Source organism: Piliocolobus tephrosceles, chromosome 18 (assembly GCF_002776525.5).
Source record: "Piliocolobus tephrosceles isolate RC106 chromosome 18, ASM277652v3, whole genome shotgun sequence".
Classification (NCBI taxonomy): Eukaryota; Metazoa; Chordata; class Mammalia; order Primates; family Cercopithecidae; genus Piliocolobus; species Piliocolobus tephrosceles.
The window spans coordinates 51,292,233-51,364,321 of NC_045451.1; positions in this window are offsets into that span (position 1 = coordinate 51,292,233).

Here is a 72,089-nt window from a genome sequence, read left to right on the forward strand (position 1 = left end):
GGTTGATGCAAAAGAGAGAATTTTGCGGAAATTGTTTGCTCATGTGGAACAACATTGCTCTTGGTTTCAATATCAAACTGAAGTACAATTAAATAAGCGAGAGTGGCAACAGGTTGTTAAGACCCTTCGTCAAGCGCACCAGCGCGGGGATGTAATGTCAGCACCTTTGTGGGCTCTGTGTTCCTCTATTACTCACGCTTTGGAGCTCTTAGAGACAGACTCTGAAAAGGGGGAAGGTGGGGATGAGGAGTCTTTGAAGTCTCTGATAGCCATTTCCCCTCCTTTAGATAATTCTGTAACTGAAGGAGAAGGTCCTTTGTGTGATAATGTGTCTCATGAAAAAGAATCAGAAATTCAAAAGGAGCTTCAGCTGGTTGTTCAATTGTTACAACAAATTTTACAGTTGCAGTTATCTCCCCCTCAACCTTCTCCTCCACACACTCCTGTTTTTACTTTTCCCGTGGTTCATCCACCCCCATCAGCACCTAAGGCGGAGGAGGAAGATAGTTTTCCACCACCACCGCCGCCAGTGGAAATGCTGCCTCGTTCAGGCACGGTTTTTGCTGTTCCCGCTTCTACTGCTAAAGCTGTAATTAAGGTATTGCATTCTTAAGAGGATGAGGAGCCTTTACAATTGTTCCCCATTATTAGGCAACCTTTTGGTCCTAATGACCAATTTCCTCAAGGGGTATAAATGTGCAGTATAATGTTCTTCAATTTAAATTTCTTAAAGAAATGAAGGCAGCTATTGCTAATTATGGCCCTCAATCTCCTTTTGTCATGGGGCTTCTAGATTCTTTCTCCTCTGAGAATTTGTTTTTGCCTCTTGATTGGGAAACTTTGGGGAAGGCTGTTTTGGACCGCTCTCAGTGGCTTCAGCTACGCAGTTGGTGGCTGGAAGATGCCAAAGAGCAGGCTCGCCGTAATGCCGCTAAAAATCCTCCAGGGCCAACAGAGGAGCAATTAACAGGTACTGGTCAGTTTGCTACCGTAGCGGCTCAATCTGGACTCGATGATATGACATTATCACAAGTTAAAAGACTGTTTTTAAAGGCTTGGTGTAAAGTAGAATCATTGGGGAAAACTGCCTTGTCTTTTGTTAAGGTTTTGCAGAGTGCCAATAAACTTTATCTTGATTTTGTTGCTCAGCTCCAAGATGCTGTAATAAAGACTGTGGGTAGTGGGGCTGCAGGCAAAATCCTGATAACCACACTAGCCTTTGAGAATGCTAATCAAAAATGTCAGAGGTTGTTGCATCCTCTAAAGGCTGCTAGAAATTTACTAATAGAAGATTTTATTGGAGCCTGTGCAGGAGTGGGAGGGGCTGCCTACAGCGCTCAGTTGTTTGCTGGAGCTTTATCTAAGGCATTCACGGAAAAAAAGGGACTTTGCTTCCAATGTGGAAAGACCAGTCATTTTAAAAAGGAGTGCCGTAAACTATCTAATAGAAGTGACTCTTCCAAAATAGTATTTAAAAAGCTTCCTACTGAGCCCTGTCGTCGTTGCGGCAGAGGGCAACACTGGACTAATGAATGTCACTCTAAAGTGGACAAAAACGGTAATTCTCTCACCTCTGGATCGGGAAACTTGCAGAGAGGCCCTTCAGCTTGGGGCCCCAACAACAATACAAGCCCTCTTCATTTGCAATTTCCAGTCAGCTCAGGGGTCCAGCATCAGCAAGCCAGTCAATCAATGTTAACCCCCAATTTTCATTAGCTCAGCTTTTCTCTGCTACTTCCGGTAGCGCCGTTGCTGATTTGGCTATTTTGCAGGCTGTTGAACTCACCCCAGAAATGGGAGTTGTTAAATTGGCTACAGGTGTTTTTGGGCCATTACCTCCACATACTGTTGGATTGCTTATAGGACGCAGTAGTAGCATTTTACAGGGTTTACAAGTTCATTTGGGTGTTATAGATTCTGATTATAAAGGGGAAATTCAAATTATGGCTCAGGCTCATAAATCGATATCCCTGAAAGAGGGGCAGCAGATTGCACAACTCCTTTTACTACCCTATTTTCAGTTTCCTTCCCGGAGGCAAGAAAGAACCCGTGGTTTTGGAAGCACGGGTAAACATATTTTTTGGGAAACTTTAGTAACTCAACAAAAACCCTTGTTTCCCCTCGAAGTAGAGGGACAAATTTTTCAGGGCTTGGTTGACACTGGCGCTAACGTTTCCATTATTGCCTCTGATCAATGGCCTTTACAGTGGCCTAAGCAGCCTGTTGCTGTTTCTCTTACAGGATTAGGTTCCGCTTCTGAGGTGTATCAAAGTTCTCAATCTTCGAATTGTCGAGGGCCAAATGGTCAAATGGCCCAAGTTCAGTTTTATATTGTTCCTATTGCCCTAAACTTATGGGGGCGAAATTTATTGCAACAATTTGGAGCTTTTGTTTCAATTCCTCATGTCTCTAATTCTGCCAAGAATATGATGTTCCGCATGGGCTACAATCCCCTTGAAAAATCTTTAAACATGTAGCCACTGTTCACCAGCCTCAAGCCCTTTCCTTAACATGGAAAACTAATACTCCTGTATGGGTTGAACAGTGACCTTTAACACGTGAGAAGCTTAAGGCCTTGGAAAACTTAGTTCAGGAACAATTATCCCTAGGTCACATAGAACCTAGTACTTCTCCATGGAATTCCCCTGTCTTTGTGATTTAAAAAAAAAAAAAAAAAAAGTAAATGGAAACTATTAACAGATCTTCGTGCTATTAATGCATGTATTCAACCCATGGGATCCTTATAACCTGGCCTTCCTAATCCTTCTATGATTCCTCAAGATTGGTTACTCATGGTTATTAATTTAAAGGATTGTTTTTTCTCTATTCCTTTGAATCAAAAGAATTGTGAGTGTTTTGCCTTCTCTGTCCCTGTTTTTAATAATTCTCAGCCACTTTCTCGATATCAGTGGAAGGTTTTACCTCAAGGCATGTTAAACAGCCCTACCTTGTGTCAAGAATTTGTCCATCGAGCCTTGAATCCTGTTCGAAAATGTCATCCTTCTGTTCTTTTATATCACTGTATGGATGACATTCTTCTTGCCGCACCCACCAAAGAAGAGCAGCAAGATGCTTTTACATCCTTACAAACTCAGCTCTCTTTATACTCACTTAATATTGCCCCAGAAAAAATTCAAATAGATTTTCCTATTCAATATTTAGGTTATACCTAAAAGATTGCCAGGGGTTGAAATAGACAAATAAACAAAAACGTCCCCCTGCCACACACCCACACACACAGACACACACACACAGGACTGAAAAGAAAGAACAACTACCTCTCCCAGTCTACACAAACTTACTTCACACAGGGGCAGCCATTCATCAGTTAGCTAGGCTCGCTCTGAGCCTAGGCCTCACCTTGAGGTGAAAGCTTAAGGTCTTCTCAGGACATTTCTGAGCACGAATCTTGGCTGGACATGCACTTGTGACTCTCTAAAATCCCCTATGAATGTAAGCAGTTGCTTTTCAATGTCCTAATTTCCCAGAGTCTTACCCCAGCTTCTCCTCTAGGCCTTAGATGGTCTGTTGTGCGTGATCTCTTATCCCAGGCATGTGTGGGTTTGTAGTTCCTTACAGCTTTTACGAGGATCTCTTTCTTTGCCTGTATTCCAAATTATGACAGAGACTAGTGCATCAGTTCTTCAAATAACCTCCAACCAGATTAGAACAGATATGCCCAGTAATTTGCAAATAAGGTATGTTCTGCTCCCTTCAATTTGAGGATAAGAGGAACTAGAAACTGAGTTGCTTTTTCCATGACCAAGATTACCACTGGGCCAGGGATGGAGTGGAGAAAGTAAAAACACCACAAAAGGTCTCTTACTGTTTTGGAGATGTCTTATTGATTTGGTGTTTGCTTGGCTGCTATAAACCTTTGATTTCAGAGCTCATTCAAAGTTGCTTAAGATCATTTCAGGGTGTTTTGTTGTTGTTGTTATTCAACGTTTCTTTGGAGGAAAAGCATTTGGAGCTTTTTAGTCTGCCATTCTGCTGATGCTGGATTCTACAGAATTCTTAACTTTCCAAATAATTCCATTTGTTTTCATGTTTATATGCATCTTCTGGTATTTTATGTGTAAAAAGATGTGATCGGAATAAAATAATCAAAGAATGCGTTGTTTATTGTCTAGAAGTTTAGCTTTATTCCCCACTGAGCCATGAGTAGAATGTTAAATCCTAGTGACTCAGGCTCAATGATAACATTTGTCTGTGGAAATTATTTATAAAGTATTTCCTGATTTTGGTAATAGTTACGTAAAACAGCTTACATTGCTGTGCCTGATTTCCCTGTAGAGTTGGTAAATATACTTCAAATACTCTATATATACTTCAAATATCACTTATATTTATTTCAAGTCATAAAATTATTTGCTTTCATATATATATATATATATATATATCTGTTGGCTTTTAAAAATATATTTTAAAATACCTAGTAGTGTTGACTTTATGTTTAAAATCCTTTTTTATGTTTTAAAGGAATTCTTGTATTTTTTCTTTTAGAAGAAATGACACTCTTTTTCTGAGAAACTATAATGTGTGGACATAGGAACTGTCTTTGTGAAGGTAATTTTCAAAATCATGTTGACTTAATCAACTCAATTAATGTTGTAATTATGAAATATCCTCACAAGTAGGCTTTAAAGTTGGTTTTGCTTCCAATTACATTTTCAATTAACTAAGAAGTGCTTTATGGATAAAAATGTGTCCAAATAAGACCTTTGAGAATAAAGGGGTCATTTTGGAGAATGTCAACCAAGCACTTTCAAAGGATTATTTTAATAATGACACATGGGTAAACATTATAGAGAGGTGAGCCGCTCTAAGGTGTTGACTGCCCATAGGAGTATGCTAGAATGTCAATGCCCAACCGAGTCAATAACCACTTAATATCATGATAAATCTTTCTACATGTATCTATTATAAAAAACAGGAACATAAACATGTATAATGAGATCATCATAATGTTCCTGTTTTTTAAAAGGTATAAGGAGATAATCATTACATTTCTGTTTTTTTTAAAAAGATATTATTATAATAAAAATGATATATACTTATTATTAAAAATGTAAACATTGAAAACAAGTATAAATAACAAAACATGTATGATCCCCAAGTTCCACCAATCTGAACTATCCCAGTTGGGGATCCTTTGCATTCTTATGGTAGCAAAGTTTCATCCTCCACTCAGCCTAGTGCCTTGAAAGATGAAAAGCTATGTATGATCTTCCTACCTAAGCTGAGGTCTCAAGGTGAACCTTGAAAACTTCTGCTTCCAGCAGTTTCCTCCTCTCGGTGGTTTTATCTTTGTAATTTTCCTCACAGCAGCTGTCAGCTTATCTCAGGATTGAAGGCTATTGATAGGAATATTAACGATTTAAAAAATACTTTCTATTCTTTCCTCAGTACTCTCTCTTTGAGGTGGGATGGAGGTCAGAAGCTGTGCTACATATAAAACCACAAGACTTTGTTTATTTATTTTGGTGTTTGTTTCTTTTCAAAGTTTGGGGGGGAGGTTGCACACAACCAGGCTTCATTTCTTGTTTGCAACTGGTAAAGTTATTTTAACTGGTTTTATTGTACATTATAATGAATTCAGCTTGAGATAAAACCATTATAGATTTATCTAGATGCATACATATTAGGCTGTTATACTCTAGCTTTGTGTATCAACATCAAAAATCTGGGGGGTAAAAGTAAAAGCTAATCTTTTACCTCTTACCTTAACCACATATATTTTATTGATATCATGTCAAGAATCCGTATGTTTTCAATACTAGACATTAAGAATTATCTGTCTTCAGTTCATGAAAACAATGGTATTATTTAAAAAATTACCCCAGGCAATTTTTAAAATATATCAAGGATGAATTATACACTTATTTAGCACCTACTTAGTCTTTTATTTCTTTTTCTTCTTACTTACTGTCTCTAATTTATATACAGATGTTCTAGCTGGAGAAAATAATGACAAAAATCTTAATGTTACAACAACATTTCTATATAATAAGTATTTTCTTCCAAAATTAATTGCAAATTTAGACAGGTTTTGTTTCCATTAGAGAATACCAAAGAAAATGTTTAAAAAACATTAATATAGGCCGGGCGCGGTGGCTCAAGCCTGTAATCCCAGCACTTTGGGAGGCCGAGACGGGCGGATCACGAGGTCAGGAGATCAAGACCATCCTGGCTATCACGGTGAAACCCCGTCTCTACTAAAAATACAAAAAACTAGCCGGGCGAGGTGGCGGGCGCCTGTAGTCCCAGCTACTTGGGAGGCTGAGGCAGGAGAATGGCGTGAACCCGGGAGGCGGAGCTTGCAGTGAGCTGAGATCCGGCCACTGCACTCCAGCCTGGGCGACAGAGCAAGACTCCGTCTCAACAACAACAACAACAAAAAAAATAAAAAACATTAATATAAATAATTGTAAATATTTTAAAACTGTACTTAAGATTTTTTGTGTAATGCAGGAGTTTTCTTTTCCCTGAAAGTATGGATTTTTAATTTCTGTGTGAGAATAGTGAAGAGAATTAATTATTATTAATTAATGTTATTAACTCATATTAATGAGTAGTGAATCATTATATGACTTGGATTTTTTTTTTTTTTTTTTTTTTTTTTTGATGGGGGGAGGTGGCCAAAATTTTCAGGAAAAAAAAAAAAAAAAGAAAAGGCGCCATACCTGAAGGCGAGGGAAATGGCAGACAAATATCCTAAAAAATGATTCTGTAAACTAAAACTGTAGTCAAAAATTTATTAAGTAACCTAATACAGATAGAAATCAAAATAAACTAGGCAAAATTCTTACCTAGAAAGAAAAATGTCTATGTCAGAATTTGGAGAAAGGAAAGAAAAAACAGAGCTCTAGAAGCAAAAGCATTCAAGCGAACAGCATTCAAACTAAGGATTTAGATTATTTTATATCATGGTAGAACTTACTGGAGAAAAGGAAGGTTTTACTGAGACACCAAGGAAAAACATTTATCAAGAGAGGCAAAATGACAAAAATATGAGAAAATGAGAGGTAATACCAACTATAATTTAAAATAGGATGATTATCTGGAACCTCAAAATAGTAACTGTGTACTCATGTGTTGATGTGGTTGTGTCTACTTGAATCAGAAAACAAGGTGAAGAGGAACAGGTGCAGCTGTCATAAAATCCAAGTATGGAAAAAGTATGGAATTCAGTGGCAAGACCTTATTCAGTGTGGATAAGAAAAGGAAGCAAATTAATCTAGTCAACAAATCAGATGAGGATGCTGCATCCTATTTGTGATACTGATTGCAAATGCTTCTTCAATTTGTGTCTCAGCTGCTGAAGGACAAGATATGTATCTCTATATTGGACCAGTTACCTCTTCTCCAGGTCACATTGATTTTCTCTTCTTCTTGTAAATTTGCTGAAGGCAAAAGTAACAATTGCAACCACCTGTAATTTAAACAAAATGTGACTTTTAAAAAAACTTAACCTAAAGTTAGCAGGAATGGATCTCTGTGTGTCATCACAGTCCCATTTTATACTCCTCTCTCTTGCTATTTGCTATGCGGAAATTAATGATCCAGTATCTTCCCTAGGAATGCAACTAGAAAAAGGAGGTGAGAAGCTGGTACAGTGATGGTGAAGGGACACGTGGCCACACAGTTCTTCGTCTGGTCATGCCAAGAGTTACTTTGAGTCAAATTCAAAGGTCTGAGAAACTATCACTCAAATTGATCCAGCACTGAAAACATCAATTCCGTATTCCTTCTCATGGACCTTCCTGTAGTTTATAAGCCAGAAATGTAATATCTAAATTTCTCAGCCTCATTTGCATTTAGGGTTTGGGCCGCAATTTAGGTTCCATCCATCAGGTGCCTTTGTATGTGCCCTAGAAGTCAGAAGTGAAGCAGACATCTGGTTTGTGTTTCTCATGTGCTTTTCTTCTGAAAAGAACTATTTTGGAGGTGCCTTATTTTTCTGCAATTGTTTCCTGCTAATTTATGTTTCTTGGTTGTGACTTTGTCCTGATGGGGGTAGTTTCATAAGTGCAGTAGTGGTGGTTTACTCCTGGAGCCAGTTGCTGTAGAACTATTCCCATGGTGACATTGTTCTGCAGTGTGACTCTGTTACTTCCTACATATTCGGCTTAGAATGTGTTTCCTCAGACTTCTCAACAAGTCTGTAAACAATCAATACTCTTAATTAATATTTTTGCTAAAACTACTTGAAGTATAGTCTGTTCTCCTTGAACCCTGACCCATACTGTCTCCTATTCATTGGTGAGTTCAAATATCTAACACTGGTTCAAACAGTACAGTTAAATATTGATGGTATTAAATACTGGCTAAAATGTTCACACCATTGAAAAGCTGGCTGCTGAAATGTGTGCATTGGCAGGTATTACTAGTGTGCATGGCTGGCAGCGAGATAACAGTGTCCACTGCTAAACCATTTCCCAGCTACTGCTTTGGATTGAGACATAGGACGATTTCTCAGGTTTCAAAGACATGGTTGATGTGTCAGATGTCAGATTGCAAGCTCTCTTGTGTGTATGAATGTATGCAGTAGGCGGTTAAAATAGGCATTTAGGATAACTACAAGTCTCATCAAGAAACCTATTCCTTTTGTGACAGGAAGACCTCTAAGATGGTCCTCAGTGATCCCAATATCCTAGAATTTATGCTTCTATGTAATCTCTCTTTGAATGCAGTCTGGACATTGGGACTCTATTCTAACCAACAGAGCATGGCGAAGTTAAGGAGGTGTGACTTCTGTAATTTGATTACAAAATATTGCAATTTCCATGTTGTTTGTTGACTTTACCGCTTTTTCAGCTTCTACTATTTGATGAAGCAAGTTTCCATGTTGAGGATGCCCATACAGCAAAAATCTGAGGACTCTCTCCAGCCAATAAGTTAGAGAGAAACTGAGGCCCTACCCTGAGAACCCATGAAGAACTGAGTCCTACCTGCAACCATGCTAGCTTGGGAGCAGTTCCTTACCTGGTTGATCCCTTGCAATGATTATAGGCCACTGGCACCATTATTATAGCCTGTGAGAGACCCTGAAATAGAACAGATTTCTAACTGAAAGGAACTGTGAGATAATAAATATGTCTTCTTTTAAGTCCTAAGTTTTGCCATGATTCGTTACTCGGTAATGGATACTTGTGGCTTAGTTTTATTTAGCTGTACTAAATCGGTAGTTTGTTCATTGGAAAAGCACCTGATGTCTCTGCTGGCAAGCAGGGAGTGTGATCACTTCCAACTGTCTCAGTTTAGAATTGCAAAGATTAAAAATATTTGAAACAAGATGGAGAGGCTTCTGTCATTTTAGCGAAGCATTTGAAAATTGCAAGCTCTATTGGTTAAGGATTGGTTAAGAATATTCACTTTGAAAAAGACCATTCTCTTTCTCTGTCATTTCCGCTGGTCTCTCAGGTCAACTATCTCAAAATTGTCAATGGTATGTTAGCATTACTTTTTATCATTATTTTCCGAAACATCTTTTCTGCTTTCACATAACTGTGCTTATATTTCCCCAGCTGCTTTTTAACTTCTTTCCAACTGAACAAGTTATGAAAACTCTACTCCTCTATCCCACCTGCCGCTTTCTGTCTCCCCCTCTCTCTGGCTCTTGCACTCTGTGCCCATTTCTCCCATCTCTGGCTGCAAGGAAAGAAGCTATCTTAGTCCTTGAAGGGAGAGTCACTCTAAGCCAGGATAAAAGCATCTGTAGCAGGCCGGCATCATTTTGAGTGGGACCACTGTGAGACTGAAAAGCTGACCTCAGGTGTTTGGGATTTATGAGGAGAGACTTCCAGGTGCCAGTTGTGCATAGTGTCAGCATAGGGAGGTCATGTAATTATATCCAGACTCCCCAACAGGATGCTGTCTAGTTCCCGTTTAAGAGGAAATGTCGCACTGCTTGCTCCAAAAGTACCTGCATTCCAGTTCCAACGTGTGAGGGGGAGCTACAAATGTCTTAAGTTTTCTTGACAGTTTTTGGTTATCTTATGAAGGTTTCTGCTCCATAATGGTTGCAACATCTGAATCTCTTAGAAGATTCCTGGACACCTGGTGAAGTGGGTATGCGGTTGAAAATGGACTCTCATCTGTACTTTTGGGGTTGAACTGGGTAGTTTAACGTCCTCAGCCTAGGGAAAAGAGAAAGTAGGCTGGAAGATAACCAAGCCTGAATTCCATGATGAGATATAACATAGTTAACACAATTGACTGGAAAGAAATACATATCCCAAAGTGTTCTCACTGAAATAGTCCCAATGGACTGCTAAGGAATGATGATATTAGTGTTCCACTAATCTAGCTTTATGAGGTCAAGCTCCTTTCTGCACAGACGGCTTTGCGTACAGTTTTTCTTCTACTTAGAATTCTTCCCATTCTCTTTACCAGCCTTTTATTCAAGCCAATTTATATTAATTACTGAAGAATCATCTTAACTTTATTGTCTTCCAAACCTTTAATACTGGGTTTTATTTTCCTGTGAGCAGTTACTCAAACTGTGTAAGTGGAGAAAATTCACCATCGTTTCCTTCAATACCATCACCATCACTACCTATTACTCACTTCCAGGTGTGTTGCTTGGTTAGAAGAAAAAGTAGAAGAATAAAAGACTTATTCTGATTCCCTTTTATGTAAGAAAAAAAATCAAAAATTCCATGTTCACAAACCTAACCTCACATCCAAAGGGAAGACCTCCCAGTGATTTTAATTTCAGAATGTCTGCTGTGTCTTTATGTGACTGAGACAGTCATCAAAGGGTGTATGGTTCTGTAATGTACCCAATTTATTATTTGTTTTATATGTGTCAGGAAGCCTTGGAACATAGGCTTATAAAAAAGAAAATGTGGCCAGGCATGGTGGCTCACACCTGTAATCCCACACTTTGGGAGACTCAGGCAGAAGGATCCCTTGAGGCCAGGGGTTTGAGAGTAGCCTGGCAACATAGCAGGTCCCTGTTTCTACAAAAAACAAAATAATAATAATAAATAAAAAACCAGCTGGGCGTGGTGGTGAGCACCTCAGCCACTCAGGAGACTCAGGTGGGAGGATCCCGTGACCCCAGAAGGTAGAAGCTGCAGTGAGCTATGATCCTGCCACTGCCCCCCAGCCTGGGCAGCAGAGCAAGACCCTGTCTAAAAAAATAAAGAAAAAGAGGCTGGGCATGGTGGCTCACGCCTGTAATCCCAGCACTTTGGGAGGCTGAGGTGGACGGATCACAAGGTCAGGAGTTCGAAACCACCCTGGCCAACATGGTGAAACCCTGTCTCTACTAAAAATACAAAAATTAACTGGGTGTGGTGGTGGGCACCTGTAATCCCAGCTACTCAGGAGGCTGAGGCAGGAGATCATTTGAACCCCGGAGGTGGAGTTTGCAGTGAGCTGTGATCGCACCATTGCACTCCAGCCTGGGCGACAGGACAAGACTTCATCTCAAAAAGAAAAAAAAGAAAAATGAAAAGTAACAAACGGAAACCACCACTATTCTTTGGGAGACAAAGAATGCTGCCTCTATGAACAGTGGAAGGGGTTGTTTTAGGAAAATATGTCTTTTTCTTATTGTCAATTTAAGCTTTATGCCCCTGAAAATTATGTGTGTGTGTGTGCGTGTGTGTGCGTATGTATGTGTGATGCACCTGCTTGTTGGGTTTAATAGTTACCAGCTGGATGAATAACTAGGAAGAAGGAAGTGTCTTTGAATACCTCCCAGGTGGACAGCCTTTGACTGCTATGGGAAGATTTGAAAAGTCAGGAGTTTTCTTACAGAAACATAGATCCAAGGACAGGGAGGAACTGCTAGGAATTGAGGTGCGTCCAGAGGTGTCTGCTCTGAAGGATGTAACTCTTGGCAAAAATTTTTTATTACTATGGTAATGATCATGGTTAACATGCAGTTTTCTCCTCTAGGTTGTAACTCCTTTTTCTCTATGCCCCAGACACTTAGTACTATGTTACGTGCCCTTGTGGTCTTTTGGTTTAGAATTTTGAGACACAAAGGAGGAAGGCAGTAAAGTGGGTCCTCCCACATTTACTGAGTTCTTCGTGGAGCAGCAACACCATATTGGGTGGTGCTGGGTGATTCAGGCAGTGACCAGCAGGAAATAGACCTGGAGAAGCAGCTGCTGGTGTGGAAGTGGGTAGACATGTGAAAACTTCTCTTCCCTAGTATGTTAAAGGAGGGTGGTTTTTGAATGAGTAGAACTGATTCTCATACTCCAGTGAAATTTTTTTTTGCATATAATTATGTATTTACCATTTATTTTTTCCCATAGATGTCGCATGAAGCAGAAGTTAGATATATCTTGTTTATCATTTATTTCTACTTACTAGCATAAAAGACACCAAATAGCTTTTTAAAAAAGTATTTGTTAAATTAATGAAACAGTAACTACATTTAGGGCTTAGCGTTGGAATATTTAATCACTTTTGGAGCTGACCACAAACTTAATTCTAGTTAGTTGCAATTAGCCGATATTACACCTATTATTTCTTGTAAAAGGCAGTGTGACTATCATCAAATTGAAATGATTAGAACATTTATAAATTAAATTGCATGTAAACAGCCAAGTGGGAATGTGTATGGGTAGGCAGTTCGAAGGCAGTCTGACATTAGACTTCTTAGAAGTAGTGATTAATTACTATTTACTCTTAAGATGTATGCAGTAAATTTTGAAAAGATGGATAAAGGAAATGAAAATTAAATAGGTTTCCTAAAGAAAGTGGTCCCAACAAATTGAACTGTTATCTTAATGGAATTGTAATAAGTTAGTCTGAATTCAGAGATTATCTACTCTACAATTATCTTTCTGGATGTAATCACTGCAGTGTGGCTCTTTTGAGGCAAAAGTCTACTCCATTTTCATATCCAAAGTGTGATTTAAGAAATGGCCACTAGATGGCAATATATATTGATACATTCAATCATTTTCATGGGTCAAAGTTACGCAATGCACAATCTTCACAAAAATCATTTAAAAATAAATAGAAGGACTCACATTAGTTAAAATGTATGAGAGACTTTAAAAATAGAGTTAAAAATGCTTTCAGGGATTTTGGAATTTTTGAGGAGTTTTTTGATTAACAAATATTATGAGTGGACAGCAAAGTAGATTGAAAATTCAATATTTGTGATGTCAGCATGTCTGTTGTATGTCAGATATTATGGATCTTGAAAAGTAATAGTAACATTTTGGCTTATATGTACTAAATTAGTATTTATTAGTGTATGTTAATAGCAGGGCTTAAAAGGCTGATATTAATGTCCATATCCCTTCTTTTCAAAAGGAAGAGCGTGCAGAACTTCCCAAATGGAACTCTTTATAAAACATTTCCATACAGAACATTTTTTAGGTCAAACGCTGTTCTAAGTGAGGATTTTTAAGCATGACAGATAATACCATTTGAAGTATTTGTAGTCACATGAAGAAACAGGAAATATATATAAAGTTAAAAATGTATATGGGATACAGATATTTCAAATCCAAAGTGATTTTTGAAAGATAGTAATTTTTAAACTTTGAAAAGTACCTAAAATTAATTGGATAGTTCATCCAGCTTTGAAATAAATTATATCCTGTTCTGCAGTGAATAATGGGGAAATTTAAAAAAGCCTGTATTAATGAGCCGAAATAACTTGATATAATCAGAATGAAGTTTTGCACATTTTAATTTTATCATTATAAATGAGGGAAATGGGAACAGAGACAAGAAACTGGGTATTGCTTCCTAAAAAAGAAGCTCTAAGGCTGTCATGGATAGATCTTTTACATCTTCTCTAAAGCTATAATATTTCTCACCACAAATCATGATCAGATTGATAAAACTGCGATGCTACAGGATACTACAGCATGAAAGGCAGATTCTGTTATGCCCGTTTTACTGGACTAAATTGAGAAATTTCTTGGTGAGGTGTCATTGCAACCACACGCACGGGGAGAACTAAATATCACACACACTTTCCCCATGAATGAATTTGCCACCACTTCCATGTGGTAGGCAGGAAACGATTGAAGTCTGATTAACAACTGCTGGTGGATGTTTTTGAATTTAGCAATCAATTTTGATTTATCGTCCTATGCTGCCATCCTGTGGTTACCTGAGAAATGAATAAAGTGGAGAAATCCAATGTTTAAAAAAATGGTTTAAGCCATCTGCTTCTGCGGCATAATAGAAAAAAGAGACTCAAGCAGACATGTGCCTTCTGTCTATAGAAAGAATGACATTCGCTGGCATTCCTTCATTTATTTTTCTCTATCTTCTGCCCCTCAGAGATAGGCTGAGTTTGAAACAGTTGCTGCATAATGTATGAAGGAGAAAAATCCTGAGAGGACTTAACTGCTCTGAGAAATAATTGTCTCTTATTCTTACATATTTCCATGGGGGGGAGGGAGGAAGGACATTTATTTTCACCTTAATTTTCATTTCATCAGGAGAACTCATTCCTTTCTGAACAGTTTGTCTAAACTAAGCTTTGAAAAATATCCATCATATCCACATAGTAATGAAAAAGCGAATGCTCATCAGTGCAGAGCTGGGCTGATTTATTTTGGAATGCCACTACTGCAGGTTTTATCTTTTTTTATCTTAATGAAACATGCTGCTATTATGCAAGTGTTCTTGCTATTACCTGCAGAACCATCTACCCTGTAATGGAATGAAAGTCTCTTTTAGGCAATCCAATGTAGAAATACTTTCCCTTATTCACAGCAGATAATGAATTATCTTCTGAAAGAAGGATAGCTTCTCATCACCTATTTATAATTTAAAACAAATGACTCGCTCTTTCACAGTTGCATTGAATGAAAAAGTAATTTTAAAACACTATGTTAACAATTAACTTAAATAATATTAATATTGTCACTGTATTAATTGTTAAACCAATTAAAGTCATTAGTATATACCAGGAAGTTTTCTGTTGATAGGTCTATTTTACATAGCTATGATGAGGTTTAGTATGTAGCTCAAAGTCATAAAGGAAATAAGTGGAAAGAAAGGTAGCATTCTGAACTATCGATTCAGTTTTATGTTTAATTACTCATTCATACAACCCTGGATATTACATTTCAGAAAACATTAATTATTGTAATTTTCATATTAAATATTTATTCCTGGCACTTTTATGTTAAAATAATAACAAACCATGACTTTGCCTGATTGAAAGGAAAGCTGTAATACAAACTTGCTTAAGTTTATTTTCCCTCATTTATGCCTTCTAGTTACTACTAAATGAGGACATTATTTGTTAAATACTACTGTGTTCAAAATCTAGCTGGGAAGAATATTGCCACTAAATAAGCCTTCTATCTTTGGAATACAGGTTGAATTTAGTAAACATCATATTCAAATGCAGTCACCTTATCAATTATAAGTACATAGTTACAATCATGACTTCAAGTTATATTTAATTTCCCTCTAGGAGGAAAAAGTTATATACATAACAAATGAAAGAGGTAAACAATGACTTGCTAAGTAAATAACATAAAGCAATTCTCCATCAAAGCCTCAGTAATTACTTGGTGGAGCAGGCTACCCTTAATAAAACAATTAATTAATTTTTCCAAATGAATTATGCAAGCCAATATTTTTTCTTCATTAATGTTTTGTTGAAGTAATTAAGTTTTATTAATGAATAACAAAGAAGGAATTGGGTCTTTATTCTAACTGATAGATATTAATGTGCTTAACTTGAACTAAATGTGCTTCCAGTATGTAATCAAATTTGAATCAGTCAAGTCAATTTACCAGTCAAATGTCCTTTTGGAGCTCCAGCTGCTTCCTGTGAAGCGTCTTCACAGAGAACATGCAGAAAGTGACCCAGAAGAATCTGTGGTTCTGCCAAGCATCACATCAATTCTTAATTACAATCCGCTTGATTTTCTAAAGGACGCTACTCGTGCCTCAAACAGAACTCTATTATCTGATTTGAATTATGATGAATTTGGATAAAAGCTTAAAATTCATCAGTGTAAAATAAATGACTATTAGCTGAGATGTCAGTTTCCTCTCCAAAGAAGTAAGAGGACAGCAAAAGTCATGCTAGTCTTAGTTCTATAAGAGTATGAACGCAGACAGGTATTACCATTCGATTTCCATGAGATGTAGGGCCTACAATTCTTAAAAGGGTATCTGAGGCTGGGTGCAGTGGCTGATGCTTGTAATTCCAGCATTTTGGGAGGCCAAGGCAGGCAGATCACCGATGTCAGGAGTTTGAGACTAGCCTGGCCAACAGGGTGAAAATCCATCTCTACCAAAAACAACAAAAAAATTAGCCAGGCATTGTGGTGCACACTTGCAGTTCCAGTTACTCTGCTCGGGAGGCTGAGGCAGGAGAATTGCTTGAACCCGGGAGGCGGAGGTTGCAGTGAGCCAAGATTGTGCCACTGCAACTCCAGCCTGGGCAACAGAGTGAGACTCCGTATCAAAAAAAAAAAAAGAGTATGTGAAAAAGAGTGACACAACTCATTTTGTTTACATATCGTTGCTGTCTACCTGGAAACGAAACATGTTGATTACTGAATTACTTTACACGTGACATCACGTCTTCCTCCTGAGACAAAGCCTGAGCATACCCTTATAGAATCTGTGGAGTATCTGAACAGGAACACATTCTCCAGATACCTGTATTAGTTAGTGGGTATGTGTTGCTTAAGTACCAGTATTTACTGATAACTGAAATTGTTTTACTTGGCAGTTTTCAAATAAAATCAATGGATTTAATGCAATTCCTATCAAAATTCCAGCTCTCGCATATGTATACATCTGTGTGTGTGTGTGTGTGTGTGTGTGTGTGTGTAGACATAGACAAACTTATTAATATAAGATTTTTATGGAAAGGCACAGGCACTAAAACAGCTAAAAATATCTTGTAGCTTTTCCATCTTGTGATTTACCTAGCGGACAGACTTCATTGCTACTCCTCCTATGAAGGTTACATTTTGCCATCACTGGGCTCTGGGCCTCTTTCCATCTTACTCTCCTTAGAGCAGGCCAGCATTCTTTGAATCAACAGAAGCTCCACTCTACAGAGGTGACTGTAACACCAGTGATATTTCTCACTTGTCTCCATTTTTTAGAAAGAAACTTCCCCATTTCTCATCCATACAACTTTCTATTTTCCAGCTTGGTAGTCCTGAAATGAAGCATCAAAAGTTTTTAATTATGGGGCACCACACAAAAGATGATGATAGCATATCAAAATCAACATTATGCTTCTGAAAGAGCAATGAGTGCTTTGAGGTTCATTTAGGAAAGCTCGAGCAGTTCAAGTTTGGTTGTGTTTATGTTCTGACATTTATAATGACAAGCCATCTGGATGAACAGTAGAAGTTCTGTGAATTAACCAGATGTGTCCAAATATCTGAATTTGCAGCATCAAAAGACTGACAGTTAATTAGCTTCTTGCCTGACTGTTAGATTAGAGGATTATTACACCGTCAATGGTGTGCATCTCTCAGGTGACATTTAGCCATCATCCCTTGATTGTCAAGAGTTGGTAGAGAGCCACTAAGAGTGGGGCCTTGGGAGTTAGACAACACCTGGCTTGAATCCCACTTCTCTCACCTGTTAGCTGGGTACCTTTGAGCAGGCTATGAAACTTCACTCTTCAAATTATGAAAAACATACAGAACACAGATTTTAATCATGAGTACCTTCTAGAGTGGATATGAGAGTTAATGCAATATAGGCATCATCTGGCATAAAGTATTAAATATGAGGTATAATTACTGTATGCATTGGCTTTTTTATGTGTATAGATTTAGGGGTATGAGTGTAGCTGTGTTACATGGATATATTTCACAGTGGTGATATTGGGGTCTTTAGTGTATCTATCACCCACATAGTGTACATTGCACCCAAGAGTGAATGCATTTTTCATTATCCACCTATATTAATGTTTTTAAAGGCAAGGACTAATGTAATATCTTCCACAGTGCCTAATATGCAGAAAGTACTCAGTAAATATTTGTCATATTTGATAAACAAGTGTAATACAATGCCATGTTACATCAGTTACTCCTTTCAATATAGATTAGGTTTTTAAGTCCTCCAAGTTCCACCTCTGAGAGCTTCCATAAACTGGTTAGTGGTGTCTTCTTTAGATAAGAAAGTCACAGCAGACACATCTTTTAGAAGAGTAGTTGAGAAAACTCAAAAATTTTCAGTCTCAAAATTAAAAACAATGTCAAAATAGTTCATTTTACTTTCTATTACTGTGGATAAAAGTCTTTCCACTGTCGATGAGAACAGTGGGGGTTAGAAATTTGCTGAAAGTTGCCCTGATAAGAAATAGAAGTGGGATGTGAACTAGGTGTTGTGTAACTCCTGAAGGCTCTACTTTAACTCCTGGCCTCTATTAATACCTCACAATCAAGAAGTGACGGCTAAATGTCATCTGAGCGACACATGATTAATGGCATAATAATTCTTCAATCTTACAGTCAGGTGAGAAACTAATTATCTTAAGATAAAAATTTAGTCAGTCTTTTGATGAAAATTTTGATATTTATATATTGTCATATTATATGGCAAAGACTCATCTTCTAGGTTATAGAACGTATCGTTTTAACCAAGTTTAAGAAAAATATATATGAATTTTACTTTATTCCTTCATGTATGCATTCCATATGTACTTATGGTCTCTGAAGCTCTGGAGATGCAGAAGGGAATTACCTGCTTCTTGCTTCCAATTTGTAGACTGATAGAAAGAGGCAGGCATAACAACAAATAATTAGAATATAACTATAATGTGGTATTGTAGATATGCACTAAATATAAAAGTGGCAAAGAGATGGAGTGATGAGGTCTACCACAGGGAGGTAAGGGTAAGGTCTGGACAGGCATAACAGAGAAGGTGATGCTTAAATTGAGTATGCAAAGAGTAGATCTTCAGCATCAGGACCAAGAAGGCCACTGCGGAGACAGAGAGCATTAAAATCAAAGACGATGGCACAAAACCCCATGGTCCATTTGATGAACTGCAAATAACTCAATTGACTGTGACACAGAAGAGTACAAGGGGAGTACAGGTTATGGAAAGAAATGGCCTTGGGTAAATAAGCAGGGGTCAGATGTTGAACTGTGCAGACTCAGTGCTGGAGACAACATCAGGCAGTGAAAGTTCTTACATACAGATTTTAAGCAAGATCACTCTATTGGAAATAAGGAGGGTTGGAAAGACTGAAGACAGAGGAACTAGTTTAAGGACTATTATAATCATGTAGTTAAAGGGTGATTTTGGCTTAGATAAATGGTTCTTTGTTCTGGCTACATAATGAAATGCCTTGGGGATCTTTTTAAAATTACTGATTCCTGGGCTCTACTCTGGATGAATTAAATCAGAATCTGCATGCGTAGAACCTGGCATTGGTATTTACAAAAAAAAATCCAAGGGATTGTAATATGCAGCAAGTTTTGAGAACCCACAGCTTGGCTTATGGTAGTTATAGCAGAGATAAAGAGTGGGAGTTGAATTTGGGGCATTTTTAAGGTGTGAATTTCAGAGCAGTGTATATACATTACTGTATATGAGAATACCCAGAAGATCTCGAAAACTACAGATTCTGAGTCAATAGGTCTGAAGTGAGGCCTGAGATTCTGTATTTCTAACAAGCTCCCAGGTGACGTCAAAGCTTCTGGTCCTTAGACCATACCTTATGGAGGAGGATTATGCATTTTGCATAGGGGAGAGAGGGAGTATAAACTTTAAGAATGATTTATTAATTCTGACTTTGGTGACTAAGGGAATCTGATCATAAGAATTTGGAGAAAGATCATGAACTCAGTTTTGAACATATTGAATGTAAATGTGCCCATGAAAAATCTGAGAGAATATGCAAGTTCTAGAGCTTGGAGGAGGTGTCTGTACAGGAGACAAAGATGTGTGCATCATCAGCCTTCTGAGAGTAGCTGAACCACAGGAGTTGATTAAAATGCCTGGGTATAGTGTGGAGTGTGAGGTGGGCTAAAGACAGATCCTGAGAAAAGTAAGAAGAGAACACTAAGGTGAAAAAATAAGATTTTTCAGGATATAGGAGGATAACATGTCATAGAAGCCAAGGGAAGAGAGAGGAATTCAATAAGACAGCAATCAACTCAGATAAAGTCTTCTTGAGAGTCCCCATAAGATTACTGAAAGAGGCTTATGCAATATCTCAATAAAGAGGTCACAGATGAACCTGGTGAGAGTGGCTCCAGAAAGCTGTTCTGGAAAACTGACCACTGTGAGTGAACAAGTGGATGAGTATCTGGAGGCAGAGAAGTATTAAAAATAGGACAATATTTCTTAGCCGTGCTGCCTGGGCTGTGGAGGGAAGAGGAAGAGATAGATGGCAGGGGTAGTCTCAGGAGGCTAGGGCTAGGGAAGGTTTCTTTTTACTTTCTCGTTTGTTTGTTTTTTTTTCCTTTTACCAACTAGATTTGGCATTGATTTTGATCATCTCTCTTTCTAAGAGTAGGTTTATTATCTCTTTTTAACATATCAAAAATACATTTTTATTTGATTTTGGCCTGACTCATTATCTTAGTTTACACTCTGCTCCTAGTTGAAGTCATTAAATACATCCTTAACATCTTCCTGTTACTAATTCTGTCCTTAGTTCCGAGTATAAATTGTTCACAAGTGGCCTTTAAATTCTTTCAACATTGACAGTCTACCCCATTCCCTGGTTCCCAGCTCCCCTATTTTTGATTTCTCTTCTCATGCAAGTCCACCTCACAACATCTGTTCTCAGTACCTCCTTCGTCTCTACTGAACATGAGCTGGTAGTAATTTCCTTACTCAGGACTGCTCCTTTTACCCAGAGTTCTATAATCTAACACATTAGAACAGATTTTTGTCCTTGATTGTACATCAGAATCACTTTAAAAATACAGATGACTCGGCTTCACCCAAAGTCATTTAAATCAGAGTCTCTGTGGGCCTCAGCATGTATTTCTCATGTGTGGTTGATGTGGTGCAGAAAGTGCTACCCCAAAATAAGGCTCTTTGGCATTTGAGGAACCAGCAGAAGCAGGAAGGCCACTCTCACTCTTCCTCCTCCATTATCCCCTGAAGTGGGTCATAAGACCTAGGAAACTTCTCCCATCTACTCCGCTGCTTCTCCTCTGAACAGCCTCATTTGAAAGGTGTCCTGCCCTAAAACCGGAGGAAAGGAATGTCACTCAGAAACACCGAGAAGGATCTGGACAAACAAACCTTGTCAACTTCCCTTCAATTTCTTACTGTTCATACTTCCGCATGACTGTCCATCACAATACATGGTTTTCCCTGGGTCTTTCTGTCTTCGTTTTTGAAGGCTCCCATGACATGAACAACTGCCTTTTGCCATGAGGAGTCAGTCATGCACCTTATGATGGGTGAGAAATAAAGCTGTTCTCCTCTAGACAGTTAGGTTTGAGAAGCACTGCTTTATAGGCAGTGGAACGTTGTTTCTTCTGCACAATTTGAAGAAAACCAAAATACCTATTTTAACCAAGTTAACAGATTTCTTCATCTATATCTAGATGAACATATTGATCTTAGGAATGTTATTTTTATAATGTCACAAAAAATTATTGAAGAAAGACAGAATGATTATAAACAGAAAGTGTATGGCTAGGATAATTCCTGGAAGGAAATGTGAATTAAGACAGGAGGCGGAAATGAGGGAAACGTCTGGAAACAATGTCTGAAGATTGAAGAGACTAAACAGAAGCTTGGAAAGATACTAGTATCAAACCAGAAGGAGCTGGAAGAGTGACAGTGAAACTGTAGCTAGGATAGGGGTCCAGGGGAGACAGATGATTTTGTAGAATTCCATATTTATAATAGCAAGAAGCAAGTTAGCTTAGGTGGCTGTCAGGAAAAAACAACTCTCTCCTCCAAACATGAAGTTATATCTGAATCACATAGTGATATAATTTTGCTTTCATCAAGAACTCAAGAAATATTCAGGCTGGAGCTAAACCATGTTAGGAAGGAGAAAGCAAGGTTTTTCAAATCTTTATCACCTGGTTCTTTCTAATAATTTGCCAACATATATCTTTGTACCCTGAATGCCTACTTCATTGACAAAGATAAATCTTCCACTCCTTATGGTTAGTTGCTCCTAATGAAAGAGTAATGGGAAATGTTGAAATATTAAGCTGAAATCCAGGGTGAAACTAAATAGAACTTCCTGTATTTCTTTGGATAACCATGGTATCTATAGGCTAGGAAGAACCATTGTTTTAAAGACTTTGGAATATCCAATTTTTTTATTTTGTAGACAACATTTAGGATACTTGGAGATGAATGACAACTTCTCACTTCAGGGTGTAATGATTCATATTAATTTTATGACTGAGATATAGACAGTTTAAGTGAACTATGTTTAAACTTCTATTTCTGGCTGTGCTTGTGACCATTGATTAATTTGAAGAGTTTATTTCTACTATGGGCATAGATGACCCACCAGTCAGCTGCTAAATGATCAGTGCAATTTATACACAGACACTCAGAATTGTATTTAGTAAGTACAAATAACCATTTGAAATCACTAAATTTAAATGGTCTTTCATGACTGACCAATTGCTTAGTTCTCAGTGATAAAAAAGCTGAAAAAGTATAATCAACTGTATAAAAGTTAATTCAGGGCAGAACTAATGGAGTGTAGTTTTGCTCACAGTACAATCAATTTTAGTAGTTTTCAGTCTTTTAACATTATTGAAATTAAAAATTAGAAAGTTTTAAAGATACCGTTTGTTTCCTTAATAGCAATATTGCAATGTATCAAGGATAGATGCTAGTAGCTCTTACAATTACACCACATTTATCACAGTAATTATGAACATGCTATTGTGTTTAGTGTTGATTAATTTGATTATAAATGCCAAAAATGGTTTTATGAAATACTTCTTTGTTGGTAAGGAAACATTTCATATGAGTATATTGAAACATCATAATTTGTCACAACGTTAATACATAATCATTATAAAAGTGAAAAATTAATACTAAGAAAATGAACAACAATTAAATCTAAGGTATTAGAATTTATTAGATGGATAACTATAATTTACATTGACATAAAATAATTTAGCTTAGAAATTACTACTTATTCATTTGGAGAAAAGATTTTACTTCTCAGAATTTTTTTTTTTTTAACTCTAGAAAAAATGCTTTTTTGTTTGTGAAGGAAATAATGTATTATATCAGTGGTCCCCAACATTTTTGGCACCAGGGGCCAGTTTTGTGGAAGACAGTTTTTCCACGAACCAGTGAAGGAGGATGGTTTCAGGATGACTCAAGCACATTGCATTTATTATGCACTTTATTTCCATTATTATTACATGTCAACATATAATGAGGTAATTATACAACTCATCATAGTGTAGAATCAGTGGGAGTCCTGAGCTTGTTTCCTGCAACTAGACAGTCCCATCTATGGGTGATGGGAGACAGTGACAGATCAGTGACAGATCATGAGGCATTAAGTTTTTATAAGAAACGTGCAAACTAGATCTCTCACATATGTGGTTCACAGTAGGGCTTGTGCTCCTATGAGAATCTAATGCTGCCACTAATCTGACAGGAGGCAGAGCTCAGGTGGTAATGCAAGCAATGAGGAGTGGCTGCAAATGCGGATGAAGCTTAGCTTGCTGCCTGCAGCTTACCTCCTGCTGTGCAACCAGGCTCCTGACAGGCCACAGATCACTTGCTGTCTGTGGCCTGGGGTTTGGGGACCCCTGTATTAAATTACCTATGTTTCTCCTGATATGATATTCCCATTGACAGTAACTAATCTATAGTCTAGAACTGCCCTGACCAACACTAGTGCCACATGTGACTTTGAGTACTCAGCATCTGGCCAGTCCAAATCAAGAAATGCTGTTCCAGGTTGTTTTGAAGACAGCATGGCAAAAGGGATGTAAAATATCTTATTCCTATTGTTATGCTGATTTCATGTTGAAATAATAATATGTTGATATATTGATGTAAATAAAGATGAGAACAAGACGGCAGAGGTGGGCAGCAGTCAGAACAGGACCTGAGAGTCACGGGAAGGATTTTCAAGTTTTTTATATTTTGAGACAGGGTCTTATTCTTTTGTCCAGGTTGGAGTACAGTGGCACAATCACAGCTCACTAGAGCCTGCAATTCATGGACTCAAGTGATCCTCCTGCTTCAGCCTCCAAGCAGCTGGGACTATAGGTACGCACAACCACACTCGGCTATTTTCTTTGATTTTTGGTAAAGATGAGGTCTCACTATATTGCCCAGGCTGGTCTCGAACTCCTGAGCCCAAGTGATTCTCCCACCTTGGCCTCCCAAAATGCTGGATTACAGGCATGAGGCACCATGGTGAGTTAATTTTTTCTTAACTAAGAAGACATTGACAGGTTTTGAGGAGATAGTAACAGCATCAGTTTCTAAAGAAGGCATCTGATTTCTGTGAGAAGAATAGAAAGAGACAGGGGTGAGATCAATGTAGAGAAACTGAGACTGTTGTGTCAGTCCGGGGTAGAGATGAATACAACTTACAGCTTTATTTTGAAGGTGGAATCAAAGGAACTAATGACAGAAGCAATGTGATGGTGAATTTTATGTGTCAGCTAGACTGGTCCATGGAGTGCCCAGCTATTTCGTCACACATGATTCTAGGTGTGTCTGTGAGGGTGTTTTTGGATAAGATTTGTATTTGAATTGGAAGACTGAGTAACACAGATTGCCCTCCTTAATGTTGGGTAGGCTTCATCCAATCAGCTGAAGGTTTGAATGGAACCGAAAGGCTGACCTTCCCCAGGTAGGAGAGAATTCTTCCTGCTGGACAGCCTTCAAACTGGGATATCAGCTTTTTTCTGCCTTTAGACCTAACATCAATTCTTCCTGGGCCTTGGGCCTTCTAACCTGTGGACTGAAATTAACCCATTGACTTTCTGGGTCTCCAGCTTGCTGACTCACCCTGCAGACCTTGGGCCTTTCTGGCCTCCATGATCATGTGAGCCAATTCCTTAGATATAATACATTTTATACACACACAAACACATATAAACATCCTATTGCTTCTGTTTCTTTGGAGAATCTTTATATAAACACTAATCCGAAATGTACTTATAGAAAGATAGACCAAGGAAAACAGTTCGTTCAGCACTCAGTGTGCAAGTTTGCTCTCTCTATTGACCCAGCTTATTATGAATCTCTTAAAGCTCAGTGTATCTAAGTATACAGCATTACAAAATATCAGAAATTCATTAGTTGGATTTTAGAATATCAAAAACATCCATCAGAAGAGCCTCTACCTTAAATGTCTTCTAAAAGCATAAGGTCATCACAAGAACTCACTGACCCTACTTAATTACTATCATAGAGAGAACTGTATTTTACAGAGGTGAAGGTGATTTTTCATGTTATGCTATTAATCTTTATAAGCCCAGTGAGCATCAAAATTCAACAAGAGAGTAAAACTAATTATCCAAAGAGGTGGGGGGAAAGGATCTGTGCTTTCAGTGACTTATATGTTCTGCCCATTAGGAGTCTTTGAATCCAGGCTGCCTCTCACCCAATGGCATGCTTAGGAAAATGAACACAACTCAGACATTTTTACTTTGAGAGCCTCAGTCGCTATTTAACATTCCATCTTCATATGCTGTCTACATTGTTAAATTGCCTGAAACTGCAGAGCAGTCAAGCAGTACACAAATTAAGCCACAAAGTAATCGGATTTCAATCACTAAATATTCACAGCTCAATTAAGTTATTTACTGAGATGTTTGTCTTAGCAGTTGAAATCTTCACATATTTATAGCCACTTCACACTAACCTTTTAAAAATATCCTGATGTGAAAATAAAAAGCCACATTTGTTTTATAAGGTAGGTTAAAGTTATGGCTCCAGGTATTTAAAAATAAATAAAAAGTCAATTACTTTCAAGTTTTCCAAGAGTATGATTTGGTATCTATAATAGAAAGCTGACTACAAATTGCCTGATTATGCTTTTGTTTCCAAAAGAGAATATTTTTAAAAAATGTGATCCAAGTTACAATCTAATCTTTGGTTCTTCCTTCCATTTTGTGAAGTTATAGATGGATCATATTTCCCAGATTCAGCACTTCTACGTTCTGCTTCATATTCAACCATAAAATTCTGAGCGTGGCTCCAGATAACTTTGTTCAATTCAACTGTCAAAGTTTCATTTTCCTGGCAGCAATGAGGGGAGGATAATATCTACTCAAGACAGGGTTGTTCCAGTGTTCCTCTGATAATATTATAGTAAAAAACACTTCTGAATTTTTGGTAAAGATATGTGCTAATATGTAATAACAGTGGCTAATATTTGTCGCAAGAATCAGACACCTTTTAAAGTGCATTGCAAATATCACCTTTGATCATTATAAAAACCCTATTTTTCATATCCATTCTATAAATAAGAAACATTTAGTCTGCAGGGTGTTAATTATCTAGCCTAGTATTACACAAGAGTCAGAGCAGCATACACAGGTCTACCTGCACTCAGAGTCAAAGCTCTTCAATATTGCACTTTATTGATTCTCTTATACCAAATAATATGACCCACTGCATTAGTTTCTTATAGCTGCTGTAACAAATTCCAACAGATTTAGTGGATTAAAACAATGCAAATTTATTATTTTAGAGTCTGCAGATCAGAAATCTAAAATAGGTCCTATGAGGTTGAAATCAGAGGCTGAGTTCCTTCTGGAGGATACAGGGGAGCATCCATACCTTGCTCTTTCTATCTTCTAGAGGCTACCAAATTCCTCTACTTCTGTGTTCCTTCTCCTTCTCTGACCTGATCCTGTTGCCTCCTTCTTAGAAGGACCCTTGAGATTACATTTTGTCTACCCACATAATCCTGTAAAATCTCCTTATCTCAAGAGCCTTAATTTAGTTGCACCAGCAAAGTCCATTTTGCCATATAAAGTAGCATAACCACAGGTTCTGTGGATTGACATCTGTGGGGGACCACTATTTTGCCTACCACACTCACACTGAAATTTAAAAAATGCATTTTAGTTTTGGAAGAATGGCTGCTAACTCCATGTCTGGCAGTACAATATCCTATTTGGAGTGATACAATTCAACTGGTATCTTTAATGAATGAAAACCTGAATAAATATGATCACTACACTCTATGGTTCTGTGGTTTGCATATTTTGTCCAGCATGAATTTAGAACTTTACCATGCAAGGCTCCTGCTAGCAGACAAATGCCTTCAACCAAGCACCATCTGTCTGGGGCAAGTCTCTATCAGCTTACATTCACCAGACTGAGAGAACTTGTTTTATAATCAAATGTTAGAGTTGTATCACACATCTAAAATTTACTATATAAAACACCACAAGTGTAAGGACCATGTACTTTATTATGAAATTATAGTCATTCCGGAAAAAAAATGTCATTTAAGGTAAGAGGACAAGAAAGAATTGAATTTGTATATATTTTTTATGCCTTTTAGAAGTAGAAGGTATTTAGAGTGTTGGGAAGACATTTAGAGTATTAGAAAATACAGAATTGAAAACATATTAACTTAAGGACTTTTTGTTTGTGTTACCTAAAAATAAATATAACATACCCAATCTATTATTCTATTTTAAAAATGATACATATTAATTTTTCCATGAATGGTTCAAAGGGAAAAGATTATCACTATCATCATTAGTCTTTCAAGTTTAAGCCTTAACTTCATAGAGTAAATTTCTGTCCTTATCCCATCCTTCAAAATATCAATACAAGTAACAACCTTTTTGTTACATTCTGAGGGGATAATTTTATTTTTCTGTACCTTTCTTCTTTCTTTTCTCCTCTTCCTCCCATCCTCCCTTCCCCCTTCCTTTTTTCTCTCTTTCCCTCTCTTTCTTGCTCCCTTTCTCTCTTTCTCTTTCCCTCCTTCCTTCCTTCCTTCCTTCCTTCCCTTCTTTTTTTTTCTTTCTTTTTCACACTACCTCTTCTTGTGACATGATAAAGAGTATGTTACAGTGTAAATGCATATGGTCAGAATCTCTTTATGCCCTCCTGCCTAAGATTAACGACATTAAACTTTTCCCGAAATTTAAATATGGAAGGATTTTTTTTTCTCCCACCCCGTCATGTAGCTAGGGCATGATATGTACCAATTCTAATTCTGGCATCAGGCAATTTGCAGGTTAGAAACACTAAGGGAGGAGAAGCCTTTTTGCCCCTGAATGTCATTCGGAACAGGGAGACAGACAATTTAGCACAATGCACAGAAGAAATTCCTCCAGTACAAGCATCTAAAGCCCTCTTCAGCATCAGAGAAGGTAAAAAGAGGCTGAGAGAAGAGGAGGAACCTTGAAGGGTGGGTGGGAAGCAGAGAGAGAAAGAGTGTGAGCTTCAGAGACCAATGGGGAGGGTGTTACAGAGAACCCAGGACACTTGAGGGATGACAACCAGGCCTGCTCACCAGTTGAAGGCCAGGTGGGTGAGTTGCAAAATTTCTGTGTCTAAGGAGGATGTCGTACATGCGTAACCCATGGCATGAGCCTGGGGTTAAGAACTTTTCTGAATCCTTTTCTGGACCTATTTCTGTGCTACTGAGAAGCAAAATTGAGGTTTGTTGTTGTTGTTGTTGTTTCTTTACAGGAAATAGACATGCTGTTCTGACTTTCTGATGTGAAGTGTATAATGAAGGAGTTACATAAGTATTAAACTTATTATATTTCAAAGCAAAAATGCTTTGTCAGGGAAGGGATTGAAACATGATTTCACCTGTTGGTGAAAACAAAAACACTATTGTCATATTTTCTGCTTTGAGGCTGACAGCACTGGTTAGTTCTGATAAGACAAGAAATGCGGAAGCTGATGACTGGATGCTGGTTTTCTGCATCCCAAACTGCTTTCTCAGTTGCCAAATCATCTTGTTATGCTATTAGCTTTTTTTTTCTATAAGATATTTAAAATTTTTCCTTTTTTTCCAGAAGAAATGAAGGTTCCTAATGGGAGCTTAGAACATTTTAGAATTTAGAATGAATGTGTGTGTTTGCTTTTTAAACTTTCAATAGAATGGTAACCGAATCTGTTATAATTATTTTCCTCTCTCAAATTCTATGTTTCCCCATAATGAGGCCTAACACGCCATTGGAGCAGTGGCTTCACAGCATCTACTTGCTTTTACCCCACCATTAGACTGAGAACAAGGACTGAAATTTTAGTGTTTCACACACAAGATAAACTAAACAAATATCTCTTGGATGAATAATTAAACAACAGCTCTCTTTTGGTCTCAGATGTGCAAGTTAATAAATAGACTCTATTCTGGGTTGAATTACATCTCTCTCCCCAAAATATGTTGAAGTCCTAGGCCTCAGTATCTTACAATGTGACTTTGTTTTTAATTACACTGTAGATATAGGTAGTTAAGATGAGGTCATACTGGAGTAATGTGGGCCCCTAATCTAATGTGACTGGTGTCCTTCTAAGAAGATGGCCGGATAAAGAGAAACACAGGGAAAATACCATTAGACAGTCTCTGAGGACAATGTTAAAGTGCCGCATCTACAAGACAAGAAATGCCGAAGAGCACCAGCAACTACCAGGGTCTTGGAAGAGGCAAGGACTCTCTCTCCTACAAGTTTCTGAGGGAGTGCAGCCCTGCCAATACCTTGATTTCAAGCTTGTAGCCGCCAATACTGTAGGACAATACATTTCTGTTGTTTTATGCCCTGTGGTTTGTGATACTTTGTTATGGTATTCCCAGGAAACTATAAGACCTTCCACATGAAATATTTCTTAATTATAAGTCTGAAGAAGTCTTAAAGAATCTTTATTTCTTTTTACCATGATAACTAGGGATTATTGTGAACCTACCTAAACCAGCTTAGTGGTTTACACTGATTATATTTCCCTTTTTTTTTTTTTTTTGAGATGGAGTCTGGCTCTGTCGCCCAGGCTGGAGTGCAGTGGTGCAATCTCGGCTCACTGCAAGCTCTGCCTCCCGGGTTCACCCCATTGTCCTGCCTTGGCCTCCCACGTAGCTAGGACTACAGGCGCCCACCAACATGTCCGGCTCATTTTTTTGTATTTTTAGTAGTGACAGGGTTTCTCCATATTAGCCAGAAGGTCTCAATCTCCTAACCTCGTGATCCGCCCCCCTCGGCCTCCCAAAGTGCTGGGATTACAGGCTTGAGCCACCGGGCCCAGCCAACACTGATTATATTTCTTGCTGCAGATATTAGTAGCCTTTGATGAATGGCGGCGAGTGATGGCTGTAGATTTCCTACACAACCTCACTGCCTGATTTTTTATTAAAACACATATGTTGAAGTTCTCTCTCCCAGTACCTTAGAATGTGACTTTATTTTTAATTACAGTGTGGATATAATTAATAGGAGGTCATACCGGAGTAATATGGTCCCTAATCTAATGTAACTGGTGTCCTTCTAAGAAGATGGTCAAATAAAGACAGACCCAATTCTGCATACAGTTCTGAATATGTAAAAGCACGTATTAGGGGACAGGCAAAAAAGTATAACCACGTATGTTTTTCTTGTAAGCTCTCTGAGGTCTCAGCTCTCACTATTTTTTTTTTTTTTTTTTTTTTTTTTTTTTTTTTTTGAGACGGAGTCTTGCTCTGTCGCCCGGGCTGGAGTGCAGTGGCCGGATCTCAGCTCACTGCAAGCTCCGCCTCCCGGGTTTACGCCATTCTCCTGCCTCAGCCTCCCGAGTAGCTGGGACTACAGGCGCCCGCCACCTCGCCCGGCTAGTTTTTTTTTTTTTTTTTTTTTGTATTTTTAGTAGAGACGGGGTTTCACCGGGTTAGCCAGGATGGTCTCGATCTCTTGACCTCGTGATCTGCCCTCCTCGGCCTCTCAAAGTGCTGCGATTACAGGCGTGAGCCACCGCGCCTGGCTGAATAATAAATGTTTTTGCACCTTCTTGGTATATGTGACATCATTCTTGACATTCAAACTAAATTTGGGGTGCAGGTTTATCCTGCTTCTTCAATGTGTCTAAAACCCCTTTGCAGTTAAGACAGGCCTCAGCTCCTAAGATCAAGGTCCTCCAGGTATGTTCCATCCAGTTCACACAATGATATGCGCAGTGACTGCCACAGTATCAAATGGCTTCTGTCACTACCTAATTGCCTGATGATTTTTATTCTTTATCTTGCACTACAATTTCCTACAGAAAATTTGCATTTTAATATTCATCATGACTGTCTTTCCCTGATACTTTGTGACAGGTCTAACACTATTATTTGTACAACTTTTGTCAGCAATTATGGATCAAAACCATTTCCCAAAGTATAAAATTAATGGCCACAACACACAGGGAAGAACACAGTCAGCTCAGGCAGAACCATAGAAGATTTGTTGTTTGAAAACGTTCGTAACATTGACAGAATGGAAGGGTACAGTTAGCTATACTCAGTTTTCTTGGGTTATTAATTTAAGAAATCCAATGGATTTACACACGCACACTCTCACACAGTATTATAATGTCTTAGATCTATTTTCAGAAAAAGTATTTTCGAGTGTGATAATTTACTATGTCAGTTAGATTTGAGTGGTGCTGTGCCAGAGGTAAACACAGGATTGGAGGTAGCATCTCAAGGGTTGGTAGGGGTGTTGAACGCATTCCAGGAGGACGTTCTAGAAGGACAACAAGTAAAAAAGCAGAGAGGTGAGAGAAGAAATACAGGGGCCAGAATTTTTAAGTAGCATATATACTAGGCCAAATTCTAAGATGATCAAGGGACCCACACACTTGTAAAAGCCTCCTGTTGAGTGTAGGTAGAACCTGTAACATGCTTATAACCAATGCAATGGGAGGCTAGTCCTGTAATTATGTTATATGGCAAAATGAAGGATTACAAATGTAATTAAGCTCCTTTATAAATGGACGTTGTTAATCAAAAGTGAGATTATCCTGGGTATCGCGATGCAAACTAATCAGTTGAGCCCTTCACAAGAAGGTCTTGAGGTCACAGAAAGGAGAAGCAATAAGAGTTGCTTTCCTGTTGGCTCTGAAGAAATGATCTGCCATGTGTGGAAAGGGAACCTGGAAGAGAACTGCCAGTGTCTTCTAGGTGCTAAAGGCTTCTGTCCTACAGGGGAGAGGAACAGATTTCTGTCAATAACCAGTGAGTTTGGGAGAGGAAATGAGCTTTAAATGAGATCACCCCTCCTGCTGACATCTTGAGCAGAAAACTTAGCTAAGGTGTGCCTGATCCATGGAAACTGTGAGATAATAAATGTATGTATTTTTTTTAGCTGCTAAGTTTGTCGTAATTTGTTATACAGCATAAAAATTTATAAACATATTTTCATGAACGTAATGGTATTTTAGAAAGATCCTCTGTTAGTGAAGTGAAAATTATTCATAGGGATATGTTAGTTTTCTCTGTTTCCCTGACAAATTACCACAAACTCATTTGCTTAAAAATATACACATTTATTATTTTATACTAAAAATATGGTATATATTTCATATACGTTATATATGAAAATATTTTATTTATTTACGGTTATTATTTAATTCTATAGATCAGAAGATGGACACAGGACTCACTGGGCTAAAATCAAGGTGTCAGCAGACTGTGTTTCTTTCTGGAAGCTCTATGGAAAAATCTGCTTCCTTGACTTTTCCAGCTCCTAGGAGGCAGCTATGGTCCTTGGCTTCTGGCCCCTTCCTCCCTCTTCAATGACAGCAAAATTTCATCTCCCTGACCCTTCTTATGTTCTCACAACTCTTTGTGATTGCATCCAGGAAATGTTGCTTCTTAAACTCATGGCTCATGGGATTTGATTGAGTCTATCCAGAAAATCCACGATAATCTCCTTATTCTGAAGTCCTTAACCTTAATCACACTGGCAAAGTCCTTTTCTCATATAAGGTAACATATCCACAAGTTACAAGAAATAGGTCATGGGCATCTTTGGAGGGCCATCATTCTGCCTACCATGACACTAATTGGAGGTAGGGACTCTAACTGGAAAGTTAATATAGAGATCTTGGCAAGAAATAATAAATTACAAACTAAGGAAAGTACAATGGCAAAAAATGAGAATAACTTGAAGAAATGCTAGCAAGTAGAATGCTAGAATAGTCTCTTATTCAGAGAGTGCAGGGAGAGGAGAAACATAGAAAACCTCAATATTTAGTAACTAGGTAAGAGGCATCATGATTTATTAACACAGGACACTCCTGATGAGGAGATGCTGCAGGTATGGTATGAAAATGAGATCGTGCTTGATATGCTGAATTTAAGGTCTTGCGGGATGTGGAGTTATAAATGTGCAGCAGATATCCCTTCAAAGATAATAACCCTAGAAATTTGCTGAGTGAGAAGAGGAGGATGGGGCACAGGAGATAATTAGCATATCCTGGAAGATAGAAACATGGAGGTGACCAGCAAAAATGAGTCGAAGTTATGGAATGAGGTTATACAGTAAAGGTTGGAAAGAAATGTCAGATGAAGGCAGATCTCTGGAGCAACTCAATTCGTGAGTGATAGAGAAAAAAGAAACCAGCTAAGAGGACTGATCTAGAAGAGATAAAAATATAAGTGGAGAAACTGGAGAAAGCGCAGGCAATGTAGCTGAAAGAGCAAACATTTTCTAAGGAGTAGTCAGGGGATCAGTGTTGCAAAGGGATCAGCTCAGATGAAAGCTGACAAATCACCATCACATTTGACATTAAGGAAGATTTGCATGTTTTAGTGGAGGTATCAACAGTGGCTGCTGGAAGAGAGGTGTATTCGGAGAAGGGGTTTTTCTTTGTACAAATTTGTCTCCTCCTTTTAAAAAGTTTCAGATAACTTTGGTAATCATAATGAAAATTAAATTTATAGACTCTGTTTTGCATACGGATATATACTTTTAATTTTCACATTAGAATTAAACATGAATGATGGGAAAGTTAACCAAAGGATAAATACATAGTGCTACTCAAAAGGGAAAAATGTTGATCCAATATTCAGCATCCTTATTAGCATGGTCAAGATGGGAGTTTTAAGTGTAGAAACTTAAATTTTGCATAAGTAGAAATTTCAATCATTTTCTTACACAAAACGGTCCCTACTTTGAAGAAATAAATTTTAATTATATTTGGTTTAACTTGAATGTAAACATAGTCCTGATATTAGGACCCTGCCGAATCTAACACCTACCGTCTCCAAAGGCGATGTGAAGCGGTTGCAGCTTGAAACAGCTCCTTTTTGTAGCTACTCTTTCTGAGATGACCATTTTTGAAGCTCTCGTGTTTAAAATTCTAGCTTTTCTGAAATTTTGTCTTAATAGTTAAAGAAAAGCTACTATCACCAGCAACAAGGAGAAAAATTAGTTTTAAAGGTAGAAAAATTACTTGGTCTTCTGCTGAATGCTAATGGAGCATAGCCTCTGGCCTGAAGAAGATAATTTAGGTTCAAATACCTCCCCAAAGAGGCTGTTATATCTGAAAACATATTCTAGTCTCATATAAGAAAAGCACATCTTGGTTGTTAACATGAAGTCAGCCCTACAGTTTGTGCATCAACCCCACTACTGTCAGGTTAAGGGCTCTTCATTCCTTCCTAACCCTGGGTTAAGTCACGAAATTCATCCAATTAACAGTGAACTGTTTTGTCTTAATGAGGCATCAGGGGCCAGTTAGAATCTTTCTGATTCCAAATCTCTCATCTAATAGGAAGTGACTAGAATTAACTTATCCAGCTACAAAAATAATGTTGAAAAAGCACTTCTTTTCAAGTTCTGAGAATTTCAACTTCATGTCTCTGATAAGTTTTTTATTTAGGTTTTTTTTTTTTTTTTTTGACATAGTCTCACCCTGTTCCTTAGGCTGGAGTGTAGTTGTGCGATCTCAGGTCACGGCAACCTCTGCCTCCTGAGTTCAAGTGATTCTCCTGCTTCAGCCTCCCAAGTAGCTGGAATTAGAGGCAAGCACCCGGCTAATTTTTGTGTTTTTTGTAGCCATGGGGTTTCACCATGTTGGCCAGGCTGGTCTTGAACTCCTCACCTCAGATGATCCGCCCACCTCGGCCTCCCAAAGTGCTGGGATTACAGGTATGAGCCACGGTGCCCAGCCCCAATTTTTTTTACTTTGCCTTAATTGGTTATCATTATCATATATGCTATTTATATGGAATTTGCTTTGTGTCAGCCATTGTTCTAAATGCTTTGCATATATTCAGTTAGTAGTTAGTTTTGCATATTAGTTAGTTTTGCAGTTAGTAGTATAGCTTTGCATATACTCAGTTAGTAGTTATCTAAAATGACATTGTACTTACATAAAAATATATTTTCTTTTGCAGATAAGTAAATTTCCACATACAGGCTAAGTTGCAACCGCTTAATTATTATGAGTTATTGTATATTCTTATTTCCACCTGCATTTGTTATCTATTGTTATCTAGTATCAAATACTACAAGATTAGTATTTGATAGCACAACAGGTGACTATAGTCAATAATAATTTAATTGTGCATTTAAAAATGACTAAAGGAGTATAATTGAATTGTTTGTAACACAAAGGATAAATGCTTGAGGGGTCAGATATTCCACTTTACACGATGTGAATATACATATTGCATGCCTGTAACAAAACATCTCATGTACTCCATAAATATATAAACCTACTATTTACTCATAATAATTAAAATTAAAAATTAAATCAATCAAATTAAATTATTATAGATTATTATAAAGAATGGAAAAACATTTACATTAATTTTAAAAATTAAATTAAAAATTAAAGAAACCCTAAAGAAACAACATAAGGCAATAAACATTGTTATCTCATACAATTTTTGAGCATCAAGATTCTGGGAGTGGGTTACCTTGTGATTTAGCTCAGGGTCTTTCACGAGGTTGCAGTCAAATGTCAACTAGGACTACAGTTGGCTGAGGCTGGCAGTCTGCCTCCAACACTGCTCAATCATGGCCTCCGTTTCCTGCTAAATGGAACTCTCCATAGTAATGTTCAGGACGTGGCAGCTGGCTTTCCCCACATCAAGTGATGAGAGAGAGAATCACAGTGACTTTTATACTTAATCTTGGGTGTGACACATCATCATTCTTCATCACTTCCGCCTTATTCTATTGGTCACACAGGCCAACCCAGTAAAATGTGTAAAAGCATACAACTGGAAGTAAGTTCCAGAATATGTGAATCTTGGAGGGCCATCTTGGCAATTGGCTAACACACCTGAACATACTTGACAGAAATTTTGCCTAAAAGCTACATGGTAGCATTGAAAATTGTATTTTATAGACTGTAGCTATTTCAGTCTCATTCATAACTTTATTCATTGTTAATGTTTTGTCAATGATTAAATGTTAAAATATATATTTATCATACATGAAAATAAATTGTCTATATATTTTACTGCTATACATTTATAATATTAATACATTTATTTTATTTTTTCTGAACTTTATTGAGGTACCACTGACAAACTGAAATTGTAAATAATTTAAGATATTCATTGTGAAATAATTACTTCAATCAAGCTTATTCACGTAATCATCACCTCCTATAGTTGTGTGTGTGTGCGTGTGTGTGTGTATGTGCATGTGTACATGTGAGAGAGAGAGAGAGAGATGAGAACACTTAAGATCAAGGACATGTAGAAACAAGAGGAATACGGTTCTTTGGAACACACACAAACATACATTCATACACATACACATACACTCATTTTCCTCTGTTTGTTTCTGGCCATAGTATTTCAGTCATCCAATGAGAACAGTAAAATATGCTATAGTAAGTCAAGACTGCCCTAATTCTAGACCACTATTTATACAATTGAGAAATCTGGATGATTAAGTATAATCTTGAATTTTAATTAGACAGCTTTGGATACTTGAAATTCAGATATATGTTTCTCTCCTCACTGGTTTGTCTTTGCATAAATAATAAAATGGACGATTTTTAAATTGCTGATTTCGTATATTATGCTGTTGAAGTCTGTGAAGGAAAGAGAAAAACTCTACAGCTGAAGGTAGCAAATGAAGGTAAGGCTATTGGGAGTCAATATTGTACAGTTTTATTTAATTATGTTCACTAACATAACTTATTGTAGCTCTAGGGTTTTTTTTTTTTTTTAATATTCTCAAGAAAGAGAAATAATTTTGACACCCATGGGACTAACAGAAATCTCTTTGTATTGCTACTCCTACTTGGATTTGAATGATCCTAAATGATTCTTACCTTTGACCAGGGCTTATGTGGTCTTTTGCATAAAGGCCACCTCTTTGCAGATTAGTCTGATTCTAAAAATGATTATTAAAAACTTTATTATTTTAAAATGCACCAATATTTTATCAATCAGAATGGACTATACTGCTATGGTATTGAATTACCAAATTCTTTAGTCTCTACAGTGTAAACTGCTGATTCCTTCTCTCTTCATTAGGTGTATAATGTCATGTAGACCTCTAAATGCAAGCTGGAATGAAAGACATCATTAGAAGTCAGATGTGGAGTCAGTCATCAGCTCCTTTCCAATATTTCCTTGCTGGCTTGGAAATAAAGGAATACTGGTTGAATGAAAACAAGCAAAGGTATTCACTCGGTACTTGCTATAGCAAGGGAATCAGCTACAATCACTGGCGTTTGGCAGAGACTCAAAGGCAGATAGGGAAATAAGCTTTATAGAGGAAAAAGGGAAGGCTTGAGGCAAGTTCTGATTGGAGGGCAAGGAGGAATAGAGTAGCTGGCAGGCCATGACTAGTCCTGTCTGCTCTGGGCTGGCTGTTGCAGGAATTGTAGCTCAGAGTTCTATTGTCACATGTGTTCTGTCCACTCTCCTTTTGTGGATTCAGTCTCTCATTGGAATCTTCGAGTTGAGGCACCAAGGTCTTATTTATTCATCAGATACTTAGGCATAAGTCTAGGGCTTAAGAGATGTTAGAAGACTATGATAATATCTAATATCTTGGACTAGAAAAGAAATGTTTGATGTAAAACTTAAGGACAAAACTCTAAAGAAACCAAATAATGTTTAGTTAAGTGTTCACAAAAGGTAACTTGTCATCTTCATAATCTGAAAACAATCTATGGGATAATTTGTTTTTTCAATTCTTCAAAATTGCAGATAAATATGGTCAATTATAATGAAATGAAGGGCCCACAGGCAGATAATTTTAAAAGCAAATTTATAGTACTCCTTGTAAAAACTTTTGAAGCAATTTTAATGTGGTTGATGGGGGCATTTGGTAGGTTTGATATAGTGTGGGGTAGGACCTCTCACAGCCAGAGTGCAGAACGTGTGCTGTCGAATCTGTCAGCACCAGCTCTTGGCCTCAGTAAGATCCTGCAATGGAAATTCAGTTTATAATATGGATAATGGTGAGGGTTCACTTTTGCATTGTCCAGAATGATTCAGTACACTCTAGTTAAACTAAAAATTCTGCAACCGTCAGGCATTATTATAATTTAGATTGTGGAGGAGGAGCCTTCTGGGATGCTTTGGATGCATCAGAGTGGCAAAGACATACTGTGCAGTTAATTAACCTCACAGAAAGATGAAAGAAAACTACCCAGCAGCACAAACTTGACTTATGTTTATTTTTGTATTTGTGCTTTTGTCCTCATTTGGTTTTCTTCTCCCCAGCCCACTGCCATATGCTGCTGGGACTCAGCTGTAATTATCGTGCCCACAGATGAAACACAAAGTGAAGCAAAGCAAACAGAACCTTCACCACCACAATTCAGGGCTCTGTTTTAAGGGAAGTGCCCCACATTTATTTTAGCGTAAAACAAAACTTCTTTCACATGGAAAAATGATATTGAGACTTTTCATGCAAATCTATAGGTGCAGCTACAATGAATCCATTACTCATCTGTCTGAGGCTGTATTAACATTCTTGGTGATACATTGAAAAGAAAATTTTATCCACCAAAGCGCCAATTAAAAATACTTGGAATGCTTTCAATATACCCAGTTCTCAGCTCCACCAGAACCAAATAAATCAGAAATTCTGAGGGTAGGACCCTCATGCACTGGTAATTTTTCATCCCTGATCTTCACACCCATAACCTCTGCACACATATGTAGGTTACTCTGATGTGCAGTCAATATTGAAAACACTCAATTATACTGTCTTAATATTTTAGGTAATAGTACAGCTATGTGTTTTCTCTATGGATGTCCTCATTTGGGGTAGTTTTGTTGATGATGAATTAATTCGTATTCATTCTCTTGTGGGCTAGTTAGTGACGATAAACTATCTCATTAATCTTCAGATCCTAACTCAGGGCCACAGAATTTAAGCACTCTGAAGTGAAATTTTATGGACTTAATGTTTTAAAAAATTATAATATTCAAGAGACTCCTAGAAGTTGGATTTAATTGTTTAACCAAAGAGGTCAGTTTGCCCAAACAGTAACTCCATTCATTTTTTTTTCAGTAAAGTGTTTTGGAAGTTTTACAGGTCTACACACTGTTTTAAAACAAGTCGATAGAAGTTACTTAGCAGAGGTCTAATTTGAAAACCAGTAATAAAGGATTCCTTGTTTTTCTGAGTTTAGATGACAAATAATACATATTTAATGCTCCATTTTTTACTCACTTATTTCAAATTCAAAGAAACTTCACCAAAGTTTATTGCCTGATAAACTTGAAATAATTGTATTAAATGTTGGTTAAATACAGTCAATGAATGTTATGAAGAAAGAAAAAAACACACCTTAAAGAAAATGTTAAAGCAAACTGTAAGCTAATTATGAAATACACAATATGTCTACTATTTCCTCACAATTCTTCAAGTATTCAGTTGGATTTTGTTTTGTTTTTAGACCAGAAAAGGTGAATGTGATTTTAATGTGTCTAGAATCTCCCCTAATGTGAACAGTTTCACTAGTTTTAAAAATTGGCTTATTTCACTTCTACTATGGCATTGTTGGCAGATAAATTAAATAGAAGATTAAACCTTTAGACATGGGTCTAAAGGCTTTTAAAAACTTGTAGGAGTATGTCTTCTTCTAAATAATTAAGTTTATATTATTTCTTATGGAATTCTACCTCCTATGTCTGAGTTGACACTTTAAAGCAATGAAAGAATGTGCTAATTTGTAAACTTTCAATTATCCTACACTCTGAATCAGGCTCCTTCTCTGGAAGTGAGGTCTATCTATACATTGTGGCCAGAATGGTGTGCTTGCTAAAGCTAAAAGGTAATAGATGCTTTTTAGGATAGAAAAATTTATAAGCTAGAAATCTTTTCTACTTGGAAATTACATACTTTTTTTTTTTTTTTTTGCCTCAGGGACCTTTACAATATCAAGGTATATTTGATCAAAACTTCTACTATGAGAGCCTTTGTTCTAAGCTAGAGTACTTTTAAAAAATGTCCAAAGAGTCTATATCTCAAAGTCAAAAATAAAGTTGCCAAACTATTTCAGATTATATATCAGCTTAGTCTGTGAACTAAAAATAAAATAATGATAAGGTATCATGACTTCTCCAAAAGAATAAAGATAAAATCTGACAGCAGAGTGAAAACTTGGTGAACATTAATGTCATAGGAAGAACATAAAGAAACGACTAATATGAAACACAGAAGGCAAGTGCTTTGCAATGTTAATAAAAGGAGTTGCGACGCAAATAGTGTATGCTGAATGGTGGGGCTAGAACTCCAGGACTTTCACAGGCTATATAATTTGCATGTTTCATCACAAAATATAAATATTGAGCCTTTTGTTAAAACATTATTGAGAAATTGAAGAGATTTTGGAGTGACAGGAAGATGGCAGAATAAAACTCTCCAGTGCTCATTCCCTAACAGAACCACCAATTTGAATAACCATTTATGCATGAAAAAACCTTCACAAAAGCTAAGGAATCCAGGTGAGAGATCATAGCACTTAGGTGGAACACAAAAATAAGACAAAATGCATTGAGGTGAGCAGGAAGGATAGTTTCACATTAACTATGTCACTGCTTCCCCAAGCCTGGGCAGAACAGCACGGAGAGAGATACTCAAAGCAGGGGAAAAGGCATGTGAAGTTGACATTTGACTTCACTGTGCATTTCAGCAACAGGCTTACCCCAAATGAACCTTGGTGTCAAGTCAGCTCCCATAGCCTCAGGGTCCAGGCTAGCCACCACAGACTCAGAGGCGAGGCCCACCACAACAGTAAGCTCTCCCCTGCAGCCCCACTCTCCAGAAGACCCAAGCTCCAGGCCTACTCTAATGAATCCAGGGTCCAGGCCTGTTCTAGTAGACTCTGGTGCTTATCTGGCTACTGTGGATCCAGGCTCCAGGCCAGCCCCTATAACCCAGAAGCTGGGCTTGCATCTGTAGAGTAAAGTTCCTAGACCACTCCAGGATCTGGCAGGCCCCTGCAGACCTAGCCTTCAGGTCTCTTCCTATGGACCCAAAAGCCAGGCTCTTTCCAGTCCCATATCACCTCCTATAAATCAATGCTTCACGCTGGCTTCTGCAAATACAGGCTCTAGGATCCCCTTTGTGGACCCAGATTCAATGCCTATCTCTGGGGACCCAGTCACTAGGCCCACCCAAATGGAACCTGGTACCAAGCCAGTATATGGACCCAGATTCCAGGCCAGACTACCTAAGGATGGTAGTAGGAAACATACCAATAGACACCACCAAATGGCTTGCTAGCATCTGTGAACAGGTTGAATGGTAAAGTGCTTTCCCTGCCAAAGCCAGTCTGTAAGGACTGGAAAAGGTATCTACTTTTTCAAATGTGAAGACACTTATAAAAGTCCACTAAGATAATGAATAACCAAGGAAACATGACACCATCAATAATTGACTCTGAAGAAATGGAGATCTATGAACTATCAGACAAATAACTCAAAATAAAGAAACAGAAAAAAACCTCAGTGAGCTATAAAAAACATATATAGGCAACTAAAGGAAGTCTGAAAAACAACATACAAACAAAATAAAAGTTAAACAAAGAGATAGAAACTAAAAAAACAGTCATTTAGGAGATAAAGTACACAATGACTGAATTGAAAAATTCTGTGGGGACCTTAAATGGCAGACTTGATCAAGGAGAAGAATCAGCAAGCTTGATGACAGGTCATTTGAAATTATCAAGTCAAAGAAACAAAAAAAGAATTTAAAAAGTGAAGAAGCCTATGGGACTTATGAGACATAAAGTAAAATGATATGTGCATTATGGAATTCCCAGAAGGAATAAAGAAAGAGAAAGAAGATGAAAAGTAATTTAAAGAAGTAATGACAGAAAACTTCCCAAATCTGGAGAGGGAAATGAGTACTCAGATTCATGAAGCACGAATAATCCAAAATAGATTAAATATAAGGAGATCTTTACCAAGACATATTGTAATGAAATTATCAAAAGTCAAAGACAAAGAGAAAACTTTTAAAACAGCAAGAGAAAAACAACTTGTCACATACAAGGGGAACTCCTTAAGAGTATCAAAGGATTTCTCAGCAGCAATCTTGCAGGCCCAGAAAGCATGGGGTGATATATTTGAGTGCTGAATGAAAAAACAAAACAAAACAAAACTGCCAACGAAGAATACTATACCCATCAGGGGTATTCTTCAGAAATGAAGGAGAGATACAGACTTTTCTAGACAAACAATAGCTATGGGAATTCATCTCCACTAGACCTGCCTTGCAAGAAATCCTAGGTAGTTCTTCAAGTTGAAATGAAAGGACTAACAACATGAAAATATATGTAAGTATCAAACTCACTGAAAAGGTAAGAATATAGATAAATTCAGAATACTCGAATATTGTAATAGTCATGTGTAAGTCACCTTTAACTCTAATATAAAAGTTATAAAGCAAAATGTATTAAAATAACTATAGCCAGGCATGGTGGCATGCACCCATAGTCCCAGCCACTAGGGAGGCTGAGACAGGAGGATTGTTTGACCCCAGGAGTTCAAGCCTGCAGTGAGCTATGGCTGTGCCACTGGACTTCATCCTGGGTGACAGAGTGAGATCCCATCTCTAAAAACAAACTAACAAACAAATAAAAACAAACACACACACACACAAACAAAAACTATACCTAAATTAATGGATACAAAATATATAAAATATGTTATTAGTAAATGGTGACCTAAAATAACATATACTGTCAGAGAAGGAGAAGTTAACAAAGAGAGTTTTTGTATGCAATTGAAGGTAAGTTGTTATCAGCTTAACATAGACTGCTACAACTAAAAAGTGTTTTATGGAAACCTCATAGGAAACACACAAAAAAAATCCTGTAGTAGATAACAAAACATAAAGATACAGAAATCAAAACATACCAATACAAAAAAAAAATCATAAAATCACAAAAGAAGACAATAAGAGAAGAAGAAATAAGCAAAGGAACTACAAAACAATCAGAAAATAATGAACGCAATGGCAGTAGTAAAGTTCTTACCTATCAATAGTACTTTAAACATAAATGTAAATGGATTAAATTACCAATGAAAAGACACAGAGTGACTGAATTGATTATAAAAAGATACAATTATATGTTGCCAGAAGAGACTCACTTTAATTTTAAAGACATGACTAGGTCGAAGGTAAAGGAATGGAAAAAGGTATTTCCTGCAAATGGTAACCAAAAGAAAGTGGGGATAGCCACATTTACATCAGACTAACTATACTTTAAGTCAAAAACTGATACAGGAAACAAGTAAAGTCATTATATAATGAGAAAGGGGGCAATTTATCAAGAGGATATAACAGTCATAAATATGCTCCCAACATTGGAGCACCTAAATATATAAAACAAATATTAATGCAACTGAAAGGAGAAACAGACAGCAATAAGACAGTAGGGATCATTAATACTCCACTTTCAATAATGAGCAGATCATTTAGATGGAAAATAAGTAAGGAAACAGAAGGCTTGAACAACACTATAGACCAAATAGACCCAGTAGGTATAGATGAAGCATTTTATCCAACAGGTGCAGAATATACATTCTTTTTAAGCACACACAGAACATTCTCCAGGATATATCATATGTTAGGCCACAGAGCAAGTTTTAACAATTTAAGAAGATAGAAATCATATAAAGTATCTCTTAAAATTACAATGCTATGAAACTAGAAATAAATAACAGGAGAAAAATCGAAAGTTCACAAATATGTGAAAATTAAAGAATGCACCCCTGAAGAACAAATGAATCAAAGTAGAAATAAAAAAGAAATTTAAAAAAAATCTGGAGACAAATGAAAACAGAAACACAACATATCAAAACTTAGGGAATGCAGTAAAATCAGTACTAAGAAGGAATTTTGTAGCAATAAATGACTACATTAAGAAAAAAAAGAAAGAACTGAAATAACCTATTATTTTACCCCAAGGAACCAGGAAAGGAACATTCTAATTCCAATATTAACAGAAGGAAAATAATAATAAACAGCAGAGCCAAACCAAAGGAAAGAGACTAGAAAAATAGTAGAAAAGATTAACAAAACTAAGAGTTTTTTTTTTTTTGTTTTTGTTTTTTTTTTTTGAGACAGTCTCGCTCTGTTGCCCAGCCTAGAGTGCAGTGGCTCTATCTCGGTTTACTTCAAGTTCTTCCTCCCAGATTCACGCCATTCTCCTGTCTCAGCCTACCAAGTAGCTGGGACTACAGGCGCCCACCACAGCACCCTGCTAATTTTTTGTATTTTTCCTAGAGACGGGGTTTCACCGTATTAGCCAGGATGGTCTTGATCTCTTGACCTTGTGATCCGCCCCTCTCGGCCTCCCAAATTGCTGGGATTATAGATGTGAGCCACCATGCCCGGCCAAGAATTGTGTGTGTGTTTTTTTTAAGATAAACAAATTGACAAATCATTAGTAAGTCTATGAAAAACAGAAAAGATTCAAATAGATAAAATTATAAATAAAAAGGAGATTTTACAACTGATACTCCCCAAATACAAAGGATCTTAGACTTCTGGAACAGTTATATGACAACACATTGCTTAACCAGAAAAAAATAGATAAATTCCTAGAAACATATTATCTACCAAAATTGATTTATGAAAAATAGAAAATACGAACTGGTCAGTAACAAGTAATAAGGTTGAGTCAGTAATTAAAAACCCAACAACAACAGCAACAAACAAAGCTCAAGACCAGATGCCTTTACTGGTTAATTTCATGAAACATTTAAAAAAGAATGCCATTTTGTTCTGAAACCCTTCTAAAAAATTGAAGAGTGGAGAACACTTCAAACTCATTTTACGATGTCAGAATTATCATGACATCAAAGATAGGGACACTAAAAAGAAAAGAAAATTACAGGTCAATATCTCTGATGAACATAAGAGACAAAAATTCTCCATGAAATACTAGCAAATTGAATTAAACAGCAAATTAAAAGGATCATATGCCATTTTCAAATGAAATATATTGCTGGGGTGTAAGATTGGTTTATATTTGCAAATCAATAAATGTAAGGATCAATATTGTATGACCATCTTAACAGATGCAAAAAAAATCTGATAAAATTTAATATCATTTCATGATGAAAACTCAACAAAGTAAGTGCAAAAAGAATATACCTCAACATAGTAATGGCCATATATGACAAGACTACAGCTAACATCATAACAGTAAAATGTTGAAACTTTTTCTCTAAGATCAGGACCAAGATGAAAATGATCACTCTACCCACTTCTACTCAAGATAGTACCAGAAATTCTAGCCAGAAGAATTCAGTAAGAAAAAGAAATAAAGCCATCTAACTTGTTAAAGAAAGAAGTAACATTTTCTGTTCTCAAGCAATACAATATTACACATAGGAAATCCTAAAGCCTCGACAGTAACAAAGAAAGCACACCACCAACTGCTAGAACTAATAAACAAAATCGGGAAACTTGCAGGATAAAATACTAGCATACAGTAATCAAGTTGAGTTTTTATGCAGTAATAGCAAATATCAGAAAAAAATAGAGAAAAAAATTACATTTACAATAGCATCAAAAAGAATGAAATATGTAGACACATACTTAAGAAGGTAAAAGATATGTATGCTCAAAACTACAAAACATTGAAAAAAGAAGTCAAAAAAGTCAAAATAAATGGAAGAATTAATAACGCTAAAACATTTATATTATCTGAAGAAATCTACAGGTTCAGCATAATGCTTATCAAAATTCTAAAGACTTATTTTTATAGAAATAGAAAAAACAATATCAAATTTTATATGAAACCACAAACAACCTCGGAAGGCCAGAGTTTTCTTGAACAAAATGAACAAAGCTGGAGGTATCATACTACCTGACCTCAAAATATAAGGCAAACCTACAGCAATCAAAACAGCATAGTACTGGCATAAAAATAGATGTATAGACCAATGGAACAGAATAGAGAGCCCAGAAATAAGTCCACACACTTATGGTCAGTTGGTCTTTAACAAAGAACACACAGTGGGCAAAAGGCAATCTCTTTAATAAGTTATGTTGGAAAAACTGGATATCTGTATGCAGAAGAGGGAAATTGGACTCTTATCTTACACGACATACATAAATTAACTCGAAATGGGTTACATACTTAAATGTAAGACCTGAAACCATGAAACTACTAGAAGGAAACATAGAGGAAAAGCTTTTTGACACATTGGTCTGGGCAATGATTTCTTGGATATGACCCCAAAAATACAGGCAACAAAAGCAAAAACAGATAAACAGAGTTGCATCAAACTAAAAACTTCTGCATAGCAAAGGAAATAACAGAATGAAGAGAAAACTGAAGGAATAAGAAAAAATATTTGCAAACCATACATTTGATAAGGGGTAATATCCAACATATATAAGGAACTCAAACAACTCATAACCAAGAAAACAAAAAAACTCTATTAAAAATTTTCTAAGTATCAGAAAAGTCATTTCTTAAAAGAAGAAATACAAATGATCAGAAGGTATATGAAAAAAATTCAACATCATTAATCATTGGGGTACTCCAAATCAAAATCACAATGATATATCACCTTGCACCTGTTAAAATGGCAATTATTGAAACAATAGAAGATAATTAGTTTTGGAGAGGATGTGGAGAAAAGAACCCCCGTATAGTTTTGGTGGGGATATAAATTGGTACAGCCTATGAAAAACAGTATGGCGTTTCCTCATAGAATTAAAAATAAAACTATCATGTGATCCAGAAATTCCACTTCTGGGTATAATCTAAAGTAAATGAAATCAGTATGTCACTGATATATTTGCACTCCCATATTTGTTGCAACTTTATTCACAATAGTCAAGATACAGAATCAACCAACATGTCTATCACCAAATGAACAAAGAAAACGTGACATATATTGCACAATGGACTATTAGGACTATTATTCAGTGCTAAACAAAAGGAAATCCTGTCATTTGCAATAATATGAATGAACATGGAGGACTTTATGCTAAATAAAATAAGTTAAACAAAGAAAAATAATGCATGATCTCACTTACATATGGAATCTAGAAAAATCAAACCCATAGAGGTGGAGAGTAGAATGGTGTTTAGGGCTGGGGGTAGGGAAATAGAGATGTATTAGTCAAAAGTTTCAAAGTTTATTAAGTGGAATAATTTCTATATTTCTAATGTACATCATGGTGACTATAATTAACGTTACTATATTACGCACTTGAAATTTACTAGAAGGGTAGGTCTTAAGTGTTCTCACCACACACACACACACACACACACACGTACACAAATAGTAGCTATGGGAGGTGATTGATTATGGTAATCAGATCACAATATATAGATATATCAAATAATCACATTGTACACATAAATACATACAATCAAATTTTATTGTCAATTACACATCAATAAATCTGAGAAAAAAGGTGGAAAAAAGGAACTCAGTATCAGAGGTGAGGTAAGTCTGGGTAGCAGTAAGAACCCTGTGTCCTAAGGAGATAAGAGTCAGTTACAGAGCAGGGGCTATGCCTTGCTACCCCAGACCAATCCTGAATGAGGGGTGGAGGGTGAAGAAATGATAGAAATGTGCTCTAATTTTAGGTCAGTGCCACAGAAAAGAGCCATAGTCCTCCTTGGGCCATAAGACATAAGTTATGTTGTGGTAATAAATCTCACTGATTTATTTCACAGGAACTCCAAAGTTACTGATACAGACAATATGTTCACGTTAGTGAAACAAGTATTTTGTACACTTGAAAAAAAAAGAATTTTAAGATGACAGCTGAGTTTTAAATGGGTTCAAGACTCACCTAAGTATGGGGCCCTCCATGAAGGTATGGGTCACAGGTAGATAAAGCCAGTCTTGCTTACTCAAGATGTAACTCTAAGACTATGCATAAACAGCTTTGTTTGAATTGGAGAGTTTTAGCTGTGAAATAATATAAGCTGTTGGGAAACAGGTATCAAATTTTACTGGCCTCTGAATCTTTTTGTTTGTTTGTTTGTTTGTTTTTAGAATAAGCTATTTACAGTTTTCCTCCTAGGTTGTAGATAATTTTTGAGTTTGGTGAGGTAGGGTAGTCACAGAAAGCGTTGCTTAGGAAAAAAAGAAACTGTTATTAGTGGTATTATGTGATAAATTGCAATAAATGAAAGACTGAAGGCAAATAATGAAAGCAGAAGGATATAGCAATTGTCTAGGAAAAAGGTGATAAAGATCTGAACAAGCGTCCTATATGTGAACACAAAAGTTATATTATGTGGTAAAATGGGGACCCTCATATATTGTTGTGGTGAATGCATAGTGGCATAATTGCACACCTACAAATGTTAAGCACTGAGTTACCACATGACCCAACCATTCCACTCCATGGTGTGTGTCAAAGAGAAATGAAAATATACGTTCACACAAAATCTTGTACATGAATGTGTATAAACACACTATTTATAATAGCCAGAAAATTGATACAGCCCAAATATCTGTTAACTGTTGAATGACAACAAAATGTGGTATATCCATAGATGGAATATTATTCTGCATGAAAAGAATGAAGTACAGGGTGAGCATCTCTAGTCCAAAAATTCAAAACTTAAAATGCTCCAAGATCCAAAACCTTTTGAGAGCTGACATGGCATCACAAGTGGAAAGTTTCACACCTGACCTAACATGATGGGTCTTCATCAAAATGCAGATGCATGACAGTTTATTTAGTGTTCCCAATGGGAAAAAGATCCTTTCAGCTCCCTTTAGCTGTGAGAATGTCTTTTCTGCACATGCCCAAATTCTCCCACAGAAGCACACTCATAAAAGATAACAAAATGTCTTGTGTGCAGTTCAGACATGCCAACAGCATATTTCTCACAATGCCCCATGTGGGGCAAAGACCTATGTGCATTATTCACAGTTGGTGTTTTGTCTTGCTTATTCTTTCTTCTGTGGCATAAGGGTATTGTTGAAAATATCAGCAAGGCCCAGAGATATCTCTGTGGGTAACAGTAATAAGAGAAAGAGAATGCCTTTATGTTTATTGATAGCACAGAAAGTCAAGTTATTGGAGAAGCTACACAGTAGTATAAGTGTGAAACATCTTACAGAAGAGTATAGTGTTGGAATGACCACCATATATAACCTGAAGAAACAAGGATAAATTGTTGAAATTCCATGCTGAAAGTTCATAGAAGTTAATTTTTTAAAAAATTGCATAAGTTAAAAGTGAAGATTTCAATTGTGTATTGCAAGAGTGAATTTGTCAGTATTAGAGTGAACACATTTCACTTAATGATATGCTGATCATGAAACAAGCAAAAGTCTACTACAATAAACTGGAAACTGAATGTTCAATAGACTGGTGAAAGAAACTTATAAAAATGGCATTAAATTTTTAAAGATTTGTAGTAATAAAGCATCTGTTGATCATGAAGCAGTGGAGAAATTTATTGATGGGTTTAGCCAAGGTTATCGCTCATAAAAATCTGATGCCAGAATAAATCCATAATGCTGATGAATCTTTGTTGTTTTGGCATTATTGCCACAGAAAGACATTGAATACAGTTGATGAGACAGTTCCTACAGGAATTAAGGATGCCAAGGACAACATAACTGTGTCGGGATGTGCTAAAGCAGCAGGCACACATAAGTCTAAATTTACTGTGATAGGCAAAAGCTTAGGTCCTCTGTTTTCTTATTCTTTCATTATTATGTTAACAGAACTCATAAATCACCAGAAACATCTTTTCTGATTGGTTCTACAAACATTTTGTGTCAGCAGTTTGTGGTCACTTCAGGGAAGGTGGACTAGATCATGACTGCTAGATTTTGTTATTCCTTGATAACTGCTCTGCTCACCCTCTAGCTGAAATTCTCATCAAAAAGAACGTTTATGCTGTGTACTTTCTCCCAAATGTGGTTTTACTAATTCAGTCATGTGGACCAGAGTATTCTTAGATCAATGAAGAGTAAATATGAGAACACTATCTTGAACAGCATGCCAGCAGCACTGAATTGAGGTATGGATGTGGGAGGTTTCCAAAAGAAATTTGGCATAAAGAATGCTGTATAAGTTGTTGCCAGTGCTTAGAATGCAGTGACTAAAGACAGTTGGGCATGCCTGGCAAAACCTTTGGCCTGTATGTTGAGTGATGACAAATAAGGTAGTGACTTTGAAGAATTCCAGAGGTCAAGTGGAAAAAAATGATGTCTGATTTCCTTACATATACAAAAATATATACTTTCAGAGTCCTTCAGTAAGCTGAAGGGGATAATTGAAAAACTTTTTTTGTTTTTTCTTTTTAAGACAGACTTGCTTTGTCGCCGAGGGGCTGGAGTGCAGTGGCAAGTGATTTTCCCCCCTCAGCCTCTCAAGTAGCTGGCACTATAGGTATGCACCACCAAACCCAGCTAATTATTCTAGTTTTTCTATTTTTTGTAGTGATGAGTTTCTCCATGAAACTCAGGCTGGTCTCAAACACCTGGGCTCAAGTCCACCTAGGCCTCTCTAAATACTGGGATTGCAGTCATGGGCCGCCGCACCCAGAGGAAAACCATTTGACATTGTTAATTAAGCTCTAGTTGTCACTCATGGATGGTGAAATAACCAAAATGGTTTTGGATTACAGTGATAGTGATAATCGTGACAATGAAGATGATATTGCTAATATTGCAGAAAAAGGGTCTATAGATGACACGGTGGAAATATGTGATGGGCTTATGGAAAGACCAGAGCAGTGCACATTCATAACAGGACCAGAAATCATGTAAGTTTATGCACTCAAAGAGGAACTTCTAAGACAACAACCATTGTTAATGAGGCAAATGACTTTGGATGAAGCATTTTAAGAAGCCATTGATCAGAATGCCTCCTCGTCCCTAGAGGGTTCACTTCCTGGTCCCACAACTGTTTCTGACGTTTCTTCTCACCTAAAAACAAAATGCAGTGTACAGTAACCTTGCAATGAAAACATGGCATTGTAGGTGGAGACTGAAAGTCTGCCATTGTTTATTGTTGCTATTGTTTAACAGCTGATGCAGGTATTCTGATGATGCTACTGTGTTGCTTATTTTCCCTGAGCATATTATTTTTTTTTCCTGTGTAGATGACATGTCTTTTTTTTTTTTTTTTTTTTTTTTTTTTGAGAAGTCTCTCATTGCTCAGGCTGGAGTGCAATGGCACGATCTCGGCTCACCGTAACCTCCACTTCCCAGATTCAAGTGATTCTCCTGCCTCAGCCTCCCGAGTAGCTGGGATTACAGGCTCCTGCCTCCATGCCTGGCTAATTTTGTATTTTTGGAAGAGACGAGGTTTCTCCATGTTGGTCAGGCTTGTCTCGAACTCCTAACCTCAGGAGATCCACCTGCCTCAGCCTCCCAGAGTGCTGGGATTACAGGCATGAGCCACCGTGCCCGGTCCATATTTTTTATTGTTAAGTTCTTATGTTTAGATAAGGGTGAGAAAATAATTGCTTCTCGGTAGCATATAAAATGAGAGTCAGGAATGATGGTGATACCAAAAATACCACACCAATTGTTCACATGGGTGACTGAGATAGTGACACTTTTGCTTTCTGATGGTTCAACATACACACACTTTATTTCAATCAGAAAATTATTTAAAATATTGTGTAAAGTTACCTTTAGGCCATGATATGAAGTATATATGAAACACAAATACATTTTGCATTTAGACTTGGATCATATCCCCAAAACATCTCATTAGGTATATGCAAATATTCCCAAATCTGAAAAAAAAAATAAAATCTGAAATCTAAAACACTTCTAGTCCCAAGCATTTCAAGTAAAGAATACTGAACCAGTACAGATACCTGCTGCAATGTAGATGATCCTTGAAAACATTGTCCTAAGTGACAGAAGCGAGATAAAACAAGGCAACATATTGTATGATTTATATGACATATTCAGAAGAGGCAAATCTATAGAGACAAAAAGTAAATTAGTGTTTTCAAGGGATAAGGGCATCAGGGAATAGAGAGTAATAGCTAACAGGTTTTGGGCTTGTTTGGGGGGTTATCTAATTCTGAGATTTGACAGTAGTACTGATTGTACAACTCTGAGAATATAGTACTAAAAACAACTGGAGGTGTATGTTTTAAAAGGGTGACTTGGATGATATGTGAACTATGTCTCAATAAAACTGTTGCTAAAATTGATACATAAATTAAAAAGGATCAATATGTATACTTTAAACACGTGTAATTCATTGTATGTCCATTCTACTTAAATAAAGCTGCTTTAAAAATATTAAGGAAGATAATGCCAATATAAAAATTACAAAGTGGAAAAAATAAAAATGAAATTTTGAAATACAAAATATTTTCAACTCTTTATAAATAAAAACATTTGAATATGGATATTGAGAGAATGCGAAGTGTTACAAAGCAGAGGTTAATATTTAGAATTTTTTTTTTTACTTACTTGATGATTGAGTGAGTTATAGTACGTAATAAGTAATAAACCTGACATAGGTTGCTATGTGACCAGCAGTCAATATTGGCATACAAATGGGAGATCCTTTTCGAAATTAAGATTATTGAGCTTTCTTTCTAAATAAGCTTTCCTATTTATTGCTGAATCTCCAGTATCTACCACAGTAGTCGGCAAACTGTGTCCATGGGTCAATTCCAGTCTGCAATAGGTTTTAGCATCCTATGAGATAACAATGGTTGATAAAAATCAAAAGATGATCAATAATTCATGATACACGAAAATGATATGAAATTTAAATTTCTGCATTCATAGGTGGGTTTATTTAACATGGCCATGTCCACATTGTTGTTTTTATACTAAAATGGCAGAATGAATAGTTGCAACAGAGATATATGGCCTACAATGTCTAAAACATTTGCTATCTGGATTTTATAAGAAACATTTGATGTTCTCTGGTCTTGATGAAAGCTAGTGCATGGTAGGTATTCAAAGATTGTTTTGTGGAATGAAGTAATGAAGGGAAAAGCTATGGACTAGGAATGGAATTTGCTTATGATTTAGTTAGTTTGAGGTTCCAGAGGACCATCTCCTGACAAATGTCTATCAGGCATTGGGAGAGGGAACGTGGAAGCATGAGGGAGGGAAGTGGGATAGAGGCATTGACTTTCATTCTCACAAAATGAAAGTTATGACATTACTAACAGAAATAAAGAGTAGAAGAACGGTCTAACCTGTGGAGAATACTGTTTTATAAGGTGACAAGAGAAAGAGAAGTAGGATAAGAGGTAAAAAGAAATATGTTAAGTAAGAGGAGAATACTTGACAAAAGTACTCCTGTGAAAGCCCAGAGAAGGAAGGATCTTGTTTCAAGGGGGTCAGTTTTGCTTAGTGTCCATGCTGCAATTGTGAAGATATTAGTGAACTGGGAGAATAAAATTGTTTCACAGAAGAGGAGCAACCTATAATAACGCTAAAATGAAAAATTAGTCAAATAATTTAACTAAACATTACATTGGCTAAAGCATTGAGAGTTAAAAACCTTTTCAAATAGTTATTATATAGGGAAATCTGAAAAGGAAATCATGCTGTGTTCAATTTGTAGAAATATGTTGGTTTGTCCAAGCACAAAGGCATTCAGGTTAGTGATGCATCATTAAAAATAAATTATCAAATTAATTTCCTAATAGCTCAGGCCAAGACATTCAACCAAAAACACTTGACCACATGCTTTTTTGGAGCTCAGAATGTCAGGATAAATGTACACTCCCTATGTTTTCTTGAAAGAAGAAAGATAAATGCTTTAATTCAAACAACAGGCATTTTTTCCTATTAAATCTCTGCTATTATTTTATCATTTACAATAAATGGCTCAATAAAAATGAAATATTATTTTTTCTATCATGCTGTGGTTTTCTTCTGATGTTCAGTAAGCATTATGTTGCATACAAGCCATTTAACTTGCCCCTAAGGTCTATTGGCATTAGCTAGAGATCTTGATTGATAGCTGTTTATATGTGACACTAAACCTTCTTGTGTTTTGCTTATTTCTAGCAAATGAAAGCAAGTCCCTCTAGACCTCGAGGCAAAATTTAAATCGGTCTTTTACCTCATGCTGCACTGTCTTGCCTCTCACTGATCTAATATTACTACAGCTAATGTTTTCTCTATCACAGTCAAAGTGATCAGGCAAGTTTAATTGCTTCAAAGTAATGTAATTGAATTTATACTTTTATTGGCCAATTTCCAGTTCTAGCAGTGTCTGGCTAAACCTGATAGTTGAAGCACTTGTGAGATTCATACGTAAGTTACTTTTGTCCAAGTGCTTACATGTGATCCTTAAGTTTTATTTTTTAAAGTATACAATGCTATTATGTTTTGCTATACCACCACCAAATAAAAGATGTAAGAATGGGCATTCTTTAAAGACTCTTTCACTTATCTTTAATTATATTCTATTTTACTTTTTTTCCTTTACATTTCTTTCAATTGTTAGAAACATTCCTTTAAATCATTGAATTACTTTTTGTTGTTGTTTTGTTTATAAAAACAGATGGCTTACTATGGTCAGTAGAACATAATTCAAAGACTGAATTATTAATATGCTACATCTTTTTTATATAGCCATTTAGTTCAATAATAATTTATCTACAAAATGAATATTTCAGAAATAAGTTTCAATAAAAGTCACTGTGTGTTCAATATAACAAATATAATAATAAATGTAGGCAAGAAAATAGCATTTACCAAAAAGAATACTTATAAAACACAAAATAATAAAGAATTGACCATAGTTTACTACTAACATACAACTTATTTTTAATATTAAAACTGTTGAATTTTATTTTTATTTTTTCAATTGCTCCCTTTTTTGGCTTACGTGGATTTCCTATTATTACTTTGGTGTGATATTGTTGTTTGCTTTCTATAAGAGAATGCACTTGACTGCCTGGATCTAAATGGAGACTAGACAGAGTTCAGCTTCTAAAAGTTGAAAAGGCATAGATCTGCAAAGCACCATGCAAAGGGCTCAACTTTTCTTTCCCAGATATGAACACATATTTCGAGGCAGATATTTGGTAGATGTTTTCCTCTTTTAATAACTACTGGGGGAAAGGAAAGTATAAAGTGGCTAAAATATGGCCTTGAGAATTTTGAAATCCTGTGGAGTGGGAGTAATAGATACCAGAAAAGTCTTTTTTTAAAGCTACCACAGTTTTCTGTCTTATAAACAGAGCTCTAAAGACGCTTTTCATGCCGATAGTTTTTATAATGGACAGAACAAAGCAATCGACTGTTTTCTTAAGCAAATATATTTTAAAAAGTCTATCAGCAGCATGCATTAAAGGGTGAACTCAGCAGGCCTAAGTTGTCCAAACCCTACACATTCCAAAAGCCTTCAGGGTTGGGCATTGGCTGAATCTTGAAAGACAACCTCAGAGCTCTTGGAATATTCAGCCTAATAAAAGTGTCTTTGTAAACTGTGTGGCACCTTGGACTACACAGTTTAGGTTAACAGTGTGATAGGACAGATGTGTATTTTTGTTTGGTTAGGGTCCTGTTATGTGCCATTACGGTTTGACCTCTGGGGGCACTGGAAACTGAGAGTAGCAAGGTCAGTCATGTGGGTGCTCCATGAAGAGATGGTTGAGCCTTAATAAAAACCTTGGACACCAAGCCTTAGTGAGCCTCTCTAGTTGACAACACTTTTAATGTTGTGTCGTACATCGTGCTGGAAGAATTAAGTTCTGTCTGTACAGTTCCATCGAGAAAGGACAAATGGAAGTTTGTGCCTGATTTCTCCTTTACTTCATGTTACAAACCTTTTTTTCTTTGCTCATTTTAAATTGTATTATATCTTTGTAATAAACTGTAACCTTCAACATAATAACTTTTCTGAGTTCTGTGAATCTGAGTGTATCATCAAATCTGAGGGTGATCTTGGGGACCCCCATCACAAGCAGAAATGGAGATGTGTAGGAAGCTGTATCCATAAGTTAAATTACCCTGAATAACAATGTATAACATTTTTGCGATGTAAGCAGAATTGCATCTCTATGTAATGTTTCCTCTGTGAAAACTATCTTAAAAATAGATTTTAATTAGAGTGTGATTGCAAATTGTTGCTTGTTTTTGGAGATACATAATTTTGGTTAAGAGGCAGCTTGGAAGAGCCTGAAAGTGAGACCTACTAACTGGAGGAAGATTTAGTAACATAGTCAATAGAGACATGACTCAAGTAAGTAAATATGTAGGCAGAATACAATAAAAAAGATTGATTAAAAACAAGTGCATTAAGATTTTAGAAGAGGGACACCACTATGCACTAAAAATCGTGAAAAAAAACAAAGCAAATAAACTGGGATTTCTGATGACCTTTGAAATAAATTATGGAAAACTGAAAGTGAGGGGAAGGAAACTGTATCTAGGAGAAAAAACATAGTAAATTCTAGAAGCCAACAATGAGTGTCATATGGTTGAAGGACAGGAGTAGTATAGAGAGAGGGTAGAAGGTATGGTTTGTAATGAGAAGTAGCAAAAGAGAATAGTTTAGGTAGGTATGCTGTAACTGAATGCATAGGATCTGGAATACTTGACTAGGCAGTTTGGATTTTACCTGCTGAAGAGAATGTTGGGTGTTGACTGGATGAGTAAAATGCTGAAACTGCTGTCCTAAGAAGATTGATCTGACTATGGTGGGTTAAACAGATTTATATAGAAGGAAGCTGGAAGCCAACTGGTCAGATGGAAAATTGATGAATAATCAATTTGTGACATAGTGAAAACTAAATACGGCTGGTATCAGTGGACAAAAGATGAGATCAAAGATGTGATAGTCAGGAAGGAAGGAAACGAGAGAGTTTTGTTTTAGGTGAGGCATATTATTTGGATTTACATTCTTTCTTTACAGAAGCATATGTGACCTTCAGGGAGTAACAACTCTGAGCTTTGGTTTTTTCAATTATCTCAATCTCATCTCTGATAGATTGAGATAATTCAATGTAAATGACTATAGTGCCCTGTTTTTATCACTGCTGTGCATTACCTTCTTGGAGAAGTATTTGACACATGGTAGGTTCCCTCTGAATATCATATTTGCTGAATGAATAAATGAATGAAGGGATAGTAAATGGTAGCTACTCTCACTGTGCTTATTAATAATTACAAATAAAGGAATTTGGTGACTGATTGAGTTATATGACTGGCAAGTGAAAAAATTCTCAAAGTCAAAAAACTTAATATTTTCAAAATTGTGTTCTTCTATTTGTGATCTCTAGGAGTGCCCTCAGGATTTAATTCAGAATACTCCAGAACAATTTGCAAAGAATGTCCAAGAAATGGAGCACTGGAAGAGTTGATAATTCTTCATGATCATATTTTCTTACCGGTCTTTCATCCTCTTAGTGTTGTTAAGCTTCTTTTGAGAATACAATAGGAGCATATGAGATGTCATGAATATTTGCATTGAAGTCAGAAGATTCCTTTACCAACTCTAACACTTATTTGCTATGTAACCTAAGAGAAGCTATCTGAACCTTGATTTCACTATTTGTAAAAGTAGATTCATCCAATATACATCATAAGTAGTAAGTATACTATTAAACTTTGTATTCTATAAAATAACACACAAATAAAAGACGAAAATAATAACAAGCCTGAACATAATATAACTGTTATTCTAATTTGAGTCAATCATATCAAAAAGATTATGGCTAATGAGAAATAGGACATAAAGTTTGGTTATACAAAATCAAACACTAACTGGAAGAGTTGGAAGTGACTTAAATTGCAATCTTAAAGCATTTTTTTTTCTATTACTTCCTTTTTTCCTCAAAAGGTTTTTAAATCTTCAGATTTAAGTAGAATTATTGATTCTCCTTTTTCATGTGATACAAACAATCTCTACCACATTCATAATATTGAGCAATCTAGAAATTATTTAATACACTTCAAGATACAAATTATTGCTCATGTTACACATGAGGTCTTTTATTATGAAGCAAGTCCTCAGTGTAATAAGTAAAGATTTCCTGACAAAATCAACAATCAACATCAGTGCTCTCTGTCAGAAAGACTTGACTCCATGTACCAAAGCTATAATATGTCAAATAATCCTTTAATTAGATTACAAAATGTAGCTACTATATGTCAAATATCTATTGATCCCAGGAAGAAAATGGCTTGAGGTTTCTTAATTATGCAACACCGAAATTCATTTGCCATGCAATTAACTCCAAATCACCTTCTTAAGAAATTAATATTAGAGAGAATGTTTAGGCATATAAAAGCACATAATTGAAATTTAACCAAAAAAAGCGTTAGTAATGAATAATACTGGGTTTTAAAACATTGCCAATGTACATACACTTTAGCATTTTGTTCACTGGTTTTAACATGCATTAACTTAAGAATTTGTACATTGGGCTGCAAATATAAAATAGTTTGAGATATTGGAGGAAGGGAATTTATCTTCCAGCTATATAAACTAGTACCAAACATTTGAGCGTCAACTCTAGTTGTGCTGAAGGGAGTTAAAAGGGACTCATTATTGGCCGGGCGCGGTGGCTCAAGCCTGTAATCCCAGCACTTTGGGAGGCGGAGACGGGCCGATCACGAGGTCAGGAGATCGAGACCATCCTGGCTAACACGGTGAAACCCCGTCTCTACTAAAAAATACAAAAAACTAGCCGGGCGAGGTGGCGGGCGCCTGTAGTCCCAGCTACTCGGGAGGCTGAGGCAGGAGAATGGCGTAAACCCGGGAGGTGGAGCTTGCAGTGAACTGAGATCCGGCCACTGCACCACTCCAGCCTGGGCGACAGAGCGAGACTCTGTCTCAAAAAAAAAAAAAAGGGGGGGACTCATTATGATGGTCAAGTTTTGCCCACTTCAGGGGTAAGTAAGGAAATGCTGTGAGAGGAGTGACAGTGGCTTGGGAAAGATTGGGTCAATGGGGTATGTAGCAAAGAGAGGGTATGTATAGAAACAGAATAGCTCCTGGATATTTTCCCATCTTCTTGCTAGGTTTTGGCTGTTTGGTGTAAGAGCTAAACTTATTGCAAAAGGTAGATGGACCAGTTCTTAACTTTCCACCAAGGAGAAATGGAGACAGCATTGGTCTCTGTTGAATGGCCATGACCAACCCTTGTAGATGAAAAAGAAGAAAGGACACAAAAATTGACAATTGACAACCTGTAAAGAAGACATGGGAGCAGGTGACAGTGCTTTAGAAATCACCAACACAGCCACCAATGAGGAAGCCGAATCACAGAGATAGCAGGGCACAGAAACAGGTTCACAGTGGAAGTCTGGGCTGAGAACAGAGATTCGGTGCCTGTGTTTAGTATGGTATTCAGAATACAAAGAACAGGTATTCACTCTATGTACATGTTGTTTTATTCTCCCTACAGCTTATCATTGATACTGAGAAATTATTATTATTATTATTATTTATTTATTTATTTATTTTTTGAGATAGAGTCTCACTCTGTCACCCAGGCTGGAATGCAGTGGCACAATCTCAGCTCACTGCAACATCCACCTCCTGGGTTTAAGCAATTCTTGTTCCTCAGCCTTCCAAGTAGCTGGGATTACAGACGCCAACCACATGCCTGGTTAATTTTTGTATTTTTCATAGAGACAGGGTTTCGCCATGTTGGCCAGGCTGATCTCAAACTCCTGACTTCAGGTGATCCACTGATCTTGGCCTCCCAAAGTGCTGAGATTACAGACATGAGCCACAGCACCCAGCCAATTGAGAAATGATTATTATATAATACTTTTACATCCAGTAGTTGTTTTCCTAATTTGATGCTGGTGCTGTCTTCTGAATAATATTTTTCTTTCTCACTGTATAAATGTTAATAGCATAATAGGTATTAGACTGCTCAGAAGACTTATTATCTAAGAAATTTCTGGATTGAGATAAGACTGACACCTAAGAGATAATCCTTGTTACTACTATTTTTGAGTTGCCGATGAATTAATTAAACATATTTATGCAATGATCTCCACATATATGAGAAGCATTTCATAAAATCTGTACAGTTGAATTAAAATAAAAGAGAGAGAAAATTAATACATTTTATGCTGTCTACAAACACAAACAAGACAATTTTGGGGGAAAATTCTGTAAGTGCAAATTCTGAAAAATCTGAGCATTCAGTATTTGTTGAATGCTATCAAAGCCAAGCAGATACAGGATAGGATAATTGATATAAGAGGAACTAGAATGATGAGTAAAAACTGAACAAGAAACAAAGGAGAGGAAGAAAAAATGGAGAATATTCTCATCAGTGGCATGCATGTATTATCATGAGTCATTTCTCAGAGATCTGATCAGTTTCCTTATAAGGTCCAGGAAAGAGGATCGTGACAGTGGAAGAAGAAAAAGAGGGTTTAAACAATAGCTCTGACATATAGAAATTTCTTAATTTGTCTGGAATACATTTGTGATACCCATGTGACAGATAAATAGTGCATGTATTTTCTTTTAAAGAAAATGAAACAAGAAAAATAAGCATGGATTTAGGAAAAGAGGAGAAAGAAAGAAGTTGTTTAAGAGTGTTGCACACTAATATCCAAGACTCCTCATGGAGTTGGTTCAATTTCTGTTGACTGTTAATCGACTGCGCATACCTGGAGACCAGCAATGCTGAAAATTAAAAGCTTCAGAACTGCTGTGAGGAAGGTGATTCATGGCAATATTTTACTTCCCTCTCCAGGCAAATCTCCATTTATCTCCTGTAGAGTTAGATAGTTTGGGGTTGACTTCTAAGACAGGCTGTCTTTCCCAATAGAGACCTAATCTTTCTGAGAATCTAGTGTACAACTTTTTAAAAAGACAGTGTTTATATCTGGGGGTGGGATTAACAGTAGGTATTTTATAATTTCAGAAGTTTTTTAAGCAGATTTTTTTCATATTTGTAGTCTGTGATCCTATCAATTTATTGCCTGACAAAATCTGTAAATTCCAACTAAAAATCTGTGAGGAAAAGAAATGGGATTTGAATCAGAGTATTTTCTGTTTCATTAAAAGTATGGCCTGAATTTTATGACCAGCTATGTAATCAGCACTGGGATTGTGAAATAAATTTAAAATTAGATGTTGAAGAGTCACATGTGTTTAATCTTTATATATTTAAAAACAACTGTTTTGTAATCCCAGCACTTTGGGAGGCTGAGGTGGGTGGATCACCTGATGTCAGGAGTTCGAGACCAGTCTGGCCAACATGGTGAAACGTCTCTGCTAAAAATACAAAAATTAGCTGGGCATGGTGGTGGGCGCCTGTAATCCCAGCTACGCTGGAGGCTGAAGCAGGAGAATCGTTTGAACCTGGGAGGTGGAGTTTGCAGTGAGCCGAGATCGTACCACTGCACTCCAGTCTGGGTGACAGACTGAGACTCCATCTCAACAAACAAACAAACAAACAAACAATTTGTTGTCATAGTTCTGTGGTTTGTTACTGATATTTGTTAGGCAATGAGCTCTGGAGACAGCTGGTATCTAGTCCTGGTTTCACCTTTTGTAGCCACATACAAAAAGAAATTAGTTTACTCATCTGTAAAGTGAGGTAATAGTACCCACTAATAAGGTTATTTTGAGGATTAATGTAAAGATTTCTTCACAGGGATGGGTGCTGAATAAACATCTACTACTAGCTATCTGATTACTTACTTATTATCTCCATTTCTATCTATTTAAATGTGTATATAACATTTGGTACAATTTAGAAAATATTCCCATTTGCAATATTATTTTTTTCAGAAGATGTTATTTGAAAATTCAAGGGGCAAAGCAAAGGATAACTAACATTCTAAGTATCTATTCTATGTTATAGATAGCGCTACTTATAAAAATTATATTCTTTCATTTAACTCTCAAAACAGTGCTTTATCCCTTCCCTTTTTATATCCTTGATATCAAGATGGGTCACAATTTGCTCCACTAGTCACCATCACCTCCATGAAAATTCAGCCTTGGTTCATATATATATATGCACAATATTTATATATAATTGTATATATACACATATATGGTATACAACATGATTTCTTAAAAAATTGTATATGTGTATATATACGTGGCATACAGTGTGTTTTTTTATATATGTGTACATTGTGGAATAATTAAATTAACATATCCATCACCCGACATATTTTTGTGTGTGTGATGAGAACACTTAAAATCTACTCTCAGCAATTTTCAAGAATATATATATTTTCTTTCTTTGATTGGCACCATACCAAGATTGTTTTAAGAATATATCATTATTACCTATAGTTATCATGTTGTACAATAGATCTCCAAGACTGTTTACTGAAATTTTGTACCCTTTGTCCAACATCCCTCCATTCTCTGTCTCTCTGGCTACCGCAGCCCCTGGCAAGCACCATTCCACTGTCTGCCTCTCTGTCAATGTTTCCAGATTCTACATATAAGTGAAATCATACAGTTTTTTTTTTTCTATACCTGGCCAGACTTAGCATAAACGTCCTTAGGTTCATCCACCTTGTGGCAAATGTTCTTTTTACATCTGCTAACATGGAATATTCTGATCTGGAAATACAGCCTCAACAATTACTGCCGATTATTGCATAGTTGTGGAATTAGTGCTTCCTTTGCAGAAGATACAGGCTTCATCAATTTGGTGTTCCTTGAATAGATTATCCTAGACATCTACTCCAATAATAACAATGCTTGATCTTTGTAGATAACATGTAAAAAGAAAGTCTTTAAAAAAAAAACCCCATTGTCTTTTGAAGTAGATATATTTCACATACTCCATATTTACATATTTACACTACTCAGTTATACTATTGAAACATTAGATGATGAGAGATTAAGTAATTTACCAAAAAAAGAAGGTTGGTAAAGCCTGACATTGGAATTTGAATTCACTTTTTTTAGACTGTCCAGCCTGTGATTTTTCTATTTCATCATTTAGCATCTCCTATACAGAATTAAAAACGATTCTGTTTACACAGAATAAAAATATTTAATATAAGAACTAGATGGTCAACATAAACGTATTATTGTTATCACAGTTACTCCTACTGAGTCACTAATATGATAAAACACCTTTTGCTTTTATGGAGAAAATAGGTGATAACATTAATATAAACAAAATGATACATTAATAATATAGTGGAAAGTTCTGTGCATTTTTCCACTTTCTTTTTGAAATGCAATGAATAGAAATTGAATTAAACAAAAATGGTGCAAAATCATTGTTACATAACTGTACGCATTAAAGCTTGAAAACATTTGGACTCACTTTAAATACAAAAACGTTCATATGGTTTGGGATTAAGGGGCTCAGAAAGCAATATCCTTGGGTTATCTATGGGCAGTGTACTCAAAGCTGTTCAGATAACAGTAATTCTTCATTTGGACCAAGCACAGAAACAAGATTTAAATGTGGATCCAACATAGTGGATCTTTTTAAGAGGATTTCAGATGTTAAATTCTGAAGAACCGTAATTCAGTTATTCTTATGAAATCATGCCATTCATTGTCTTTTTTGGAGCTTGGCTCACTTCTATCTACAGCCACTAACAGATGCTATTATAAATACCCACAGGAAAACCCAAAAATGTGCTGAATTTTGTATATATGAAAGCTTAAGCTTTAAACATGTTATACTTTTAAAAAGTACTTACAACGTATGGTGGAATTAAGATCTGTAGCCCAAGGGCACTATAGAAGTTGCTAAGGAAACACTGTGGGATATAGTATAACATTCCTAAGAGCAGCTTTTAAAATAAAGACAGCATAGAAAATGCATAGTAGAAAATGGACAAAATCAAGATTTTCTTTAGGTCAATTCATAGGCTTATTTTCAGCTCTGAAAATTAATTATGGAAACTTTACTGTAAGAAAAAGATTATTCTGACTGTGAATGTTAAAAATCCAAAGAAAGGCTATGTATAAACTAAGGAACATCAACCAAAGCATGAATAGTTGAGGCAATTAATGCTGGTAACGGTGTTGTGGGATTTAGACTTTATCTGAGAGCTTCATTTCAACATTTCCCTCAATGTCCAAATACAGTACATATGGCTTGAATTTTTCCATTTCATCTCTTTCTCTTTAAAGACATTTTTTACAGCTATGACTTCGGTGTGGTATTCAGACACCTAGGGCCTGAAACCTAAGCATTTTTTTTTATTGTGGATATTTATTTTTCAATAGTGGGGTTTAAAAAATTATTTGATAAAAATCTTCAAATGATTTAAAAACACCTATCAGTTTTTTAAAAGTGTGCTTGTAATATATCAAGTGCCAAAGTCACAATAATTTTATATATTATTATACAATGTTTAGACACTTTAATTTAAGTAAGCATTACAATGAAGAACTGAGAAATTAACTACTCTGCTTTTATGTGTTCATCATAGCACCATGCCACCTGAGCTATGTATCACTTTTTATACAGCACCTAATGCAAAACCATAAACAAATAAGAGAATCAAACAATAGCACATAGTGCCAACCATAAATAAATGTTGTGTATTGAAGGTGATGCTTTCTTGAGCTTAGTCACCTAGATGAACTTGTGATTAATATTTGGATGCAGAAGTTAAACTAAATATTGCAAACATTCCTTTTAACTTTAAGCAGATACTTAATGAAATAAACATAGATACATGTAACTTTATATACAGTTTAATAATTAATTTGGTTTTTATCTGAGCTTGCTGTTTATTTAGAGAAATTGTGAGAAGGCTAAGAAAGAAAAACAAATATCCTAGGCTTAAAAGTTGTTTTGATAACACCACAATTTGTAAAATACATGTTTCTCTTATTTTTAGAATTAAATGTGGAGCAGAAGCTATTGAAGTGTCCCTTCTTTAGTATTTTGACTTTTTAAAGAACATTTGTTGTTTTAAAAATAAGTTACTTTCATTAAAATTATTTTTATTTATATTCCTTCTTTGTAAAGGTAGCTTAAAATATTTACATATTTGCAACCAGATGTGTAGAATTTATTTAGACTGGTGTATTTGTTTCACTGATTTCAGAGTTTATCACTTTTAATAAAAATATCCTGAATTTTCTATCCTTGAGAGTTTAATTTTACTTCATATTTTTTGTCTGAAGTTGATATATCTTCAAGTATTTTAAAAATATTTTTACAGTTTTGTTCTTGTTATTGTTTTATACTTGATATAACTTCAAATAGTCTGAAATATGCAGATCATAAACTTTGTTCCTTTATTTTTAAACTTGAAGTTTTGAGCTTATTGTAGATTCACAACACTTGTAAAAAATGCTACAGAATGATACCCTGTACAATTTATCCCGTTTCCTCCAATGATGACATCTTCTAAAACTATAGATTGTAATTACAACAAGGATACTGACATTGATACAGACAAGGTAAACAGTATTTCCATCACTGCAAGGATCCCTCATGCTGCCCTTTTCAGCCACACACCACCAAGTTAATTTCCTTAACTCTGGCAACCACAAATATGTTCTCCATTTCTATCATTTTGTCATTTCAAGAAGGTTATAGAAATGGAATCGTATAGTATGTATCCTTCTAATAGGTGTAATTATTATGTTATAAGGTAAGAATAATTATTATAGCATAATTCTCTGGAGATTCATCAGGAATATTGGGTGTATCAGTGGAATTTTCCTTTTATTGCTGAGACATTTTTCATAGTATAATACACCACAGTTTACTCATTAACCTGTTGAAGGACATTTGGATTGTTTTCAGTTTGGGGCTGTTATACATAAAGCTGCCTTAAATATTCCTGTATAGGTTTTTGTCTGAACATAAGTTTGTATGTCTCTGGTATGAATGCCTAAAAGTGCAACCATTGGGTCATGTGGTAATTACATACTTAGTTTTATAAGAAACTGCCAGACTGTTTCACAGAGAGGTTGTACCATTTTACATTCCCATCAGCAATATATGTGAGATCCAGTTTCTCTGCATCCTCGCCAGCATTTGGTGTTGTTACTATTTTTCTTCTTAGCCATACTGATAGGTGAATACTGATAACTCACTGTAGTTTTAATCTGCATTTCCCTAAAGACTGATGACATCAAGCCTTTCCCCCCACCCACTACTGCTTATTTGCCATCAGTGTAACCTCTTTGTTGAATTATCTGTTCATGTCTTTTGCCCATTTTTGAACTGGATTGCGTATCTTATTACTATTGAGATTTGATAGTTCTTTATGTATTCTAGATACTGGCTATTTGTCAGATATATGGTCTGCAAATATTTTCTCCAAGTCTATAGCTTGTATTTTTATACAATTCACATAAACTTTAACAGAAAAAATTATCATTTTGATGATATACATTTTTATTAATTTTTCCTTTTATTGTGCTTTTGCTGTCAAGTCTAAAAATTCCTTGTCTAGCCCTAGATTTTAAAGATTTTTCTTATATATGAAAAAAGTTTTATAATTTTAAAATTCATATTTATGCCCATCATTCCTTTTGAGTTTAGGTCAAGGTTCATTAATTGCCTATAGATTAACCCAGCATCATTTATTTAAAAAGCTATCCTTACTCTATTGTGTTGGTTTTTCACATTTCAATAATCAGGCATGTTTGTGTGGGCCTATTTTTTGGTACTCTATTCTGATCCATTGATCTATTTCTCCACCAATACCACATGCCTTGATTACTGTAGATACGTAGGAAAACTTAGTATCATGTACAGCGACTCCTCTCACTTTATTTTGTCAATGTTGACAAAAATCATTACAGGTATTTTAGTAAGAATTACAATGAAGACTCATTTGGGAAAATTGACATCTTCACTATATTGTCTTCCAATTTATGTACGTCTCTCCACTTATTTAGGTCTTCTTTGATTTTTTCTTCAGTATTTTAAAATTATCAGCATATAGATTCATAACTATCTTATCAAGTTTATTTCCAAGTATTTCACTGTCATTGGGGACATCTCTCAAAATGGCATCATGTTTTAAGTTTTGTTCGCTATATATGCATTTCTAATATATAGGAATGTGATTGATTCTTGGGTGTTGATCTTATATTCTGCAACCTTGCTAACTCACCTATCAGTTCTAGGAATCTTTTTACACGTTCCTTGGAATTTTCAACATGCACAGTCATGATCTGCAAAGAGACAGTTTTTTTTTCTTTTCCCTTATTTATGCTTGTTATTCTTTTTCTTGCCTATTCAGTAGGTAGACACTTCAGTCCTATATTGAATAAAAGTGGTAACAGTGGACATCCTTGCCTTTTCTCAGATATTAGTGGGAAAGAATTCTGTCTTATTAAGTATGTTGTTAGCTGCAGGTTTTTTTGTATATGATCTTCAACAAGTTGAGGCATTTTTCAATTCATGGTTAACTGGGAGCTTTTATCATGAATAGATGTTCTTTTATTTTGCTTTATTTTTTATGGTTTAATTGAGGTAAACTGACATACAATAAATGCACATGTATGAAACATACACTTTCTTAACTTTATATATATATATATTTATTTATATACTATGTATCTGTGTGAGAAAACCTCATCACACTCAAGATAATAAACAGAGCCATCACCTTCTAGGTTTCTGTCTGCTTCTTTGATCCCTTTATTTTGCCCCTTCATACTTTCTACCCTCTTCTGCCTCCACACAATTGCTGGCTGTCTTTTTCTCACTACATGTTTGTTTGGTTTTTCTAGAATTATATATTAAAGGAATCACACACTCTGCACTCTTTTTGCTTGGTTTGTCTTCCTCAACTCATCTTTTTGAAGTTCACCAAGTCATCATGACTTTTGAGATTCATCCATATGCATCAATAGTTTATTATTTTTTTACTGCTGAGTAGTATTCCATTGTGTGGATATCCTATAATTTGTCTATTCATTTACATGTTAATTGACATTTGAGTTGTTCTGATTTCTGGGCATTACAAATAAAGCTTCTAAGAATATTTGTGTATAAGTCTTTGTATGAGACAAATGCTTTGATATGTCTTGGGTAAATTCCTAGGAGTGGAGTGGCTGAATAACATGTAGGTATATGTTAACTGTTTTCCCAAATGTCTTTAGCATTTTTTGTTGCTACCAGCAGTTCACGAGGGTTTTAGTTCTTCCACATTCTCACCAATGCTTAGTATGGTCAACCTTTTTAATTTTAGCAATTTTAGTGGATAATGTAGTGGTATCTCATTGTGGTTTTAATGTGTGTTTCTCTAATAACATGACTTGGGAGTTCTTTTAATATACTTATTTGGTGAAGTGTCTGTTTAAATCTTTTGCTCATTTAAAAATTGTATTATTTTATTACCTAGTTCTGAATGATTTTTATATTCTAAATACAAGACTTTATTATATATATGTGTATATATATATGTGTGTGTATATATATGTGTGTGTGTGTATATATAGTCTGTGGCTAGTCATTTTACTTTCCTAACAGTGTCTTCAACGAGCAGAAATGTTCAAACTTTTGATAAAATCTATGTTGATAAAACTTTTTATATCATTCTTTTGCATCTGTACATCTCAGCAGACACATTGACAACTTTTTATCTAGCTTATAATTTCAAAGATGTTTGTATAACAAACAGCCTTAGAACACAGAGATAATGTCCTCTTCTAGACCAAAAGTTGGGCAAGTTTACTTTCAGCCCCTTTTAAAAGGCTGGGGTTTCCAAAGCACACTGTTCTGCAGTTGTATTGCAAACCCACACAATATGCTACCTGGACTGTGCTGGGTAGCCTCCATGGGACTTGGGTGGCAAAGAGAATAGATGTAAACACAAAGCTCATGCTGTCATTTGTGTCTTCAGTGAGTCATTTTAGTCATTTGAGTCTTGTGTCTTCTTTCAGCATCTACAAATCTGTAGCAGGCTAATCTGCTAGTTTTCAAGGTAGATAGAAATTCAGACCCTTCACAGTACTTTACAACCTGATTTATTATTTTTCTTTTATGGTCTACACTTTTGGTGTTGTATCTAAGACATCTTAGTCGTATCCTAGATCATAAAGCTTTTTTTTCAGTGCTTTCTTCCCCAGAGATTTTGCAGTGTTAGGTTTTGCATTTAGATCTATGACCCATTTTTACTTCATTTTGTATATGGTGTGAGTTATAAATCAAGCTGCTTTTATTTTTACGTAAGAGATCCAATTTTCCAGCATCAGTTGTTAAAAATAATATGCTTTACCTTTCAATTGACTTCATACCTTTGTCAAAAATCAATTGTCCATATATGCGTGGATCTAATTCTGGTCTCTATATTCTGTTCAATTGATGAGTTTCTCTATATTTATGCCATCATCAACCATCTTGATTAGGGTAGGTTTATAATATGTCAAAATTAGGTAACAGGGACAAAATTATAGACATACAACCTGTGCAGTCACACAGGGCCCCACAAGATCCCATGCTTGGATTAATGCTCTCCTGTTGCTATCTTAAATTCTTAACAATGTTATCTTTGAACTTTGTGTATTGTAGGTGAAGTCTGATGGTACAATGGAGGAAGCATGTAAGCAGAGGAGGTACATGCAATATACGTGTCTGGTGATCCTTACTACCCAGTTTGCATATGGCATTCACAATGCCCCATGAACATTAGAATTCTGGTAGAACCACAAGGTGAACAAGGGCTCTGCATTTTCATTTTGCACAGGATCCACAAATAATGTAGTAATCTCTGTTAGGTAGTGTTAACCCTCCGACTTTTCATTCTATTTCAGAGTTATTTTATTCCTTCTAGGTTATTTGCTTTCCCATATGAACTTTAGAATCAACTTTTCCATTCCTATAAAAAAAAATTACGCTGGTCGGGCCTGGTGGCTCACGCCTGTTATCTCAGCACTTTGGGAGGCAGGGGCGGGCAGATCACTTGAGGTCAGGAGTTTGAGACCATCCTGGCTAACACAGTGAAACCCCGTCTCTACTAAAAAATACAAAAAACTAGCCGGGCGAGGTGGCAGGCGCCTGTAGTCCCAGCTACTCGAGAGGCTGAGGCAGGAGAATGGCGTGAACCCGGCAGGAGGAGCTTGCAGTGAGCTGAGATCCGGCCACAGTACTCCAGCCCGGGCGACAGAGCGAGACTCCACCTCAAAAAAAAAACACAAAAAAATAGGTGACACATGCCTGTAATCCCAGCTGCTTGGGAGGCTGAGGCAGGAGAATCACTTGAACCCAAGAGGCAAAGGTTGCAGTGAGCCAAGATCGTGCCACTGCACTCCCACCTGGGTGACAGAGTGGGACTCCGTCTCAAAAAAAAAAAAAAAAAAAAAAAAAAGCTGAGATTTTATGCTTAAAAAAACTTTCATTTTAGGTTCAGGAGTATATGTGCTATATAGGTAAACTCGTGTCATGGAGATTTGTTGTGCAGATTGTTTCATCACCCAGGTACTAAGCCTAGTACACAATCATTACTTTTTCTGATCCTCTTCCTTCTCCCACCTTCCACCCTCAAATAGGTCCTAGTGTCTGTTGTTCCCCTCTATGTGTCTATGTGCTCTCATCATTTGGCTCCTACTTACAAGTAAGAACAAGTGGTATTTGGTTTTCTGTTCCCACGTTAGTTTCTCCATCCATGTTTTTGCAAAGAACATGCTCTCATTTCTTTTTATGTCTGCATACTATTCCATGGTATGATAATTTGTATATGTACCACATTTATTTATCCATTCTATCATTGATGGGAATTTAAGTTGATTCCATGTCTTTGCTATTGTGAATAGTGCTGCAATAAACATATGCATACATGAGTCTTTATGATAGAACTATTTCTATTCCTTAGAGTAAATACCTAGTAATAGGATTGCTGGGTCAAATGGTAGTTCCATTTTTAGCTCTTTCAAGAATTGCCCCACTGCTTTCCACAATTGTTGAACTAATTTACACTCCCACACCAACAGTGTATAAGCACTCCCTTTTCTTCACAACCTCGCCAGCATTTGTTATTGTTTTGACTTTTTAATAATAGTGATTCAACTGCTGTGAGGTGGTGTCTCATTGTGGTTTTGATTTGCATTTCTCTAATGATCAGTGATGTGAGCTGTTTTCATATGCTTGTTGGCTGCATGTATGTCTTCTTTGGAAAAGTTCATATCCTTTGCCCACTTATTAATGGGATTGTTTTTTTCTTGTAAATTTGTTTAAGTTCCTTATAGATGCTGGATATTAGACCTTTGCCAGATGAACAGTTTGCAAATATTGTCTCCCATTCTTTAGGCTATCTGTTTACTCTGTTGACAGTTTCTTTTGCTCTGCAGAAGTGCTCAAGTTTAATTAGATCTCATTTGTCCATTTTTGCTTTTGTTGCAATTGCTTTTGTTGTCATTACAAAATCTTGGCCAGTTCCTCTGTCCAGAACCAAATTGCCTAGGTTGTCTTCCAGGACTTTTGTAGTTTAGGGTTTTAACTTTAAGTCTTTAATCCACTTTGAGTTGATTTTTGTATATGGTGTAAGTAAGAGTTCCAGGTTTAGTCTTTTGCATATGGCTAAGTATCTCAGCACCATTTAATGAATAAGGAATTCTTTCCCCATTGCTTTTTTTGTCAGCTTTGATGAAGATCAGATGGCTGTAGGTGTGTTGATATTTTAACTGAGAGTTTATTGAGTTTATAGATCAATTTGGGAAGAATTGATAATCTAAAATGTAGTCTTCCAATTGATATACATATATGCCTTGATTTATTTGCATTTTTAATTTTTCTTAATATTTTGTATTTTTAGCATATAGTTCTTGTACATATTTTGTCAGATCTATATTAAAGGTTTACATATATTTAATGTTCTTGTAAGTGGTATTTTAATACCACTCTTTAATTACTTTTTACTTTGAAATTACCTTTTAATTTCAACTTCTAGTTGTTTATTACTAGTATT